Below are 72089 nucleotides of genomic sequence, written 5' to 3' on the forward strand. Positions count from 1 at the left end.
TCTTCCAGACATTTGTCTTACTACACTCATAGTTCATATAAACGCATAACGTTTCTGTTTGCATACTCCTAGAGAGATTAAAGCTCTTAGATCATTACTCTGGCAGTGAACTCATTTTCCAGTTCCTCGGTAAAATTCATGTCCTTTAATCAAGTCCCTTATCTAACCAATGGGAAATGTTAATACAGGCAAGATTTTCTGTCTTTTAATCACAGATGTGCTCTAGTACATGCCTGAGCTCCAAGAGTATAATGGATGAATTAAAAAATTGAGGAAACTGAGGAAACTGACATTCACTTTTAGTACAAAATGATTTTTTAAAAGAGCAATTAGGAAACTGATTGATGTAACAATGACAGTGAAGTAGATATTACCATTAAAATGACTTTACAGTGAGAAATATTTAAAGAAACTTCATGGCACTTAGATTCTCTCCAAAGAAGATATACATATCACTGATAGGTGGCTTATGTGTTCCTTTCCATCTCTTTCATGTTCATTTCTATGGTAAAAATGATGGCAATCATGAGAGTCATAAACTATATGCAATTGACTAACTGTGTTTTTGATGCTTTCCTTATACTAAGCAATTAAAGCACAATGTTACTACTCCTATATATATATAAATCATTGCAGGGTAGCTTTTTAATCAACTGTCATAGCAGAAGTTAATTTTGCAATAATTATAGAGCATTAGCAGTAGCTCACTTTGATTATAAAGTAAGCGTTTTGTTTCCAGTTAAATAGAAATGCAGAAAATAAATGTTATCACAAGAAATCACAGCTGGTGGATATGCCTACAAGCAAGGCCCAAATTCAGCAAGATTCTGCAAGTTATTGCACCACACTTCACCTGTGAATTTGGCTTTGTGGTTTTCCAGTTTCACAGCAAGCCACGTCATGTAGCAAAGAAAGGAAAAAAGACAGTGATCCAGATTTTGCCAAATACACTAAAAACAATGTTGACCAGTAATATCAAAAGCCAAAGCATCACATTCAGAAGATGTGCTGCAGAAAACACCCTTCCTAGCTTTCTAGCACTTACGCCAAAATTGTCAGCCAGCTCTAATTCACAGTTTAGCTCTGCTAATGTTTGCTGACAGCATGGTGTCTGTGGTTACTGAGCAGCTTTTAAGAAGCATTGAATCACCTTATTTTAGACCAATTATCTTGTTCTGTACCCACCTGGCAACCCCGCTGGTGTGAACTTTCAGGATAACAAAAGAAAAGAAAGAAGTGAGGTAAATTTCCTGCTACTGAAACCTCAGCCCAAAGATGTGTTTTTACATCTTGTTTCAGCCTCATTAAAAAAAAAATCTGTATGCTGTTAAACCACTGTGGTCTTTTTCTCTCAGTCAGCTTACTATGACTGCGTAATACAATGCATTTCACAACACAAAGTCCAGTTAACAAGCAATTAAAGAATCTTTGATTAATCTCCACTACTGTGATACCTGATTAGCTAGTTTCTGAAGGCTGAAACAGCTCTTTCTATTGCCTTTTATTTTTTTCTAATAGTAGGTTTTGTTACCTGGCATGAAACACATGTAGAATTTATCATGGTTAATTTGCATTTAAATCCTTTGAAGAACTGTTCATAAAATTTTATATTTTTTCCTGTGTTAGGAATTGTTTCCAAACACAAAGCAGCATTTCTTTGCCCACTGAACAATAATTGTGTTCCTTTTCCTTCTACTATGCAATTAAAACAGGTTATTACCAAATCAATACCCATTTCACAAAATACATCCCTTGAACATCCCTTTTGTCTTCTTCATCTAACACGTCTGACCTATGTATTTATTCTGCTTGTTCTCTGCAGTAAAAAGGCAAAATTCTAAAACAAACCCAAGCTCAAGCAGAAGCTCTTAAGCACAGCTGCAGGTTTGAAAATGAATGAAGCATCTGCCAATCCATCTCAAGTACCACAGCATGCTAAGGACTTAACAGTCTTTAGGGGATGTTATAGAACATGAAATATCTATCTAGAAGACTTTATGATTTGAACAAATAGAAGTATGAGTAAGTAGTTGAACTCATAATCTAACCCAACATGAAGCACCCATTATGTTAGTTCCATAACTTTCTTATTAGTATTTACAGGAATTTATAGGTAAACAAATATCAAGTGACTATTGCAACTATTTGAGAAAAATGACATCACATGATGAGTGGTACTTATCCTCCTGTGCTCCTTTCTTTTTTTTCTCCCTGCTATCCTGTAAGAAGTGCTGGAATATGGATTTCTGAGAAGAATTCTTAAAGAGCCATGAGTTAGGTCTATGTGGAACTGTATGAAAGGATTAAGTACATGAAGATTTGAGGAACTTTGTTAAGGAGTACACATGGGATGGGAGGATGATTTGCAGTGGAGAATATATTACATAGCAAGGGCAAAAACTGGAAGTACAGACGAGGCAAATGTCAGCTTGAAAGGCAGAATGTGAACTTCCAGCTCATGTAGAGGGAAGGAAGGATAAGTCAGTCTGAGGAGATGTAGGGTTTGGTCAAGGATACTGGCACAACAAGTGACTTTGTGGCAACATCTATAAAAATTGAAAGCAAATGAGGGTAGAAAGGAAGATGTGTAAATGATATAACAAGAAACATATATAAGCTTTTTAGTAGTGGGAATGAAGAGCAGTGGATAATCTTTAAAAGACCCCTTGAAAAATTAAAATAATTCTGCGCATTCCATTGTCTCTTCTTTATCTAGTGATACTACTTCAGACTCCACAATATACGCGAGCAGGAAGTGGTTACAGTCCTGGCCAAGACAGCAAACACTTGATGACAAAATTTAAAGGGAGTAGGATTTTTTAAAAATATGATAATAAACTGAATCAAGAAAAAGACAGCAAAGCCTCTATCTTCATGACATCACATATACTCTTAATCAGCACCTGAGTTATGTTTGGAAATATCTAGTTTCAAAAATAGATTTTGAAAAAAGAAACTGACTCTTTCAGTTGTCTTGATCAGATTAGATAATAAGGGCTATAAGTTTTGGATGTGCAGGTATGCACTGACAAGGTATTCATCCTGCCATATAATATATTCCATTACATAAACATATACTGATATACCAATTAGGCATAGGCGTTGATCTAATTTCCTTACTAGAAGGAAACCATTTATTTACATACTTAATAAGAAGTGATAAGCTTAAAAAAAGTAAAAAATACTCTTTGATAGTTAAGTTGTGCCCTAAAAAGAGGTCCTAAATATACAGACTCATAGGTCTTTAATATGATGAAAGATATTTATATTTGTGTGATGAAAGTGGTACCTTTTTGCATAGATGGCAAGAACTACAGGTAAACAGAGGATTCCTTGTCCCTAGAGATTTTATTATCAGCTGTAACCTAGGCCTTCTTCCTTTGATGCATCCTTTGATGCATTTCTGATATTTATGCTCAGCATCTTAATTTACTCTGAAAGGTTTTCCATGTTTACCCAGAGGAGGAAATAAACAACTTTCCTGCAAATTTAAAAATCTCTTTGTTGTTTGATTGAAAGATTGTCTTCCTGTCTCCTGATACACACCTTTGGCAAATCTGCTAGGCATAAACATACTCAGACGATTTCACAGGTATGCAGCTAAAAATTGTTATTATGGGTATTTTTTTTACTTCATGGTATTATAACTATTCTGTTGCTTTGTTTTTTAAATCAGAAAACATCAGAACATTCAAACAAAAGGTTTTATTGAGAGAACATGCTGATTTCATTAAAATTTAACTGAAAAAGTTTTTTTTCAGATAAAGGGCAGAAAGCCATGAACAAAATAGCAAGGATCCTTCATTGCTAGAAATCTACATTCCAGTCTACAGCCAGCAGTATTTTCAGAGTAACTATGAGCTACACTAGGGAAGGATTTCCCTTATGATGTGCTTTGGACCACATTTCTAAAAGTTTTGACTTCAGAATTTCTTCTGCAACTCTGAAAATTTCTTTCAGGATAAGAAAGTTGTTTCCAGCCCAGCTGTATTGGGAACTTCAGATATTCTGCTGATACTATTTTATCTCAGTTTCTGCATTTGATGATCACTAATAAAATCTGCTTGCATAAAGCAGCAAATAGCTTTGTGTCAGAGTTCAAGTGAATAGAAACTGGGACTTTGCTTTGGTATTCTCATTTCTCAACAACTTTTTCCAGTGGGAAAATAGATATCTTCTGTCATGTGGAGGTGTGTAGCAATAGATCATTACAAATCCACAGCACTACTGTGATGTTGCAGAAGTCCAGAGGAAATTCTTGCTGCTTTTAGACATCTTTGTCAAAGATTGCAGAATACAAAGGGAGAAAATAAAGTGAAAAATATCCTTTCCATTCATTGGTTAAAGAAAGTATCAAAAATGTTGGAAAATGCCTTAGTTGGTCAATAAAGAATAAATAACTTTTACTGACATTTATTAGTTCTAAGTTCAAACTCCTGAAAAATATAGTGTTTGTGGTCTTAACCCCATTAGAACATGTGGAATCAGAAATCTGTTTAAATTCATATGCAGAATTAAATAGCATGGTTCACTATTTTTCATTAAATTTACCAAAACGTGGGATTTGGACAACTTAAATTAAAAACCTCATTAGCATTCTGCTGAGAGTCTTTGCTTTCTGCTTATCATCACCCTGAGGGCACTAATGGCCTGACTGTCCCTGCCCCATCTTCCCATCTCCCCAGGCTCCCTGCACCTGCCCAGGGCCTGGGAGTCCATGTTAACCCCCAGAGGCCAATGGTCCTTGCCACAGAGATGCTGCAGCAAAGCCAGTCTCCAGCTCCCCACAGCAGATCCTGCTTGGCTACAGGCAACACTGATCCAGGCAGGCCCAGCCTTGTCCTAGCCTTGTCCCTGCCTTGTCCCCAAGGACGTGCCTGGGGCCACAGCTGCACCCAGCTGCCTTACTGCTGTGTGAGACATGGGACAGGTTCTGGATGCCATGCACCACCACGACAGAGTCCCAGGGGAAGGGAGGTCCTCCTGGAACCAGGAAACTGTTCCTAAAGTTAGGTTTCCTATGTAGCATCTGAAAACCAATTCTATACATCAAAGTTCCAGCATGCTGACTTAAGATTGATTTAAATCAGAGCAAAGTGTCATAGCAGCACCAATCTGCCATTTGGACCTTGACTTTGCCCCTTCACTCTTGTGGTGGCACCAGGCTGCATGTCCCATTCTATTCTAGTGGAGGAACATTATACTTGAATAGCATGTACATAAACATCCTGTTTAGTTTTAATCCTAACCCTTTTGGAACAAATTTGCAATCAATATTTGTGTAGGAGTGATTTTAAGTGATTTTAAGATGATAAAAACTGATGAGTGCACAGCTGCATTCAACAAACTCAAAGTAGTGGCTGGGTTGTATGAGCGGTGCCCAGTGATGAATTTTGAGTTATTTGTATGGACAGACCTCTCTATTTTCTTAATTAATTTTAAAAATGTGTTTTCTCCTTTGTAAAAAAAAAAAAATCTCTCCTTAGTTTCAGTCTCCCTATTAACTGTTTTACTGTCACCACTGTATTTTTCTTTGTCTTGCGTCTAGGAATATGATTCAGTCATTTATATACGTGTCTAGTGACATCTGAAATGCCTGAGAGTATCACATTTGGTCTCTTGTTTCAGATTCAAGAGGAAATGCATTCATCAAAAGCCCTGTGTTATAACATTCCAGCCCAGTGTTGTTGGCTCAGATGGCCTAATATGCCCCAAATTAAAACTAATGCCCGTAGAAGGACAAATAAGTAAATTCAGACCATGTTTTTTGCTATATCTTTAACTGAACATTTTTATCTTTGCTTCTCTGGAGTCCCTTTCTGGAAAGTAGGCTTTGAGATTAAGACAGTTAACTATGTACTTTTGCACATGAACAAGATGTGTGAACTCCCATTATAGATATGGATCATTGAAAAAAATCTAGTTGATGAGCTGCTAGAAACTTCAAGCCCTTGCCATTTGATGTCATTTGCATGTTCTAGAATTGTCAGAATTCTATCTTTTGTTTCAGAATTGTTATTCCAAGAATCACAATTGCTTGTAATAACAAGTAATAGACAAAACGATTTCACTTTATTGACAGATATAAAAGCAGAATAACAAGGCATTATACTTTACCCAGATGATTATCTTCTTGCTCCTGACCTCACCAGCCAGGCCTGCACTATTCTAAGAAGGTGGATTCTTGCAGTTTGCAAAGCTGTTGTTTTTTTTTTTTTCCTACTTCATTTTCCATCTTGATTGTTCTTATTCTAATTTTGTATAGGATTTCTGCCTCTAGATAACAATATAAACAGCATTTGATAGGTATTATTGTCACAGAGGAATTCAAGAAAAAATATTTATATTTATGCTCCTGTTTCTTCCCTAAGAAATTTTGAGTCCACAACACTTCTTTTTGACACAATATTAATACCCTTACTTTCCATTTTCTCACTTTTAACTATTTGTATTGTAGCATACAATGCTTTTGAGAGATCATACTTTCCGTTCAAAACTATGTTACTTGGGGAAATGTAAGAAAGAAAGAAAATAAAAGTGGTACCTGGATGATCTATCACAGCAAAGCATAACTCATATACACAAAATGACTTTTGTCAAAGGGTAAAAGAAATAATTGTTTCCATTACAAGTCTCCATCTTACATAAGCCCTGTGTCATGGTTATTAGGCACCTGCCTAGAATGGCATTAGGTCCCTGTCTTTGCAATTGAATCTTACCTCAGGCATGTTTTTTTGTAGAGAACTGAACAACCATATGATTTAAGTCTTGATATGAATCCCACTGCTGGTGTTTATTCCTTAGAACTATATTTATCTGTCTCCTTGCAAACAACCTAAAATTTTAATTGTTGGTGTACTAGTCTAACTATTATTAATAGCTGGAGATTCTATCCATGCCGTAAAACATTTGTTATCATACAAAATAAGTGAAAAAAAATGAAGCAACTCTTATTACCCTCCAATATCACCTGCAAAGTCCTGACTGAATTGGCAGGATTTCACTTATTGTCCCTGAGTTGAGAATTGTACAGACAATATCTAAGGTCAGTCAGCAGCTAAGCCTTCTAAATGTGGCAAAGTGTTTAGAAGTGAAACAGAGTTCAATTAGTTAGTAGCAGAACACAATTAGTCAAGTATTCACAATTTTCTTGCTTTTTATTTGAGACAAAATACTATTTTTGACAGTAAGAAAGACAAAACAGAAAAAAAAGTTACTTAAAACTATGCAGAAAAACAGGCATTTAGTAGCACAAAAAGTCTCCAGTGAACTAGCTGAAGTTTTTATAGTACCTGTCACCATGGTAGCCAAGTGACTGAAACAGAAAGCCACATGCATTAGGTGTATTAGATAATGGATTTTCACAAACTATAGCTATAAAGAAAAAAAGGACTGTTTTGCCTTTTATCTATTACCTTAGTAAAATAAATAGGTACTTCTCAAATTTTTAAAAGTAGAATGGATGCCCTAAGGAAAGTTTGCCAGGTGAATTCTTTCAACAGTTCCTTCAACAGCCTGAAGCTCGCTCTCCTGAAGTTCAGTGTCCTGACTCCACTCTTTGCCAGGCCCACATTCCTCAAGAACTCAACAAGGACATGGTCACTGCAGTCAAGGCTGCCTCTTAACCTCTTTAACCAAATCCAACAGCGCTACACCTCTGGTCAATCTGTCCAATACCTGAACCAGAAATTTATCATAAATGGACTTCAGGAGTCTCCTGGACTGCTTGCCGTATTGTTTACCCAGAAGATATCCGGGTGGTTGAAATCCTCCGCTAGAATGAGAGCCTGAGAGCATGATGCCTCTTTGAGCTGAAGCAAGAGGGCCTCATCAACAGGTTCCCCTTGATCAGACAGCCTGTAGTTAGATTCCAACTACCAGCTGTCTTTTCTTGCTCCCACACCTAACTTTAACCCACAGGTTGGCAACCTGTTTATGACTGTTTCTCACAGGCAGCTCTTTGCAGTCCATCCACTTCACAACATAGAGAACAACTCCTCTACCTCTCCTTGCTTCGCCTGTGACTTTCAAAAAGCTCATATACCTTAATCATGGTGTTCCAGTCGTGAGTCTTCCTAACACATTTCTGTGACAGCAGTGAGATTGTAGCTGTCCTATTGCACCAGTTTCCAATTCCTCCTGCTTATTTCTCATGCTGAATGCATCGGTATTGAGGCACTTTAGCTGGGCTTTCAGCCAAATTGCCTTCCAAAAACCTCTGGGAAAAATCTGAGGTTTTCCTCCATTCCTTCCTAAAATGACAGTGTTCCCTGACTCTTCTCTGTTCTTCACCAGTACATCCCCTTCCTCCATGAAATACGTTGCATGGCAACGAAATGTAAAGGAATATTGGTGGGAAGGTTCAACTTCTACTGCCATACCACCAACATCTGCCTCTGATGTCGTGGAAAGCATAATAAGACAGAAGGCTTTAATTTTGAAGCACCGTCATATATGATCACATGCATTTTAGAGCAGAGCTGATTTGCATTGTCCCAGATTAAAGTATAGGCACAGGGACTTCCTGTCTGCACATAATACCTAGTACAGACATACCTATTTTTACTTTGGAAGCTATTTTCTCAGAGCCTTTCTGATTCAGGAAGTATGCACTCAGATTTTATCTGGATAATAATCAAAGGATAATGAACCCAAGTCACACCAGTAAAGTGAGGAGGGTAAGTAAAAAAGAGCTTTAGAAAGGATTTTTTGCTGTTTTTCAAATGAAACTTACATATCTATTTTTCTACCAGGAATCTGGTAGTTTTGTGTGGTCTGAGACATGTCTGTAATAGTGTTTTATCTGTGTCAAACACAGATCAGGGAGAACCTGATTTACATAAGCAAAAATATTTATTTAGTGCATTGTTATATATCTTATCCTGCATCTTTTTTTTATAGCTTCTTCCCCTTTCCTTCTGGTCTGATGAATTCATTTCTCCCTCCTTTTTCCCATTATTAACCTCTCCCATGAACGCCTGTTTATTATGAGTTAACATAAAGACAAGAAAGTGGATGGTTTGGAGTTTGTGTGTTAAAAGGCAAGAATGCTTGTGAATTTCTGACAGAGGACTTGAAAGCCTCCAGTAAAAAGGCATATACAGATCTCCAACAGCAGTGTCTCTGTACTCCCTGAACACAGCATCACTAAGAAATCTGAATTCTAAATTTTTCTAAGTAACAAATAAAATCAAGCTTTGATTCTTTCCTCAGAGGAGGTAGTTTCTTTTTAGCCAACCTTCTATAAAATGAAGTACACTTAGGCTTAATTTTAATTTCATACAGAAATCTGTTGTATGTTGTAGCACAGTCTCTAGTCATCCATCAAAAATTATGGGTGTTTCATTTAATCATATAATTAAGAATATTATTGCATTTCGCTCAGCTATGTGGTGTTCTCCATGCTAGTTAGTTCAAGAGGATTAGAACAAATACAATGCAAGGAAGCATTAAGTCAAGAAGCTTAGAAAAATTAAAAACAGAGTTCTAGTGGGTGTTCCTCTGAGCACCATCCTATGCAGCTGCTCTGCACGGTAACTCCTCTGGTGTTGTGGACTACAAAGAAAATGAGGGGGTAGCTAAACAAGAAGAGGAGAGAAAGAGCTCTGCCTTACCCACGTTTATCTTCTATTCAAACTATTATCTTCACTGAAAAGAAAGAAATTGGGATTAGTTTAGTACAAAACTATTTCTGCTGAAACTACAAAATGTGAAATGTGGGTGTGTGCCTGTACATGTTTGCCTGCTTTGTGTGAAGGTGGCTGTGTGCCTTTGTAACCGATGTAAATAAAAAGAATAAAATTCATTATTACAGTCTTCATGGAAGTACAAAACAGCCCAGCAGAAGTCCAAGGGCAAGGAATCTATCACAATTCCTGTGAAGCATATGAGCCGTGCTCTCCAGTATGTGCTTGCTGCTGCTGTGGTGTGGTTGCTAACTGTAGCCCCTCTGGGCTTCTTGAGATAATAGCCTTCAGGGATTCTCTGCTCTCGGTGATTTCTTCTGGTCTGCACAGCCTCACTAACAGAGTGCATGCCCATGATCTCACAGCAACCATCTGGCTCTTTAGAGGAAGAGTCCTTGGTGCTCATTTTGTTGCAGACTGCAGCTTGTGCCATCTATAAAACCAAAAATGAGAGAAGCGCATAGAGCCAAAGTGGGTCAAATGCCTAAATACAACAGCCAATATAATACTTACATGTCACTGAAAGACCTAACCACAACCAAATTTGGGAGAATAGTAATATTTTTTTAGACTTCTAACGCTGAACAGACTTCTATCTTCTTTCCTGGTGTAGGCAGAATTTGCTTACATGACAGCATCAAACAGTCCAGTGGTCTTTGGGATTCACAGATGGTAATCTCACAGCTCACTTGCTTGTAAGATATGATTACTCAACCTATACCTAGAAGGAGGGGAGGTGTCTCATATTTTTTTTAATACAGTGATCACTGTGGCATCAGGCCAGTCCTATTCTTCCTCTCACTGAGTTACCACACAATCAAAAATCCAGATTACTGGTTATCTATACTAGATAAAAGGTTCTCTGCAATGTAGTTTTTCAATCTGTTACTCTTATTTAATCAATAGATGTGACTCATGGCTGAGTCAAGCAGTACAAAGGATATTAACTCTTGTTCCAATATAAAAAGAAAGGGGCTGACATTCAATCTAGGAAAAGTTTACTCATATTCTTAAACAGTTAAAGTTCAAAATCTGTTGCCAGACAGAATATATACCTATTCCTAAAAAGAAAGAGAACTGTCATCACAGTTGATCTATTATCCACAATTGAAAGTTCATGGAAGAGAGATATTAAGAATATCTGGTACATCTTACTATACCAGCAGAGCACACTCACAAAATCAAGAGCCAGAAAATTTTGAAAAGGGCCATTGTCCGTTTTTTGTATATATTTTCTACTTTACATTTTGTATTTTGAGTACTAGTTTCCTCATGTATTTCTTCTAACATGATAATTTGTACTTTCATTTCATTTTTTAAAAATGTTCTTAAAATTACATCGAATCATAGATTCAAAGAATTATACAATGGCTTGGGTTGGAAGAGACTTCAAAGATCATTTAGTTCCAGGCCCCTGCCATGGGCAGGTTGACACCCTCTAGATCAGGCTGCCTGAGGCTTCACCTAACCTGCCTTGATTGGATCCAAGAATGGGGCATCCACAACATCTCCGGGCAGTCCCTGCCAGCGCCTCAGCACCATCTGAGTAAAAAATGTCTTCCTAACATCTAATCTAAATCTCCTCTGTTTTAGTTTAAAGTCATTCCCCTTGTCCTATTACTATTGAACTATGTGAAATGTTGGTCTCTGTCTTGCTTATAAACTCCCTCAAGTATTGAAATGTTGCAATTAAGCCTCCACAGCGCCTTCTTTAAGCTAAATAAGCCCAACCCCCTCAACGTTTCTTTGTAAAAGAGGTGCTCCAGACCTTTGCTCTACTTCACTCCCTTCTCTGGGGCCTCACAAAGGCAGAGGAGAGGGCTACAATCACCTCTTTTACCCTGCTGGCCACCCTTCTTTTGGTGCAGCCCAGGATACTGTTCACTTTCCAGCATGCAACAACACACTTCCAGCTCCTGCCCAGCTTTTCATCTACCAAGATGCCAACTCCTTCTCTGCAGGACTCCTCTCAAGGAGCATTTCTCCCAGCCTGTACACATAACTGATTGCCACAACCCAAATGCAACACTTTGTACTTGGTCTTGTTGAACCTCATTACATATTATATATATTATATATCCACTTTCCAAGTGTGATCCAGGTCCATCTGGTTGGTGTCACTCCCTTCTGTGTCAGCTGCACCACTCAGCTTGGTTTCATTAGGAAACTTGCTGAGGTCACACTCAATCACACTGCCTATGACATTGATGAGGATGTTGAATAGCACTAGTCTCAAGATGGACCCTGGGGGACATCACTTCTGACCAGCCTCCACTTGGACATAGAGCTAACTGACAACAACCTTCTGGCTATAACAATCCAACCAATTCCTTTTCTGTTTAGTAGTGCAGCCCTCAAATCCGTATCTCTTCAATTTAGAGACAAGGACATGGTGCTGGATCATGTTAAGGACCTTATCCAGGTCCAGGGAGACAACATCAGTTACCTTCCCTTGTCTACTAGTGCCATCAGAAGAATACTTTTGTAAGGACATGGATTTACTCATAGAAAATGCAACATGTATATTGTGTTGTGGGGTTACTTTAAAGCGCTTTGTTACAGTGAATATTGCTTTTATAGATTTTTAAATTGTCACTTATGTCATGACTAATAAGAGTTAGCTGAGCTCTAAGAGAAGCTTTGTGAAGCACCTTTCTCACTATTTTTGATTCCTCTGAGGATAGCAGCACTTAAAAAACTATTAAATACAGGACATTAGAGAAAACTAAAATGTTAAAAAAAAAAGAGAAATCCAATGCTGTAGTGACATCATAATAGCAAATTGCAGATTTCTAAGAGAGTGTCTCCAGGACACAGAGTCAGTCTGAAATAAGAAATGCTTCTTTTGCTCATTCCAACATTTGCATGGTTTGAAAATGCTGTGTTGACTCCAACAATTAGCACCTTGAAGAGGAACACAAAGGACAATCAAGCAAAACTTTAGCTATTAATGCAAGCACACAATTTTATCAAGTAAGATTGTCCATTGATAAAATAGAGATCCTCAGAGGAAGATTTTTATGCTAAGTTTTTTTTACAACACTCAAGGTAATTCTCGGCTATTCCTATTGGTTTGGCCAGCAGTGAGTTTCTGATAGCAAAATAGTCTTTTATTTTGTTTTCTCTTTCTGAATAGGAAACTTTTCATCTTATCTTTATTGATTTGATAAAGGGAAGATCTGAGCTCTATGCAGTTTTGGTGTATCTTAATCCAAGAATAAATCTTATAGCAGCAGTGTTGATAATGGGAAACTTAAGTATATCTGAAACCTGCTAATAGCAAAAAGTGATTGATTTATACCAGTCTGATTCAGAGATGCCAAGATTTTTACAGGATTATCTGTTTTTCTCTGACCTGTCAGCTATTATTCTGTCTTTCAAAAGCATCTTGAGCTTTTTTAAGCAACTTTTGGTCGTCTTCTGCCTTTTTTTTTTTTTCCTCTGTGAATGAAGCCTGAATAGTGCTGAGATTGCATGACGATTAGTTCATTGAACTGTGAACTTTAGTCATATGTGATTGAAGGCACTAGTAATAAAGCAACAATACATGACTTGAAATGACTCAAAATGCATCACAACAGAATAAAAGTTCTGGAGGGTTGGAATAATACAATCTATCTTAACAGTTCTCTGAAGTCAGTTGTTTACCATCCTGAATCTTTTAGCTGGAGCAGATGTTTTCTGACATTGACTTTGAAATTTCAGTTTGGTTATCTGTAAAAGACTTTAGCTTTTTTAGCTCAGTATATATAGATGGTAACCTTTTAGACATGCATATAATTTGCCCAACATATATATTGGTTTGAACATGCATACTGCATTTCTTCTGAACAAAGTAAGATAAAATGGATGATTTCCTATGACTGAGCTTTCTTGCTTCATGTTTGATAGAGAACTGTGTAACTGAAAATGATTTTTTTCTTTGTTCAATATCTGCTACAATACCAGCTATTGAAAAACTCCTCCACTGTTGCTCACTGCTTTCTTAAACAAAGAAATCAATGATGGCATGTCAAAAAATCCATTTCTGGAGCATTTTTTTCCACTTACCAGCTTCCTTTTCTCTCAAAGATTTGTTTCCTTTGCCAGCAAAACTTACTGTAACAAAGATGTTTAGTATTTATCATTTGTGACAGGAGGAACAAAACTTAACCAAACTCCTAAACTAATTCTGGATGCAAAGTTCTTGTGTATTTGGACAGCGAATTGTCAGGAGGGATGGGATGTATGGTCTTGGCATTTGTTGAGCAACTGATAGCTGACTGAAATTTTAAGCAGCTGAGACTGCATAAACTTCCCGGCAAAGCAGCTATTCAGTGACAAGCTTACCAAGGATAATTCTGGATAGTTCATTTAGACTACAGTTACGTTTTCTTGAATGAGCAAGTGCTGTATCACTTTTTCAGATCAATATACTCTTTCCTAGCTTTAAGTTACTGGGCTTTGGCTCAAACACTTCAGGAAATTTTTTAGTGAAGACTACTATGTAACAGAGTATCTTAAAATCTGCTGTTCTTATCATAATTCTGGAGTATTTACACATGAGTTATTGAACCCCTATAGAATTATATTCAAAAAATGTTCCAACCATGAAGGCTGTTTCAGTAAAACCCTCTTGCTCATATGACAAGGTCTGGGAGGACTGCTGGTTATTTTCACTTAATATCTGCCAATTTTTAAAGAACAGATTACATTTCTGAGATATGGCTTAAATGAGCACAAAGAATAACAGCATGTCGTCATTCCATATAGTGGATTCTGTAAATATTTCTGAGCTAAATAGTAACCTAAATCTATTCAAGAATAAATGCTCTCAAACCAAATTATCTCTTCTGGGAATTCATTGAAATTAGTAATTCACTGAAAAAGTAGGCTGAGTATGACCAATAAATAAAATAATCTAAAGAAACTCTTTAGCTTCTCAACTGCAAATGCTGGAATCTTTGACCAATGTTTCTAATAGCAACCCTTAAAATGGAAGAGCTGCCATTAGAGGTTAGACATTATACAATTAGAAGGATATAGGATGCTCCATTCCCACCTCTGTCATGTAGTTCCTTGTTGATTTTGAAGGAATGTAGTCCCAGATTTTCAAAAGAATCCAATAGATTTTTAAGTCCTAAGTAACTAAATTTAAAAGTAAATCCTTTTTTTTTTTTTTTTCTGATCAATTTCCACTGATTTCCTTAAACGTTGTGCTATTCTCAAATCAGCGTTAAAAGATAGATCTGTACTTTTCTGAGGAACATCTCAAGATTACTCTCCGAATCAATCTCTGATCTAACAGATAATGCATTATGTAGCATGTCTCAAGGTTCAGCTAAAGACCAATTTCCGGAGTGCAGCCAGCAACTTCTTGGCATTTGTTGACTTGGAACATTGTCAGTGTACAATGCAAGATGCATACAGGTGTTTCTGGAGGTAGTATGAAGCCCATCTGTGAGGCAACTCTTTTCACAGGGCAAATGGATTTGGAAATGTGTTTCCCTTATCAAATGTCCTAAAACTATAGGCACAGAATATCATGCTGGAAATATAAAATGCATAGATTCAAAATCAGTATCTTCGGTGTTTCTGTCCCATATCAATTTTATATCTTACTTCTTGTCAATTAAGAAGAATTATTACAATTCTAAACTGAGGAGGTTACTAAGCGCTTAAATTCATTAAAGCACTTAAAAATCTTACTTCATATATTAATACACTTGGTTTCACTTGAGTACGTACTCAGTTCTTTCGGTATGAATTTTGCACCTGTCATGGTTCTATGTTTTTTGTTTTTGTTTTTTTGTTTTTGGGTTTCAGTATTCCACATCAAAACATCATGTAGTGTACGGGGCATTAAAGTGTCACTGCCCCAATCCCAGCTACCTATCCCTGTACATTACAGAAGTCACGGGATCTGGTCCTTCCGGGTGGGGGGGGCGCTCTCTTGCTGCCTGGCAGTGGGTGCTGGAGGGTGCTTTCCTGGCCGTTCCAAGCTTTTCAGGTTTGAATCGGTCCCGGGAACTCTCTCTCTCTCATCTTGTCTGATTTATTAATCTCAATTGCAATTAAATTGTATTTATTGTGTTATCTTGTATTCCGATATTATAGTAAAATAAGTTTTCCTCCATAGATTGTTGCCGCTGTTCTTTTCCTCCCTTCCTTCCTTCCCATTCTGTGGGACTGGGGTGGGGGGGGGAGGGCAGAGGCCTGTCGCCCCTGTCACGGACATAGATTGATCCGGTCAAATCCGTGACAGATTTTTGGCGCCCAACGTGGGGCGACTGCTTTTTAGCTTTTTGAACGAATCTCTTTTTCTCTCTGCTCTTAGAGAGCTTCGTTAGGGCGCATTATCAGTAGTTCAGGTTTCTGTGCTGGAAAACCTGACCTTGAAAGATTAGGCGTACTGCCAGTGTTCTGGGATATTTGTAAACTTCGAGCACTACTTAGTCTGGGTAGTGCCTTTTTTCTTTTTTTCTCTCCTCTTGTTAGCTTCAATTCATTAACCCTTTTTTAGCAAGCACCAGCGATGAACCCACTCGTTATCGTGGGGGTGCTGGGTAAAGGATTAAAAGCAATGGTGTTAGTCACAACCTACTGGCCAATAATCCAGCTCATAATTATGTGTTGTGGAATTGCAACCATATATAGGTACCTAATGACACTGATGGAGACACCTATGTTTTACCTATTTGCAATGTGGTATGATTTGAACTTTGACATCTACATCCCAGAAGGAATGGCTAATTTCACAAACAACTACATCCCAGAAGGAATGGCTAATTTCACAAACAACTACATCCCATATGGAGTAGCTAATTTCACAAACAGCTACATCCCAAATGGAATAGCTAATTTTACAAACAACACAATGTTCAGACCAGTCTCCAGGTTTTCTTCTCGGTTTATCAAACGTTTTTCGAATCTTGAATTAATACTCATGTTGGTGAGTGTGTCATCAATACTCATGTTGGTGTGCATGTCGTTAATTTTCCTGAATGTACTCCAACGCATTCGTAATAAGGAGTCTACTCCAAAACTAGAGAATGATGACTGGCAGGGAATATGGAGAGGTTTAGGAAAGGTTTTAGAAGCATGGGGACCCGCAGTGTCATGGGATTTTACTCTTGAACACCTGTGGGATCCTGAGAAACTAAGCCAGTATTTGAGTCAGGGACTATGCGGCTTACATAAATCTAAGGAGGTACAACTTATTTGGGGTTTGGCTTGTGCTTACCGTGCCCTATATAATACCATTCGGGAGAGAGAGAGTTTCCGAGCTGAGGTTCAAGCCAAAGGGGAAATCCCCAAGTCAAATCTAATCAATCACAAGAGACACCAGTAACAATACCAGTTGCTCCTGTGGAGGGCAAGAAATGGAAACGAGTGTCTTCGCGTCTTGAACGAAAAAGAGAAGAAGAGGAGGAGGAGGAGGAAGATCCAGGCGAGGGGCCCTCCTCAGAACCACCACCATCGCGAAAGGCAAAAGCGAAAACTAAGAGACATGCAGAAGAGAGTGATGAAGAGGAAGTCTCTATTACTACTCGCCGGCCTCTAAAGATGACTGAAATCCAAGGTTCAAGAAAGGAGTTCACACGGCGCCTGAATGAAAGTATTGTTTCCTGGTTGGTTCGCTGTTGGGACAGTGGGGCCCATAGCTTGTCTCTGGATGGTAATGAAGCTCGCCAACTAGGTGCCATTGCCAGAGATCCAGCTATTGACAGAGGAATTAGTCGATGTTCGGATGAGGCTGCCTCCCTCTGGGAACGAGTGTTAACAGCTGTGAAGGAAAAGTATCCCTTCAAAAATAGCTTGAAGATTGCAATGAAAAAATGGGATACAGTTGAAAAGGGTATCCAGTATTTGAGGGAAATAGGCGTGGTGGAAATGTTGTATGACCCTGACTTTGTTCCTAACCACCCACAACAAAACCGCGACCCTGAAAGAGTGAGGACAACGCCTGAGATATGGCAGAAAATCGTGACAACAGCGCCGGACAAATATGCCGCTACACTAACATCAGCGTGTGACAGATACCAGGAACAACAGAGAACGCCCTTAGTTTATGAATTAATTCTTACGCTCCAAAACTACGAACAATTGCTGTCTCCAATTCATTCTGCCGTTGCTGCAATATCAAGAATGACGGAGCAAGTGTCTCAACTGATTAACCATGACAGCACCATTTGCTTTGTAAGCCCAAATGGATGGTTTTGTCTAAGCTGAAAACTTTGCATGTAGATTTGATGTTCAGTGTAGGCCTAGGTGTAGATGCTTTAAAAGGTATGAGTAACAAGTAATAATCTGGCCCTATACTGCGCTTAGTGAAGATAAATAATGCTGGAGAAGGCAGACAGTGGTGAGTTAAAAGAAACAGATGTCTGAAGTTCAAAACGTATGCTTGTAGAAAGTTATATACACAACTTAGTATAGAAGATCGTTTTCAGACCAGCATAGCTTTAAAATTAACCAGGCTTCACACAGTAATCACATGACCTGAATATTGGTCAGAGCAAGACTATATGCCAGACAAATAAATCTATCGTTTATAGCCTATCAGCAAGTATACTTCAGTGAAAGTGTGTGCACCTTTTTATAAAGCAAGCTATGATTCAAGCATTTTGAATTCTAACTGCTGGGCAGTTAAACCTAACTTGTTATTGCTTAAGTATCAAAACACCCAGGTAAAGCTATCTGTCCAATAAATTCCTGTCTGCATAAAAAACCTGACAGACTGTGGCCACAGAAAGAAATGAAATACCAGTTGTACTGCAGGTCAGTGGATGAACCAAGGGTCAGCCAGTCAGCGTTTGGCATCCCTGGAATCTCTGAAAACCAGGAAAGTGTGCGGGACAGACAAAACGTGGTAGGAGCTAGCATACAAGTCTGAGAGAACTCTGCACTGTAGGAGATAAGGGGAACATGTGAAAAGCTTCATACATATACTTACTGTATGCATTAACTACATGTATTTCTCCCGAAACAGACAGACTGATTTATTTCTTTGAGGATAGCAAATTAAAATTAGTTTTCCTTCAAAAAGCAAAGAAATGGTAGGAGGTGAGAGGACTAATACACTGTCTTTTCTTTCACTAACTGCCCTGCTTGTGGTACAACTGGAGGATGCTCTATTTGCTTATGCGCCTAAAATCAGATCATAAGATTTAAAAATTTTCTGGCTCAAGGAAAACAGTCTGGTATGATCCCTTTTTATATCTATCAGCCACTATAAAAAGTAGACTTCGGAAAACTAAGGTTAGTAACAATGGTAGCCATGCCTGTGTTCTTCTATTTTGCTCATTAATTCTCAAATTTCTCATCACTAATCATTTCCTTTCTTCTGATGAAAGCACAGTTCCAGCAGACAATGATTGCATGTTTTTTTTTTTTTTTTTTTTTTTTTATCAAGCAATATGTGAAACTTAGTGCCTGGAGATAATAAAATCGTATTTACTCAAAGAGCATTTATGCATATGAGAAAGAAGAGATGGAAATAGATGGAGTGACAAAGATAAAAAATGGACATTTTATATACAGTGTACAAACAAAATAAAATGCTGAATATGTGGATGAAGCTTTTGAATTAATACTTTCATTAGCAAATTAATAACAAATTTAGGGGGCACAGAACAGGCTACTAGAAAAAAATCGCCTTTAGAACAATGCTTCAACTGATATTACGGGCACTTTGCACTTAAAAGTCTATATCACTGATCATGAAAGACTAGGGATGAGCACTCATGAAACTGAAGCATTTCTTATATTGGAGGCTTTGTTTCCACATAGCTCCATCAGTAATGAGATCAAAAAAGGACTGCAAGTAAAGGGAGCTTGCAGAGCACTGCCCTGATTCTTGATGGACTTTCAGCATTTGGATTCTCACTGTGACTAAATATTCATCCTTAGCTGACAGGTCTTAATAAGAATTGAAAGCACAGCTGGCACCAGTGTTTGTTCATGATGGCTCTGGATCTCAACAGGAGTTCAGGCAATCTCTGCCATAAATGAATCTCTTCTCACTACTCTCCTGAACAACCTGCTGCTTCAGCTTGGCATGTTCTTACAAACAGTAGGAAAGACCTCACGTGATATCTTTGTTTCTCTGTACACATTTGATCCATCAAGTCTAACTTCAAGGCAGTATTGTTGCTGAAAGAAAGACAGTAAACACAGAAGGACAAACACCAGAGATTTGGATTTTCCCTAAGCGCATCTGCATTCTAACACTGTATAACCTGTTTATCTAAGTTTGTCTATCTTATGCTTTCAAAGTTAATCTTAGAGTGAACTTGTTCTGGCTTTCTCATGGAATATGCACCCTCAGTAAGTTTGCGGATAACATCAAGTTGGCTGGAAGTGTCAATCTGCCGGTGGGAAGCAAGGCTCTACAGAGGGATCTCACAGGCTGGAGAGCTGGGCTGAAGCCAATGGGATGAGTTCCAATAAGGCCACTGGAATGGGCTGCCCAGGGAGGTGGTGGAGTCACCGACCCTGGAGGTGTTCAAGGAACGTTTGGATTTTGTGTTGAGTGGAACTGTTGGTGATACGTGGATGGTTTGACTGGATGATCTTGAAGGTCTTTTCCAACCTCGGTGATTCTGTAATATTTTGTGAATTATTTTGTTTGTTTTACATAGCTGTAATCTGTCATGTAGAACTTTCCTACAGTACTTCCAAAATCTTCTTCAAAGATGGAATCTCCTGTAAAATATACAAACTGCAAAAAGCAAACACATTTCTGATGATTCAGATTAGGAAATACAATTATGATGTTATTTTCAGGACAGAATACTTGTATATACAAACACATAGAGAGATACTCATATTGTTACACAATTCATGTGCAGGAAAAGTGCTAATAAATAAAAGAGGAATGAGAATCTGTATTTGAAGCAAGACAGACAAATATTTGTCAGATTTCTTTGGACCTTTTGGTGCAAGAATCCTTTAGAAATTTTAATTAAGCTTCAGAACGTTCTTCTGAGATATATTTTTTTAGTTTTTCGGATCTTACATGTGGAAAAACAAAAGTGTAATGCATTGAAATGACTGACTCAAATCCCAAGGCAATTCAGAGGAAGATACAATGACTAAACCTTAATAATACTTGTGGCCAATTAAAATGTTCAGTAACTTAAAATTATTTACCTGATTACTAATTAACAAGTGTCCTGAAACTGTTTTTTTCTCTCTCTTCCTAAAATCTTATCTGTGTCATTGTGAACTCTTGCAAATTAATCAGATTTGACTGTAATTGCCAGCGTGCATGACCTGGTGAAGCTATCTAATCACCTACATGCAGATAAAGCAAAAGAATGGTTTGTAAAACTGGCATCAAATTTTATTGGATCTTGAATGGTTGGATAGCATCTCCATGGTATAAAAAAGCATACTCAGCAATTTACCAAAAAAAGAACAGATGTCTGATTTTTAATCTTGTTAATATGCAACCTTACTGGTCTTGTAACAATCCAGAGGAGAACATGTTATCCTCTAACAATCTGCTATAAGGTGAAAATATTCAAAAATAGAGGTTAGCAGTAAATTGGAATGGAAATAATTTACCTCACGAAATATATATTCCATATAAGTGACAGTTACATAATGAAATTAAGGAGGGAGTTGGGGTGTTTAGGGCTAGAGGAGTGGGATGGGTCTGGGTTTCAAGTGTTATGCTTAGTGTAATTGGGTAGATCCTTTATTTGCCGCAGCAGATCAGTTGCTTTAGGCAGCTAAGCATTAACATTCTCTGATGGCAATTCAAGGTAATTCTTTCTTCAGTGTTCCTGAGGGACTGAGCAGCTGAAGCTACTGGGAGGAGAGAAGAAGGGTGAAGGACTCACAACAAGAATAGCTAAAAGAAGATTGTGAAAACTTTTAATAAAGCAGTGAACTAAGTCATCTGTATGAGGAGAGTGAGATAGTAATTATTCTGAAATGTCAGAATCACAAATGTAGATAAAGAAAGATTCTTAAATGCCAGAGGTGAAGAAAGGGATTGTTTACATTAAATGTACTGTCTCTACATAAATTCTTGTCTCTACTGCATACCAATTTTGCTAGATTTAAATTTTATGCAGGCAAAACAATACCTTCAACTTTATTGCTTATTTTATCTGTTAATTACATTTTCATAAGGAATTGAAAAAAGTAAAACCACTGTCAGCTGACGAAAAATGTTGAGTGTCATGGCAAAGATAATTCCTGTGATAGAGGAGGCAAAAAAGGGCCAAATGGTCAAATCTGAAAAATTATCATCCAATGCTCTTATTAGAAAGCTATTTTGCTCTTGTATCATGAATTCCATGTAAACTAACCATGTATTTTTATACTTATTTTATGGGAAATATATATACTATTGTGGAGATTATTTGGCTTCACTAACTAATTACCTGATGCCAGGGATACAAAGATGAGAAAGATGGATAATGAAGACTTTTGGGGGGTTTATTATTTATTTATTTATTTATTTATTTATTTATTTATTTATTTATTTGCTTTTTGAGGACTATTGGTCAGTATCTCTGAAACAGCAGCCCTCAAAAAAAAAAAAAAAAAAAAAAAAAGCCTTCATGGTTGTGAAATTGCACATGCTTGAAAGGAAAGCAGAAGCAAAACTCAGCTTCATTATAACAAACTGCACAGAAAGGGAGCTACATTTTGTAGAAACCTATGCACCCGGCACTTTTTGATCAGAGTTTTTACCAGAGGAGCAGCCATGAACAGCAAGACGTGCTGTGTCCTCTGCCTTTCAGGTTGCTTAAATGTTGCTTAAATGATACCAGTGGCCTCTCCAGAAAACTGTCCTGAGTTTTAGTCACTTTGCCACACAGTGTGCCTTTGTGTAATGGAGTTATTTTTGATTGTTTCACCACTGACAATGAAAAGTCTCCCTTTGCCAGTGCCTAGATACTTATCCGCTTATGGTTACCTTAAAGATGTTAAAAGTTGATTATATTCAGCATAAAGAAGATTTAAGGATATCCAGAATAAATATTAGAGTGAAATGAAAAGCAATATAAAGATTTGTGACTGAATGCTGGTTCATGAGAGATGGACACTTAAGATAAACTACCACCTTGTCTTGGGTATTGATTTTTGCTAAATCTGAATTGCTCTGCTTTGTTGGATTTATGCTGGCTATTTAAAATTATGTGAATATACTAGAATGGTTATATAGTTGGCTTTATACTTTTTTATTCTGTTTTTACAGATGGTTTAAGCTTGTAAAAGCCATTATGTTTTTACTGTATGGTTCTGTTGATAGCCTGCTTGTTGTCAAGGACCACAGATGGCAAATGCTACATATTTTTCTCTACTTTGGAATCCAGATTTTTCCATCTTTTTTTCTCTGTCATTTGCAAATCCTGAATTAAATTATAGTGGAGAGTTGCAATGATCACTCGATGTATAATTTAAAGATCATTCTTCTATCTCACTGCAAAGCATATGTGGGTCTCTGGTTGAAGGAAAAATACATGCAGAGAAAAGCAAGGGAGCATTACGCAGTATCAGACTATCTTCAAGAAAATCAGCTGCAGAAAGGCTCAGGAAAGATGTATGAGGGACAGCAGCTACTTAAACCAAAATGTTATAAACTTTAGTACTCTGAAAAACACTTTTTTGATACACTATGCAGCAATAATCTTCTAGAAAAAGTATAGTTCTGTCTCTTTAATGTTTTTTAGTTTAAGCTGCATCACTCCTCCTTACCCAGCTCCAAAAGATTAAGTTCTATTAAACGATTAGTTATGCATACGTTTTCCATTTATTGAATTATTTGCCTTCTGAGTTGTTGCTTTTCTTTTTCCTTCTGCTAATCATCAGAGCATTTTCACTACTATGACTTTAAGAAGAAGTAGCAAGCCCTAAACCAACATTGACATGCCCAGAGAAGTGTTTTCAAAACCGACTCCCAGGAAAACCAGGCCACTTTTAAGTGCTAACATATGGATTTTTTAGAGCTTTCAAGACAACCTTAAGCATTTTAACAAATGACCTGAATTTACGTATTGCTGAATTCTAAATTCTAAATACTATTCAGAAGTGTTGTTTACATCTTTGCAATTTGCAAGTGACTTGGGACAGTTTATGCCCTGTTTTTGCATGGAACATTTCACAGCACAAGCTTTTTTTGAAACCTTTTGGCTCAGTTCTGCTGTGCAGTTTGAAAGACCAAAGACATCCTTTACTAAAAAAATTATAATCCTAATAAAAAATGATTCTAAGTTAATACTATCCTGCACTGTGTAAAATTAGTAATTCCCATGATTTCTGCTGTCATTTTTCACAAATTATAGTAGTGGAATTACAAATGAATTAATGATTGAAATTATTATATAATAATCATTACTGTCTCTTTTTTATTTTCTTAATTACTCTCCCAGAAAGGGATACAGGAATTGCTAGTGACTGGAGATGATTATGCAACAGTAGGAGAATAGGTAGAGATTCCCTTGTCTTTAAGAAAAGAGTTTATGTGTGAATAATTCTACCAGTGTGAGTGTCCCATGTAGATCCGATTCCTATCAATTAAGAATAGAAGATGTAAAAGTTATCTCCAACATTCTAAATGACATTGCAAAATAATGCGTGGTTGAAAAATATAAAACAATCCAGTTCAATAGCTATATAAATTGCTAATATGAAATGTACAGAGAATAGTAAATGAACAGTGTTTTGGAGAGCTGCATAAGCAATAGTATCTGCAGATGGCAGAAGCTGACTGAAGACCACAGGAACTTTGTCAGTTTTGCCAACGGGGAATCTGGTCCAGTACATTAAAATTTATCATGGCTTGTAATTTATTCTCATTACCGAAGCTTCTAATTCTCATAGTGAAAAAATGTGATTTTTTAAACATGGTTGAGTATTTTCATAGTGAAATTTAGATATCACTTAGGTTTTCTACTTGGATGGATGGGAAGGAATATTTTGAATGCATAAAGTGTAACAAGCTGATGGCCTCGTGTTTTCTGAAGGCAATTAAAAATCTGTACTCCTAGCTATTTCTCTCAGGAACTAAATTAACTGCTGCAGATGATTAGTGGAGTAGTCATTTGAAATCACCTAAACCTAACAATTCATTGTATTTTTCAGCTAATATTAATCTATGTATTCAGATAAGGATAATTTGCTGCATATGTAAAGATTAAAATTAAAGATCAAGAAGGTTCTTTCTTTTACTTCTTACGAGTTTTTCAGGAGACATTTCAGGTCAGTGGTCAGTGACCTGTGAGTTATTCTGCTTCCCATTCTCAGGCCTGGGTAGTAGCAGAGGAACATACCGTAGGTGCTTAGGAAATATCTGTGCACATGCCACTCCTGGCGTTGAACACTACTGCTGTGCCACTGTATATATCACCAGTGAAAGTAAAATTCTATGAACTAGTGCATTATGATTATGTATGGTGTTGAGATAATGGGAACTTGTCTGTTTTGCCAGTTCAAGATCCCAGGTTTGAGTTCAGATGAAATAAAAATGTAAGGCATTTTACAGGCAAAAAGGTCATTACTGTCACTGCTCTGTCATTGTGTATATACTTCTACAGTAAAAGAGAACATGAGCCAAAATTACATGGCCCTTAAAGCCTTAAAATCATTGAATATATATATTAATTAGAGAGGGGATGGTGGATGAACAGTAAATGAAGTAGAGAGTTTAGGCACAAAAAGATATTAAGCCATATCTAATGCAAGTGTTAATGAGCCATTAATTTAGTAAAATTTAACCTCAAGTCTGGGGACATTAACCAGTGTTAAATACACAGCTTACTTTAAAATAGATCAATTTACTCCGCCAGATCTGCACAAGTGAGAATGACCAATAGTGTTATATTGTTCTGTTGACAGAATATTGAGAATTTGAGGTGTCATTTGGATAGTTCACTGCTGAGTACAAATGGAACAAAAAAATTCAATAAAAAAGTTCATCTTGACTTGCAAGTAGTTTTTAAAGACTTCATTACACAGCTATTAAAAACCAATTTTTGTCCATATCATGACAGGATTTCTGAAGGGTTGCACTACTCAGCAGCAAACCAAGCATTTATTATCTGATTGTGAAGGCATAATTCCAAGAGCAATCATATCCACAACATGTTTCTGTCACCAGTTAATCTATAATACTTTTGGCTGATACCTAACAGTCCGAAAATGACAAGACTGGTGAAATGGCTGGAAGGCATGTCCAATGAGGAGAGGCTGAAGACACTTGGGTTGTTTATTTAGAGAAAAGGAGGCTGAGAGACTTTATTGCTCTCTGTACATTCATGAGGAAGAGAAATGAAGAGGGAGATGCAAGTTTCTTCTCCTTAGTAACAACTGATAGAATGTGTGGGAATCTCACAAAGCTGTACCAAGAGAGATTCTGACTGGATATTTTTGAAAAAATGTCTTTGCCATGAGGATGGTCAAACACTGGAACAGGCTTTTTAGCTACGTAATTGATGTCCTATGCCTGTAAGTGTTCAGGAAGCACTTGGATAATACTCTCAATAACATGCTTGAAATTTTGGTTAGGCTTGAAGTAGTCAGGCAATATTTCCCTTCCAACTCAACTATTCTGTTCACAACATTGAAAAAAAATCTTTCTCATCATCTAATACAAAATTTCCCCCTCAAGAAAACATCTCTATTAATTTAAACACCATAACATAGTGGGATTCTTTAAAATAGAAGATATTTGCAGTTCAACTATCTTAAGTAATTTCATGCTTTTCTAATGGACCTGCTTCTGATGATTTAGAGTTTATTACTGCAAATCTCTTTGTAGCAAGGGTCCTGGGGATCAAATGTCTATCATTTATCATCTGCGCTGAGTTTGAAATGTTATCAAATAAAGAATTCTAGCATTGAATGCTCACTTTACTCTGGTGTAAGAGCAGAGACATAAAAGCTTGGCTTTTGATTACTTTACAAGATTGTTGAATGAATTAAGAATACAACTTCTATAAAGCAAACAGAAGAGCTCCATCGTTTACTAGAGAAGGAGAAAGGGATCATAGCCTTTCCTGTTAGTCAGTCATTATTTTCATTTAGCCATAGGAAACATTTGGCAGTTATCTAGCCTTGTATTTTCATAAATTCTGTTATGGTTATCAAGATTGATTTTACTTCTTCAAATATATAATCCCAGTAATTCATTCAGTTATTGATTTCTGAATACAAGTTTGAAAATGTCACCTTATTTTATTTCATTATTTATTTTTATAGAATAAAAACTGGATTGCTTTCCTCCAGTTCTTTGCAAATCCAGGTACTATAATACAACAGTTTATACTCAGTTACTTCTTAGAACATAACAGTATTATATAACAAGCAGTGTCATTCCATATAAATGTTGTAAGTCATACAAATAACCTTTACCGGTTTCCTTTCAAGCCATTGGAATGTAGGTCTTTCTGTAATCTAAAAGGAAATCATGTATGGGCAACATAATAGATTAATCATTAGGACTCTATATCATGCTATAAAAAGTTATCTCTGTCTCTGTGCTATGCATTTCAGTATGTGAGCATGGTAGGATAACTGTTTGTAATGCGACGCTATAATAATTTCAAAATTCCTTTGGAAAATCTGATTTTTTTTCAATTTCTAACAAGAAGTGGAGTTCTATTGTTATTATATCAAACTAATATTAATACAACAAGCAAAAGCACAAATCAACACCCACACAAAATCACACTTTGTCAGGCTGCACTACCTAATGATATATGGCTCTATCTGAGCTAATGTGTCATTTCACTAGTTTAGTCCCTTGCCAAGTCAACAAGACCTCCATGTTGAGTTTTGTTTCTCTCAGATCCTTAACCACAAAGATGGGATTCATCTAATCTAATTTTACTGTACATCTGGTACATCCTATTGTGCACAGAAAGAGAAAAACTTCTTCAACATTGCCAGCTCCTGATATTTTAGAACTTTCCTTAAGATAAAATTGCATAGTCATTCTCCATTGCCATGGAGAATGTGCATAAACTCCCATCAAACTGATAATCCTATCTAATTTTAGAAGTCTGCAGGTCTGTTCATCAGCTCTCCTTGAAATTAATGTCAAGACGTAAATACATAAAAGGCAAATTTAGGTTGCAGTGACATAGATAGCTCAAACAGTTCACGTGAATATTAACATTGTTTCTTTTCACTAATTGAGAAGCTTTAGATGCAAACACTAGGGATAGAGCACTGATGCCTAACCAAAGGCATTTAGCATCATTTTGAGATGCTCTGAGGTATCAGAAGCATCCATTAGGAAATGTCAGACATGATGCAGGGAGAATCATATCCTCTTGGGAACATTTGGAGACCAGGTGGAATGCCAAGAACATGTCAAATAAGTTTAAATGAAAGAATCAATCCCTTAGTGAGTGGAACTCAGAAAAAGTAGTCTCTGACTACCCCCTAGAGGTCTGCTTTCAGGTGAGGTGCAGCTCTCAGACTGCATCAGACAGGTAAGAGGATTTATCTGCCTATAAATAGCCAGCCACTGTCAGGTCATGCACAGAATAATATACCCTGATGGACTTTAAACTGCCTCTTCTTGAAAATAAAGCTGTCCTACAAATCCTGTGCCATAGCTGCTAGTTCTTTGCAGGTGTCAAGACTTTGAATTGGATCCCAGCAAAAGGTGATTTCCATTGCTAAACTAAAAAAAGAGAGGGAGAGAGACTGACCTATATGCCACATTGTTTATTTCTTTTAGTTCATTCTCTAACTTTGCTTTGGAGAACTCCAGCTAGCCTTGAAGAAGGCAATGCAGGAGCGTTCTTTCGTGTCAGTCCCTTGATAGCTTGCATTACAGGCATTAGAGAAGAGAAAGTAATAGTTTCAGGTCTCTGTCCTGTGCAATCAGAGAAGAGGCCAACCGCCACCTCGCTATAACCTCCTTTCGTGTTGTTGTAGAGAGTGATAAGATCTCCCTGAGCCTCCTCTTCTCCAGACTAAACAATCCCAGTTCCCTCAGCTGCTCTACATAAGACTTGGGCTCCAGACCCTTCATCACTTTTTTTGCCCTTCTCTGGACACGCTCCAGGGCCTCAATGTGTTCCCTGTAGTGAGGGGTCCAAAACTGAACACAGTACTCAAGGTGCGGCCTCACCAGAGCTGAGTACAGGGGCAAGATTTCCTCCCTACTCCTGTTGGCAACACTATTTCTGACACAAGCCAGGATGCTTGTGAATGACTGTCACATATATACTTTCAGACACACGTGAAACACATCCAGAAATAAGAAATTAAGGATATTTCTATAGATCAAGGGATCATATCTTGCAACCTACTGACTCTGGTGAAGATTGTGATCTCAACTTGCAATTTTATGCTGAGGTAGAAAGGAGAATACAGTCTTTTAAATGACAGGAGAAATTTAAAAGGTAAGATGTATAAAGATGATTTTATCTAACTGCAGTATTTTTCTGATACTTCTAGTCTATCGAGTTCTAGTATTCTCTATTTTAAAATAATTGCATAAAATGGAGAAGATTCAAAAAATTTCATAAAAGAGATTAAAAAGTTGGATTTTCTTGAAACTTTAAAACTTTGAATTTTGTAATCTGACAAAAAGAAGATAGAAAGATGGAATTATTGTTCTTTTACAGTTCTGATAAAGGTATCTTCGTAGATGGAAAATATCAGCTACTGAATTTATAAAGTCACAATAAGTACTACTGATTGGAAGCTGAAGATAGGCATTTCTGAATTTGAAAACTGAATTACTTGATTTAACAGAAAAGGCATTTAATCTCTGGAACAAACTGTCAGATAAGTGGAGATATATTCATCACTTGTTTTTAAAGTATGAGACCAATGGTCATCCAGATAGATGTGCATTACTCAAATGCAAGTTATACTTCAGTTCTCATGCAAATAATTAGACTTGATGTAAAGATAACTGGATGAAATGCAGCACCAGCAGAAAATAAATGATCAGAGTAGGTTGTAAGTTGTCTCACTTGGCCTTAATTTCCAACTATTGTAATGAGTCAGATCCACAGTGATTATAGTTTTTTTTACTTCACGTCTCCATGACTGTGAGAATCCTTCTTAGTTTTTTTTTTTGGCTCAAAGCTTGCTTCCTGAGGTTTTTCTTGTGATAAGACTCTGAGTGACTTGTCAAGGAGGCAGCTGATGGGTGCTAACTGTGTGACAATCGATATCGCTTTGGGAACATTTGCAAGCCCCTTCCCCCAGAGCTGCTTGCTCTGTAGAAGAGTGGAAGAGAGTGCCGCTCCAGCTAAGTATGGAAGGCTGGGGGATGATACCATTGTATCTTGCGAAGGCAAGATGCAAGTTGGTGCCTCCCTGCTTCCTCTTATCTGCTGGCAAGGCCAGAAAGATAAGAACAAAGGAGGTTCCTGCTGAGATCCCAGAGCCAGAAGCTGTCACTCAAAGGAGAGCTGATTCGACCACTTTGGATTTGAGCTGTCACTCCAAAAAGAGCTGACTCAACCACTTTGAAGCATTGAAAAAGGGCCATCATCACCATGGTCGTCGTCGTCATTGGCAACAGGACAACTCTGCCTGACGACCCACCGCTACTGAGGATCAAAGACGGAACTACGAACCTCGCTGGATCCATGGTGGTGACTATGTCCCTCTTGCTGCCTATAATGACTCCTTGCTTCTTCTCTTCTATCTTTTCTATCGCCCTCCTTCCCTTCTCCATTACCCTAATCATAATAGTGTCCGCCCTTCCCTTCCCCATTTCCCTGATTAAGATTTGTAATAAACTGGTCGGACCAACATTTGAACCGTTGCTTCTTAATCTCACACCGGGTATATAGATAATAAAAGAACCTCCTCTCCCTCCTATAAATTGGAGCGAGACAATGACCCATGATATCTATGTGAATGACCTGATAGGAACTTCTAGAGAGAGTTCAGTAGAGATCCACAAACATGATTGAGGGCCTGAAGCATCTTTCTTCTGAGGAAAGGCTGAGAAACTCTGGACTGTTCCAGCTGGAGAAGAGGAGGCTGAGAGGGGATCATATCAATGCATATCTAACGTCAAATGAATGGGACCAGTCTCTATTTGCTGGTGTGCAGAAACAGAAAAAGAGGCAATGAGCACAGACCAAAACATAAGAAGTTCCATATGGAGATGAGGAAAAACTTCTTCACTTTGAGTGTGACAGCACTGGAACAGGCTGCCCAGGGAAGCTGTAGGGTCTCTGGAGATATTCAAAACTCATCTGAACACTTTGCTGCGTAACCTACTCCAGGGAACCTTCTTTAGCAGGGGATTGGACTAGGTGATCTCCAGAGGTTCCTTTCAGCCCTTATGATTCTGTGATTCTGTGGTCTGACCGCAATGTTGTAGGAAACAAGTATTAAGTTCTAGTGCTATGGATCTTTTACTGACATTTTCATGTTGTTTGACCTAAAATGAAATAGCTATGTATTCAATTTCTTAATGAAAGATATGTCTCAACTCTGAGATGTAGATTTAAAATTTTCAAGATTAAATACTTGTTCACAATTTGCAGAGTGGTGTACAAAGCCTGGCAATCTCTAATGGAAGCTACATTCAAAGAAGGGACAATGGAAACAGCATCCTCTTTATCCATCAAAAGAGAATGCACATCTGAAAGAGGTACCAGCCATAAAGATGACTGATTTCAATCTCTGTGTGGAAGAGAGACATGTTCTTATGATCCAGCATATGAACATTATACTGAGATCACATTCAGAGCTGTGCTTAAGTACAAAGTTACCAATTGTTTGTCTTTGGCATAAATTTGAGAAAAGACCATTTGGGTTTTCAGTGTCCTTTAACTCAGGATCAAATGTCTGTTTTTGTTAACTGGGGAAGCCAGGATGTGATGCTCGTTTTAGCAACCACCTGTATCTCCTGTCTCCAGTGTTTCCAGCAGTGACAGCAGCAGCCATCTGAAGGCTGTGAGAAGGTACCCTGCACTGCTGACCTGACAGCTGCATGCAGTGGCAACTTGTCTGAGTTTCCAGACTCCTTTAGGGAAACTAATAGGTACTTCTTCAAATCAAATCACTTAGTTCAACAGAATGGCTGAATCCACTGCTATAATAAGACTGACCAGTTGGACTACATAAAAGAAATTCTTGACCTTATTCCAGTTTCTGTTAGACATATGTCCAGAACTCTGTCACAATGGCATTTTTGTAGGCATTTACAAAGAACTTGAAGAGCAAAGAAATTGAATTACACAAAGAAAATATGAAAAGAAGCGTGAGAGACATGTTTTCAGACATCCGATTAGGGAAGCAAAACAAAGTTGACTAAAGCAAACAAGTATTGCATGAAAATCAGTCTGCTCCAGAGCAAGGAAAAATACCTACCTGGTCTGACAACATGGTGGAATTGAATGTTATTTGTCCAGAAAATACATAACTGCTTTCAGGAAGAAAGAAATACTGGAAATATTATCCTTCTGTCATTCACTTCAGTGAAAATTGGACTTTCACTGAAATAAAAACTTTGGATTAAAATTAGACACACACAAAAAAAATATTAAAAAATGAATTGGGGAAGAAGGATTTGACCACTGCTGAAATGGGCCCTAAACAAGTCAGCTAATTAAAAATTAGGTGTGTTTCTGTATATATATATATAACATTACCGATAGGCCAGCAGTAAAGATTTAAGGTCAGTTGAATAAGAAAATTACAAGAGAATACCAGCTCTGCATGGTGGGTGCTGTTAGCAGAGGAACTGGCTATTGCTGAAGGGTGCAGTATTCCCTAAATGTCATTGAAGTGACAACCCTCATGTGGGCTAAAGCAGCAGATGATAGAAATGCTCAAAGCCTAGCTTTCATGCAAGGAAAATTTCACCTTCTCGGTTCTCTGCTGTATTTATTTATTATGATAGATATCTAGTTAAAAACACATGCACTAAATTGTTTTAGGCTTTTAAAACCACAGCAAAATTATTTTCTGGAAAAGAGCATTAAATATTGTGTAAATTATAACTGTAATGTGGGTGTCAAAGCATAAATATCCGAATCCAAATAAAACAGAAGTCTCTCTTTTGACCTTACCAAAGTTCTTTCTTCCCCTCAAGTGTTCTTTTGCCATAAGATTTTATTGAAATTGACATTTTCTTGCAGAATATGTAGATTTTGACAGAACTGGACTTTCTGTTTGTAGATGAGAATGAATGAATATCTCAGGATATTTTGCTCAGTTCTAGGGAGGACTTTTATGCCTTGTATACTGTGCATGTCAAGACCTTGTGAGCACTTAACACCACACAATTATCAAAAGCCCTGGATGCTGCATGATCTTTTGTTGTTGTATGCCTATTATTTGGAGGCAGGAAGTGTGGCAGTTAAGCTATAGTTTCATGTTTTTAGGTCATTCTTCCCACCTTTCATTTGAATATGCTGTCACTATTGATGCAACTTAGATGCCAGATCTTTAACATTTACCTTTCTTTAGAAGGAAGGATATTATTAACATCTTGGGATTTCCATTCTCTAAAAGCATTTCACAATTGTAATTTTGAATGTTTTCTTTCCTAATCTGCACTGTAGAAAACATTTTCCTAAATTCAGCCACATTGAATCATCTCATTTGTGTGTACAGCTACAGTATTTCTTTTCATAGGAGAGTAGCTCATTCACCTCACTGTAATGAAATACTTTTTTGCTTTATTTACTGAATGATCTTAAGTTGATTAGAATTGTTGATCCATTTGACACTTCCCTAATCCACATTTCATGTCAAAATTAATTAAAATGAGTTAGTGTTTTCTTCCAAGTCACTGCTTAAACGTACAGCCCCAAACCAGTTCATGAGACATATCACTATGCATAAATACATGAAGTATTGATTCACAATTGCATTTTATCATCTGTAATAACAGCTAGCCCAATTTTAATGTACATTAATTTTATATTGATTTTCTTTTATATCATGTAGGTCCAAATCATCTTGAAGAAAATCTTAAACATACTAGCAAAATATTATTACCTTCATGATGACAGGAATAATATTGACCTAGAATGTTAACTGGAACTAATTAAAATTGTGCTTTTTACTCAGTACTTTCTTCCAGTTCAGTATAATCTTACATTTTGTCCTATATCATACCTAAATAAATACTCTTCAGTTGGTCTAAAATAATGCAATGTTAGTGAGGGGAGATCAGACCTGTTATGTAATGTATGGCTCATTGGCCATTTCTTCAGCAGCCCACAGGACCCAGACAGATTTTCTGGAATGACAGCAATATGCCAGGCATTCCTTTCTGGATCAGGAAGTTATTTAGCAGAAAGCATTACCAATTCTTACCCAGAGAGACTTCTTAAACTCCTTGATAGTACATTAGTCTGTCTTTCTTTAATACATAGTGGTAGTTTTGCACTAGTCTGGACAATTGTTTCAATGAATGGCATTTGAAAAACGTTACACTGATTAACGCTCTGATCACTTTTTTTTTCTATAGCATGTAGCTTCCTTCTTGTTGATTTAAATGTTGAATAATGTTACAGTGATCAGTTCTGGAAACGGAATTATATCTCAGATACTTGTGTTGACAGGTCATATGTGGAATTATTGCACATGGATGCACAAAACAGGACTTTTTGAAGCTATGTGACATCACTCCAACTTCAGGTTTGCCCTTTGCCTGCATGTACACAGTAGCTGCTTTACTGACTATAAGTTGCATAAATATACCGAGTTTCTTGAAAGCCAACTGCTGTATGTAATTCTGCTCTCACTTCAGACATAGAGTTTGACCCTGTATGCCATTGCCCTTGGCCTTCTTCTGGATATGGACCAATTTTTGTCTCGTTTATTCATTCTCTTATTTTCCTCCTACAAGTGTTTGTTTGTGAAACATTAAGATATTCTTTGTGACCTGTGCATTAGTGGACTGCACTCATTCCTCAAAGCAGAGTCTGAGTTTTAAATGAAACAGGGTAAAACAGCTGCAGCTTTCACAGGTGAATTTGAAATGATGGCTTCAAGTAAGGAATGAGCAGCAAATGAGCTTATTAGGGAAACCATTCTTAAATCTTTTATTTTGTCCATCTAGCTTAATCTGTAAATTAATTAATTACTTTCAGAACATGAAACAGTCTCCAAATAAAATGTCCATCAGCTTGCCTTTATGTGTTGCAAAGGTGAGCTGCTAATATGCATAGATCCAGGCTCTGATGGATTATCAGTAGTTGTTCATATGCTGTGTCATACAGGAACACCGATACAGTACTTCTTCACTCCCAAGCTTTCATGAACTACAGTACCTGAAAAAAGAATCTATGGAGTCATACATTTGCAGCTGAGATTTTAGCCAAGGCAGAAGTAGAGGGGTTAACTGACAAGAATAAGGATTTAGGGTTTTTATCTAACAATAATTAATTGAGTCTTTTCTTTTAGTTCAGCAAGAAGTGGATCAAGACCTGTCAAATGGAAGTGAATTATTTTGACTCTGGCAGTCAATGGCAGAATCATAATAAGTGGTGTTCACAATAAAGAAAAAAATTAGAGTATCATACAAGAGATAAGCATCACAGACCAAAAATACCTGGTTACCTATTATCTTCTTTGTGCAATTTTCTATAAGGAAAGTATTGAGCTTTACTGCAAAGAAATATGTGGTTTAAGTTCCTTTAAATCACTGTTTTACTGCCTTTATACTTTTCTTGAATGAAGACAAACAAAAAAGATAATAAAAAGAGAATAATAAAACATTTCAAGACTGATGAAACTAGGGAATTATACCTACTTAAGATTAGTATCTCATATTTTCCAAATACATGGAACTAAAGCCTATCTTATACCTGGGTTGTTCATAAATGTGCTTTGTGATAACATCCCTTAAGGACAGAGTCTGTATTTGAGAATTTTCACTGCCTTGATTGTAGTCAGATCTTCACCTGGCTTCCTATGTACAGCAAGGTTTTAGGAATTTAATATTTTTTACACAGTTTACTGGATCAAAGTCAATTGAGAATACAATTAGGTCATTGTATGTACATATCGTGGAAACAAATAAGATGCATTTGCATGGGAAACTAGATCAGAAAGCATAACAAAGTTTGTATTGTAGTTGAATTACTATTTGCAGTAGAAATGGAATAACAGGGTGATGTGAAAACCCATATTTAGCCACAATATCTATAGAGAATGGGAGTAAATTACTTGTACTCTGATTTGGAAGCACCAGTGTAGAAGTAAGATTTTATTATGGACCAGTATCTTTAAAGTACATATTGGCAAAACTATCAATTGTAAATATTGATAATGTTGAAGATCTCTGTGATAGTCTTTTTAAATTGTGTGTATGACAACATTGGCATAATTCAAATAGATTATCATGTATTTTTAGATTGAGATGTTTTTAGGTCACCAATGAATTAGACAAAATTGCTTGCACTGCCCTGTTCTGCAGAATGTGCTTTGTTCAAATGTATGCGACTAGATAATAATTTAATCAGTCTTAAGTTGGTGATATGTCACAGGTTTATGGGCCAGATAATAAAATAGGACAGAGCAGTAAACAGTCAAAAATTGCAAAGCTTTCTCTAAACTATTGATAATTTTTCCCATATGTTTTGAAAACAAAATAACTCATAATAATGATGCTAGAAAGCATCCCATTCGTTCTAATAAAAGGCCAGCTGAAAAGATAGGCAAAAGCTGGAATAGCATTCTTGGCAACAATACCCACTATTCTAAATGTATTCTGAATCAGATTTGAATTAAATAGAAGTAAATGCTATTTACCATTGCACCCCAATGACTGTAATTTTCTCTCAAGCTGTTACTTATAGACACAGTGTGCAGCACCTTTAAAACAGTCTGTTCCCTATTCTTCTGTCTGGAGGACAACATTTTGCTGCATGCATTTTTAAACACAAGAGAAAAAAAATTACAGATTACACTGGAAAGACTAATATAAGAAACAATAACTCAACTAGCAAAGAAAAAGAATCAACTTTTTCATACATAATAGAGGAATTTTTCAATTATGTCTTTCCAACTGGCCAGGCCAATGTCTGCAGCTAACAAAATGATACTACCCTGTCTCCTATCTCTCATCCTTAATTCTGTCAGGATATCTGTACTAAGTTTTTAACTCAACAAATAGTGATTGCCCTACTCATTCAATATTGTAGTTAAAACATCTCCACTATAACTGCAAGTAGCTAAAATCTTCAGTGCCAGATGGCATACAAATTCCTCTCATCACAGCAATGCAGCTGTCAGCTCACTATTTGTCAGTGTTATGAACCTCCCTCCTTGCTTTGTGACAGTTATCTTTATCAATCTCTAATTTACCAATGAATACATACACGAACGCACTATCGTATAAAAATTTAATAATTAGGGGAAAATTAGCATTTTCACATTGTCAGCAAATATATGCCCAACTTGAGAGACAGCATAGGGATCTACTGGAAGTAGATGCACATTAAAAATTAGATTAGCTTTTCAAGTGCAACTTTAGTGCCTGTTAACTGAATTACTCCAGAGCAGCTTTGAACAGTGCCTCACCAAAGACTGCAAACATTTGTTTGCTCTGTAGGAGCATTCAGCTCTTCATGCCAAATGAACAAGAATAAATGACAGCCTATCCGATTCCATGAAATCTCTCTCTACAAAAGCTGTATCACTTTGTCTTCATTCTTGTGTGTTACAATTTCAGTAAATTACTGGAGGGAATTTCAAGACTAATGCATGTTAGTTGCAACAAAGGCTTTATCTTCAGGAAACAGCTAAATATTGTTTTGTGTCATCTATTTGACCGGGAAAGCTTAACTGAGGAGACACAAAATGTTTTCTAGCTTTAAAACATTATTGAAAATTTTAAACCTGTATGAGGCTGCAAAAGGTTTTCACATAAGAAGATGAGAATATTCCTCCAGTGTTTCATTGGCATTTATCTACCTGTCTGTTATGAATGAAAGGGAGAAAAATATTTTATACAATTTGGATAAAATAGCTGACGTAAATAACAGGAAATGTTTTTCTATATACCTGCATGAATGAGAATATAGTACTTATTTGTACAGCTCTCTTTAATAACATGTGCTTTTTCCATGTAACTTGGATTATCTGCCTTCACTTTGACCTTCTCCCTTAGCATCACCTGGATAGAATTAAAGGTTGTACAGGAAGCTGCATTTGATTCATATCAAGATTTCTGCTTTCAGTCAAATGAATGTCTGACTGTTGCCCGTGCTTAGACATAGGTCTCTCTGAAATAATGCCTCCTGTTTATTTCCATGGAAACTACAACAAATTCAAAGAGCAATATAATGCCACCTGACACAGCAAATTCTCACTACAAAACACTATATTTTCAACATAGTCATCACCATTAGCTGTGCATTTTCACAAGCAATGAACAAGAGACTGCATGCCATACTCATAAAAATCTGCACCAATAGACACCTCCACTGGTGACCCACTGTCACGGTCACCACTGCTGTAATGCACTGCACACCACCTCGCTGTGCTCACATCCACTGTTTGGTCTCCATAAACATTCAGCAAGTGGTGATGAATGTCAGTGGGTGCCATTTTTCCTCATGGAGGAATTCAGTGACACACCTTTGCTTCATGTGCACTTCCGTGTCAGACACGTGTCAGAGTGCTCCTCTGCTGCCATCTGTCACACGGCAACAAAATGTATCAGAATACTGATGCGACGGTTCAGCCTCTACTGCCATACCACCAGCATCCACCTCCCACATCATGGGCCATCAGAATAAAATGGGAGGCATTACTTTCAGAGCAGGTGCTGTAGGTTTGTTAGTTGGAGAAAATAATAATTTCAGACAAAAACCTTTGTTATCAAAATCTTCGAGGCAGAGTTAAAGGTTTATCTGTTTGTAGCCACATCTTGTGATTCTGCTATTGAAAGGGGTTATTTTAGATCAGTGGCATTTCTTGCACTGAGATCATTCCAGATTTAAACTATGTTCATGAATAAAATGTTTCTTTGCTACAGTTTTTCTGGACCTAACTTACAGGGTATTTTGAGGTTTTGAATCTCTGATAAAATATATGATCTTATAGTATCCCAGGTGTGATTTAAGTGTAATGTCCATAAGCAGATGTCCAAGTACTAAAATCAGTATTGCAGTTTTATGACAACCTGCACTGCATATTTTGTAATAAAGATGAAAGATCTGAAGTGCAATATATCAGCCTTTAAAAACCTAACTTTAGATCTATGGCCAAAAGTTCTGCATGATATACTCAGCTAAGAAACAACTAATATAATAGTTGTGTGGCATGCTTGATCATAATTATACTGCTGTTTTGCACACAGGGTTGTGTAATGTCCTGAAGCCAATTAAATGAAAACAACGTGTTAATTATATTAACATAAAGTTACTGCTCTCTTGGTAGAACTACTTCTCTACTAAAGAGAAAACAGAGCTTTAATTCTAGCAATATAATTACAAAGAAAATTATTTTATTCCTAGACAACTGTTTAGATTCTTCTAAAATGTAAAGGTTTATAATTGAGACTGCAATCTTTGCTATCTGCCTAAGTGAAGGCAACTAAAGAATCATGATTTTTTGAATTCCTTTTCTCCTGTGAAAAATACTGCTCAAATGAATCTTATTTCCATCATTTCTGTGATCACATGAGGTTTGGACATATGATGTGGGAAAAAACTCCTTTTGCATCTCATTAGTATTTATTGTGTTAATTCAGTTTTTTGAACTTTTGAAGTTTGAACCTAATGGACTTGTGTTGTAAGTATGACTATTGCTTTTTCTCACCTCCGATAAGTAAATCATTGAGCTCTCACAAGCCTCTGTGAGATGAACTCCTGCTTTTTCTACCTCATTGCAAAAAATTCAAACAAATAGATATTTGTAGATATTGTATTGAATATTGAATTGTATTGTATTCAGTACTGAAGATATTCAGTCCAAGAATATTTAGAATCACAAGCCTGAAGGGTACATAGGATCTGTCCTGGTAGACAAGCTGGTAGAAACAGGCTGGAAGTGAGCCATCGCTGTGCACTTTGCAGCTCAGAAGGCCAACTATATCCTGGGCTGCATCAACAGAGGGCCAGCAGGGAGAGGGAGGTGATTGTCTCCCACTTCTCAGCTCTTGGAGGCCCCATCTGGAGTGAGGAAAGGCTGAGGGAGCCAGGATTGTTTAGCGTGGAGGCTTCAGGGAGACCTCATTGTGACCTTCCAGTACTTGAAGGGAGCATATAAACAGGAACAGCTGCTTATATGGATGGACAGCGATAGGATAAGGGGGAATGTCTTAAAACTGAGACAGAGGAGGTTTAGGTTAGATATTAGGAGGAGGTTTTACACACAGAGGTGGTGATGCATTGAACAGGTTGCCCAAAGAGGTTGTGGATGCCCCATCCCTGGAGGCATTCAAAGCCAGGCTGGATGTGGCTCTGGGCAGCCTGGTCGCATGGTTGACGACCCTGCACATATCAGGGAGTTTGAAACTAGATGATTATTATGGTCCTTTTCAACCCAGGCCATTCTATGATTCTATGATTTTAATTCTAAAGATCTTAGCTGTAAAAAGCTGAGAAAAAAGCTGAAGATGTGCAATGCTTTAGTACATACACATTACTTTCAGTTGTATTTCTTAAGCATTTTAACTATTGATCACTAAAAGGCTCTTTTATAAATTCTAACCTGAATCAATACTGACTACTTAATGGCTTTCTGATTACTTGATGTTGAATACAGCAGCTGCATATTAATTAAACTTTAGATTAATGCATTTTAAGCATAAAATGTGTGAGGGTGCTAGAAAAATTGCATAGCTGAGAAGTCCCCAAAGAATCACAGATTTTGTATGTATGCCCTGGTTTAAGAATTTGGCATATTTAGATAATATATAATCTTCATTTAGATGACTTTATTTACCACTTGCTTAAGTTCTTTTCATTATTCTGTATTAGCATCCAACAACTCATTATCAGATGCTGCTGAAATATCTACTATACTTCCAGTACTGTAATCTTTTAACATTGAACAATTTTCAAGCATTTTCTTTTCTCAAGTACAACTGTGATTAAGGAAATACTACTGTGTAGTATTAACAGGTTCATGTTAATACAGCTGACAGCTCTTTATTTTGTGTAGCAACTCTTAAACAGACAATGCATAAACATAAATCCTCCTTCTCCTCTTTCTGAATGTGCATTCTCACCAGTTCAGGCAGTTAGGACTATAATTTAGTACCTCTGTGGACCCAAACCTGTTTATTCAAGCCATTATTAAATGGGTGAACAAAAAGATTATCTCAGACTGGTCTAGTGACTATAGTATTCTGACCATAAAATGGTCTAGTGGTTATGAAAAGCTCAAAGTCCTTCAAACAAGGAGACCTTAGAAGTAATGTGCCTTCTCCTGAAAGAACTTTTGCTTCACTATTACAAAAATGTTATGAAGATGCCTCCACTGTGTGCTCCCACTAAGGGCCTTTATGTTATAAAAAATAAAATGTAGAAATATGTATTGTGAAGCCTACAGCATAGTAGTAGTTACTCATCCCTAAGAGCATTGAATCATCCTACAAAAGTTATTGATATGATCTGAAAGAAAAGAAGATATATTTAGTTTATCTGAATAAATACTCTTCAGAGTAGCTGCTAGTCTGTTGGCTGGATAGGGGCCAATCCTCAGTGTTGTAAGTCATCCTTCGAAGACTCATTACCTAAATATTATAGTGGTCAACTTAGATGCAATATCTTTCTTCTGTACACAGAACACTGCAAGTAATTTTCCTGTGTCTGGATTTCAGTGTATTTTTTTACCTTCAAAGACCAAAAAGCACACAAATGAAGACCTACATAGCAATATAATGCTGAGATAAAAAGTATGTTATAAATCTTACTTCCTTTTAGAGCTAAGGTGTTTTATTCAGAACTTGATGCATTAGCTTTGTGAGTACAGTATTCACAGGGGAAGGTTCCCCAGCAGGGGAACAAAATTACATTTGCCATCTCTTTGGAAAGTGATTTATTTTGTAGGAGAAAAAGCTCCAAAAAATGATTCGTTAAGACATACAAAAAATACGATACCAACAGGGAGGACAAAATCTGTATTCTAGTTTTCAGTAGAGAGAAAGGTTATATGTTTTACATCACTATTTACATAGCGACGTACACATATACGCAACTATTTACATAGTTGGCAGAGTGCAGATCCATTCCTGAAATTTCCTTACTTCCAGTTGAGGTCACTGATTGTTGAGAATAAAACGGGCTTTATTGAGTATTATTATTGTTTTCAGAGAAATTAATAAGGTTGCTCCAAAAGTAAATCCTACTTATTGCTGTGGAAACTATAGATACAAAAAGCACAATAACAATATTTGATAAAGCAAATTTTCAGCAACAAAACAGTATTTTTTAATGGGAACTATCCCATATTAAGAAGTCCATCTGTTCCTCAAGTACTTACAGTATAGCCTGTATTAATATTTTCTTCCAAGTAAAATTTCTGGGCTATACTTTATATATCAGCATTTGACATCTCTTTTACCCTCAATTTGATGTCAGTAAGAAACATCCTATCTTTGTTAGAAGACATGAATAGAAATCAGTGGAGGAGAGCATCTCAAATATGTGAACATATATAGCTATCTAGACCTGTTGAGAGCTTACAGTCTTCATAACTGAACCAAAATAAAATCACAGAATTGTAGAATCACCTACGCTGGGAAAGACCTTCAAGATCATCACATCCAACTATCATTCTGACCTACCAGGTCCCATTTCAAGCCCATTTCTCTCAGTGTCATGTCTATATGTCTCCTAAGTACTTCCAGAGATGGGGATGCCATCATTTCTTTGGGTAGCCAGCTCATACTTAACCACTTTCTCCTTGAGGAATGTCCAACCTAAATGTAGTCTAATGTCCAAGCTAAATCTTTCCTGGTGCAACTTAAGGCTGTTTCCTTGAATCCAATAACTTGTCATTTTAGAAATGAGATCAACACCATCCTCACTGCAGGAAGTTGTGAAGAGTGATGTGGATGATCAGTAACAGAAATTAATGTGGGAATGGGATTGATATGTGCTTGCCCTCCAGAACTTCATAAGGGCAAATATATTTCACAGTCTTTTTGTTTGTTTGCTTTAATCCTGCATAGTGGACTCAGAAGATCACATGATATCTAATTATAACTAAAGTTATCTTGCTTTTACAGCTGCCTTTAGGATGGCAGGATGCTAAAGAGAAACATGAACGTGTTATAGGTGGAGAGAAATCAAAGCACACCATTTGCTGAAATTGTAAAAACAGACTGCTGCTTTTAGAATAGATTAGTGAGATCGCAGCAGAACTAAAGTTTATTCAAGGAAATGTTATTCCATGGGTTTAGCTTCACTCTGAAATGTCATGTACAAAAGTACTACAATGTCTGAGGTTCAACATCTGCCACCAGATAAAGAATTCCAATTCTTGTAGACTTTGTAATTTAGTTTCAGGCCTAGAATAAATAACATAAATAAATAACAGACCCTAGCATTCATCAAACATCTGTTCTGCCATCTAAATCCCATCCTAATCTTACAAGCTTTATGAACTAGATCACCACAGATTATACTGAAATCTGAGACACCCACTCACAGGTAGACAACCAAATATGTAGATACCTATGAACCCGGGGCTGAATTCCAGCTAAGCTGGAGCCATGAAAATATTCTCTGTCAGTTATATTGAAAAGGTGGGATTTATCTTTATTTATCATTACTCAGTTATGAAGAGCAGAACAGATGGAATTTCTCTTGAAGACACAGGCATTTAATTTACATTCCTTGTGAAACTGAGCAGTAACTAGTAAGAGATAAAGGAATGAATGATGACAGTATAGCTTCAATCTCATATTTATTAAGAAGAATACAGATAGTAAGCACAAAACAGCTGAACTGGAGATGAGGGTCTGAAGTGTATGGTGATTGACAATATGTCAAATTTCTATTACTTTGTGAAACTATGCTGATCATTGTGTTGCTTGTTCATCTGATTGCGAAGTGATGATTAAATATACATCTTGACTGCAAGTCTTTCTAAGTTCTTTTAAATATCATCAAAACTACAGAAATACGAATGAATTAGATTGTGAATTTTGATGATACAGTTACAGACTTATGACTATTAAAGCCTTCAGATGCCAGGGAAACATTAATTAATGACTAAGCTTCCAATTTTTAGGTCTCAGGATCTTAGAATCACAGAATCATTTGAGTTCCAATGAACCTTTAAAGGCCATCTAGTCCAACTCCCCTGCAATGAACAGGGACATCCACAGATAAATCAGGGTTCTCAGAGCCGTGCTCAGCCTGACCTTGAGTGTCTCCAGGGTGGGGCATTGTCTGGGCAATCTGTTCCAGTGCTTCACTACCTTTACTGTGAAAACTTTTTTCCTAATATCCAGTATAAACCTCCCCCTTCTTAGTTTGAAAGAAATTCCCCTTATCCTATCACAACAGACCCTGCTAAAGAGTCTGTCCCCTTCTTTCTTATAGCCCCAATTTAGATACTGAAAGGCCACTTTCAGGTCACCTTGGAGCCTTCTCCAGGCTGAACAGTCCCAGCTCTCTCAGGCTGTCCTCTTAGGAGTGTTCCATCACTTGGATCATTTCTGTGGCTCTCCTCTGGACACACTCCAACAGGTCCATGTCTCTCCTGTGCTGAGAACTCCACATCTGGACGCAGTACTCCATGTAAGGCTTCACAGTGCAGAGTAGAGGGGCAGGATCACCTCCCTCTCCCTGCTGGCCACACTTCTCGTGATGCAGCCCAGGATCTAGTTGGCTGTCTGGGCTGCGAGGGAACATTGCTGGCTCATGTCCTACTTGACATCCACCAGTACAACAACCAGGACCTTTTTGGCAGGGCTGTGCTTCATCCTTACATACCTTAGCGTGTACTGATGGGGGTTGGACAACCCCGATGATCCTGTAAGATGATGCTGTAAGTTTGACTGAATGCATAACTCTTTCTTGTGTATCATGAAATATTTTCTTCTAAAATACTGATGAGTAAGTATCTTCACATTAAAAAGTAAAACAAAAGTGAAAATCTGCACCTGTTGAAAGACGGCTAACTTCTTAATGCTCACCATGTAAGTTTAATTCTTACAGGAATGAAAACAACATGGCTTCGATGATTCATTCATTTTAATCTTAAAAAATTTATATTGGTTTTGAATGTGGTGCACAAATACTGTAATAGGTACTTGAATCCAGCTGTATCTGAACTTCAGAAATTTGGGGATTTTGTTTTGAGAATGCTTATCTATTTTCTCATTTTCTGCTATATGATTTCCAGTATTGGTTGTTCTGGTTCATTTTAGCTTTTGAAAGGCAAAGTTTTTAAAGGTGTGATTGTGCCCACTTTTTAGTACTGCAATACTGTTTACAATTAGACAAGTATTTCATTTCTCAGCATGTATTTGTTCGGAAATGGAGAAAAAGATGTCACTGGAGACTTATATAACATTTTTATTTCTGTTTATTTCAAAATGATATCTCATCCAGCACTACACAATTTTATTGTTTTTTTTTAATTATTACAGCAAGGCAGTATGTCATTCTAGACTTCAGTTTGAAATTGTTTTTTAGGTACAACTGTAACAGAATTTTAGCCCATTTTTTTCACTTCTAATTAAATAGTTTTTAATATCTACACATATTTATTGTTATCCTAATCAACTTACATTGTCATTTCAGCTTGAATTAAATGTCATTTTGTGTGGACTTCTTATACAAGAAAAGAAATATCGTATTCTTAATTTGAAGATTATTGGCTGAAGGAATAAATCTTCATAGAAACAATATCTCACAAATTTATTTTGCTCTATCTTATCAGAATTAATAAACTTTCAGAAAACATTCCTTTTCCACCAAAACTGCTGCTCTTGATAGGAGAATGTATCTCTTGAAAAGACGTTTGAGCAGCCCTACTTAAGAAAACTTTAATAGATGATGGTGTTTATGTTAACCGCTGAGGACAAATTTTATTCAGTATAGAAATCATGCCTTGCTCACAATAATAATAATAATAATAATAATAATAATAATAATAATAATAAATAGAGTTGCATACAGGTGAATTAGGAAAGAGTAGAGACTAGAGAACTGCAAGTGAAGTGATTATCTTTCTTAAATCAGATCTATACGCAGAAAGTGTCCCTGGGAAGTAGATATGCTTCTTCCACGATAAAAATTATGTTTGATTTTTACCCATAGAGTTAACTGACCTATTTTTTTCTTGAGAAATTGGTTTTCAGCTTAAATGAAATATGACAGCTTTAACTTTTCATATACTTCTGATATATTTTACTTTATGAAAGACTAAATATAGGAAATTTAAACATCAGAAACCTGCCTCTTTCTCAGCCTTGGACATCCTGGAAACACTTATGTTGTCATATACTGAACTGAAGGATTCAAAAGAAATAGAAATTGAATGAATGGCTATTTTGAAAGGCAGAATTTAATAAAATGGCCAACACATGCTATTTCTATTAAGATATGTCAAAGTGCTGTAAGGAAATCCCTGTCAGAATGAAATCCATTTACTGATTTCCTGTAAAACAGTCAATATGTCTTTAAGGCTTTAAGTCTTCATGATGATACACGGCTAAACTGACTAATCTTTTATTTCTCCTCTTCCTGTTCCTTTGGTAACTTCCAAAATTGTATTGGAAAAAATATATCACCAATAAGGAACCTACTCAAATGGGGTAACTACTGAACTTAGGTACTTCTGTTTGTACAACCCTTTCTTCACAAAATGATGTGAGACAAACAGAAAATGGTAAATAACAGCAGCTCTTTTACATAAACAGACTTTAAACAATGCATCTTTTCACAACTTATTCCCTTATTAATGAAATAATGCTGAATGCTGAAATTGTTATTTTCGAATGTTTCTTAACCATAATGAAATGTTACCTATTTTGCTTTCACAACTAGAAATTTTTATGCTTATGCTTAGCAAAGAAGAGTGGTAAACCAGTTTCTCTTCATATGACTGATACTGTCAGAGGTAGGCTTTCTCTGAACAATTCTACTGGATCAGGCCCCTGGAGAGTCTGGAACAGGGCAATTCTTTAAAGAAGAGATCAATACTGAGCCAGGGAGATTTGACTATGTCTAGAAGCAAAACTGTAATTGTCTAAAGAGATTTACATACAAAGAAATACCAAACGAGATTATTGATCTCTGTATTTGGGAAGCAGTTAGCTGAGAAGTAAATGAATTACAATTAACTGGCATCTCAGTTCCACCAGTTCTTCTTTAAATGCTTAAGTTAGCCCTTTTCTGGATTTTGCCTTTAGTGATGAACTGACTCCAAAAAATCAGTTAAATTCATCATCTAAGGGCTGCAATGGCTTCTGCAATTGCAGAACAGCACTTTGACAAATGGTTATAGCTTGAGGGGAGGTTGCAGAAAGTCAACTTTCTTCTCCAAAGCAGTCTGGGATTACATGTTAATGCAGCCACTGTTTACTTCAATTCCAGCCCATGCCAGTTAGATAATCTCTTCTGGCAAGGCTACTCTGAACTCAGGAGACAGCCGGCAAGGATATATTCTACATTTCCTGCATCAGCCAAGCTAAAATGCTATTCTCATTTTTATTTTTATTCCAGATAATTTTGCATCTGGAAGGATACCTTTGTATCATTACTAAGTTTTGAATAACTAGAGAAAATAATTGTTTCTATGTCTTGCATTTGAATGGCAGAATTTAAAACACTAATGTGAAAAGAATATTTTTGCTCTGCACATCAAAGTTAAGAGAATCCACAGTAAAATGCAAAGTTCTCTGCTATGCTTTACTTACAAAACAGCTAAAGCACATAGTTCTTTATTTTGTCTAAAAAGCAATAGTAACCTCTTTCACTAAATGCCAAAAAAGACAAGATTTTTTATAACCAATACATACAAGAGCAGAAATATCTGGAGGGACATTTCTAGCTTACTGATAGAGGTGAAAAGAATACATCGACCATGTTGTGATAAAGTGGCTGTTTGGAATGCACCAGAAGAGACAGCTTTGGAGATAAATGTGTCTTCTGTGTAAGAAAGCTCCTGTTCTCCATCTGAGAAGTGATCTGTGAATGACACTTCTGTACCCTTCAAACCAAAATGTGTAGGAAATAAAAACTAAAAATCCAGAAATAACCAATAAGATTCTCTGATTCTTATAAGCTAACTGACCTATGAACTACTGTGAAAAATAGAGGTCAACTGTTATCAACTTTAATCAATCTCTCAGCCAGTATTTTATCAGTTTCCTGTAGACAAACCCTGCAACAAGCCACAGAACTATTTCTCACCAAATTCTCTTCTTTTTCTTGTCCATTTTGGGAATCACTCCAAAGAGTATCTGGCAATTGGTTATGACATACCACTCTGTTGCACTAGAAGATTATGTTCAAAGAAATGGAAATAATTTAATTTACATGCCTTGCAATTCTAGGTCTATGAATGAGATACTGATAGTTCATCATAGGTATCACCAATCATCCTTCAGAATCTTAATATACTTCATAACTAAGCACACACTGCTACATCATCTAGAGAGAATGTCCCAAGTATGACGGTATATTCAGTATTGCACAGTCTCCCAGGGAAATAGCAAAAGTTTGACCAAAAACACTGGAGGAATCACATATACTTAAAAAAAAAATCTGTCTTATCATTCTATATTTACAATGGAAGAGGTAGTCAAAGGCTGACTGCATTTTCTTTGCTAGCACTGACAATCTATACTAATATACATTATCTATGAATCAATATGCACAGGTGGAACTCAGATAAAACTCAGGATTTATGGGAAGCATTCCACAAGATTTAGGTTTGCATAAAAACAAACAAGCAATCAAAAGCATTGTAACGATACTGAGAATACTGAGAGCAGAGAGTTCTTATCCCATCACCATTCTTATGTGAAGTCTGGAGAAAAGAAGGTTGCGGGGTGACCTCATTGCAGCCTTTCAATACCTAAAAGGAGCCTACAAACAGGAGGGGAATCAACTCTTTGAAAGGGTTGATAACTGCAGAAGAAGGGAAAATGGTTTGAAGTTGAGGAAGGGGAGATTTAGATTGGATGTCAGGGGAAAGTTCTTTACAGAGAGTGGTGAGGTGCTGGAACAGGCTGCCCAGAGAGGCTGTGGATGCCCCGTCCCTGGAAGTGTTCAGGACAGGTTGGATGGGGCCCTGGGCGGCCTGGTCTAGTATTAAATGGGGAGGTTGGTGGCCCTGCATGTGGCAGGGGGGTTGGAGATTCATGATCCTTGAGGTACCTTCAACCGTGGCCATTCTGTGAACATATCAAAATCCAAAATCCAAAGTAACTCAAAATGGAATTATAACCATTTTGGATGATGACAAGGAAAAGCAGGGACAGAGATAAGCTAGGAAGAAATTCACCATTCTACAGAAAATGATAAAGAAAAGTGCCTGGAAGTTCTGGACGTTCAAGAGTGGACATCCCAATGAGGAAGAAGTCAAGCAAAGATACCACAAAACATATAAATGAACAAGTAGCTCCTAGCAAAACTTGAATATTAAAATAATAATAATAATAATAAAAATTTAAAATTGTGTACTGTGGTAGGAAGCTGGGACAGATAGCTTGTGGGGAATATAGAGACACCATCCAAGTGTGCAGAAATGTGTTAAGGAAAGTCAAAGCTGTACCCTTGATGGAAGACGAGGGAACATATATGCAAACTGGACATACATAGCTCCATGGGCCCTGGTGGCATGCTCTCATGTATGCTGAGGGAGCTAGTTAATGTTATTCTAATTCCAGTCTTGACAATCATGTAATGAACATGGTGACTGAGGTGTTTCTGAAGATGATAAGAAAGCAAGTATCATACTCATGTACAAAAAGGGTACAACTCAGGAACCGTAGGCATGTCAGTCTCACCTCAGTCCCTGGGAAGGTGATGAAGCAGTTAATCTTGTAAGCTGTTTCCAGAAACATGAAAGGGAAGAAATTCATTAGGAGTAGTCAGCATAGATTCACGAAGGGAAGTCACACCCAACTGACTTGATAAACTTCTACAGTGAAAGGACTGGTTTGGAGAGGAGAGTAGCGAATATTGTCTGCTTTGACTTTAGTAAGGCTTTTGACGCTGTCTCCCATAAGATCACCATAGACAAGTTGATGAAGCATGGACTAGATCTGGGACATTAAGATGATTGAGTGGCTGGAGCAGCTCGTCTATGAGGAAAGACTAAGAAAGCTGATACTGTTCATCTTGGAGAAGAGAAGGTTTGGGGAAGATCTTGTCAGTTCGTACAGATGCTTGAAAGGAGAATATAATGAAGATAAAGTTGGACTCTTTTCAGTAACATCCAGTGACATGACAAGAGGTAATGGAAACGAAATAAAGAGGTTCTGTCTGAATTTAATGAAACAGATTTTTCTGTGTGTGGGTAAGAACACTGAAACAGGTTGCTCAGAAAGGTTGTGTATTATCTGTTCTTTAAGATTCAATTGATATGCTCTGGTGACCTCCTGAGCCAGAATGTTGGGCAAAATAACCTCTGGAGGTCTGTCCAACTTCAACTATTCTCTAATTCTATCGGTACAGAGTCAAACAGAAACATTTACTATAGTTACATCTGTGGTGCCTGTTATATATATTTCTTTCTCTCTAAAGATAATCCTGATTTCCAGCACAGTGTTGCATAACAAGAAATGAATCATAACCCAAAACAGTAAATATCTGCAATTTAGAACTTTGTTGAGAAAAATCTGCGATGCACTTCACTGCTATCTTTTTATTCGGACAAACAAAGCAATCAATCCATGTGGACTGAATGAGGCATAACGAAGGTTATGATGACTAGATATAAGAAAGAAATTCTTTACCCTAAGGGTGGTGAGATGCTGGAACAGGTTGCCCAGAGAGGTTGTGGATGCCCCCTTCCTTGCTGTGAGCAACCTGGTCTAGAGAGAGGAGTCCCTGCCTATAGCAAGGGTTGAAACTAGATGATCTTAAAGGTCCCTTCTGACCCAAGCCATTCTATGATTCTATGATTCTGTGATATCTACTCATGTATATGATGATGATAAAAATATACCAAGAAAGCTGCGATTGTCATTTGTGGTCCAAGGTCATACATAATTTCCTTCATTGTTATTCTGTTTACCTCTCTCTTTTTTTCTTAGTTTATAAAGACATTTTTCCTGTTCTTGTGCAAATAGGAGAATGTTGGCCCTCAACACATCTTTTCAAATTATAGCACTGTTTCTCTTCAGTGACATTGTCATTTTTTTCTCAACAGAACTGTCCTTTTTTTATACTGCTATGCACTTGTCTATTGCAGTTTCATTCACAAGATTATATAAATTTTCTTTTTCTTCTGCAGAAGGGTACAATGTTATATAACCTTTGTTGTGGTAGAGATCTGGTTTATATCTGTATAGATTAACATCTACATTCTGCATTATATTCGCTATTTATATTTTAAATATAAAAGCTGAAGAAATGTAAGTCACTGAAGTATACTTTGTACTTCCTTTATCTTTTTTACTGCTGACCACAATATGGCTAACATCCTTTCAAACTGGCAGTGCTAAAGATTTCAGAAGTCTGATGGGAAATAATCAATACTGCTTAAGCATGTTTTCCCTTCTCACTGACTTCAGTGCACACAATAGCAAGTACACAAAAGATTTCTACAGGGAAACTAAGTGAACTAAGGCACATTTTAAGAAGGAGTGTTTTTTATTTATTTATTTATTTTTTGCTAAAAAAAAACCAAATAAGTAATAAATTGCTATTGTTTTTCAATTTATTAAATGAAAACTCAAAAAAAAAAAAAAAAAAGATAACACTTTCCTGAGATGAATTCTCCTGTCTGTGTCACATAACTTTTAAGAGGTAAGGCAAGGACATAAGAGGAATATAGCCATGAACTTACTCAAAAAGAAGGAACAAGAGAGGAGACAAAAGCTGAATGACTTATTTTTCGCACTTAGGAGTCTTTCCATTTTTTTTTCTGATTTTATACTTACTAATAAATGTTTACTCTTTAAGATTCTTTTAAGAGCCCACTGTACTATACTGTGATCTATTGATATTTAATTTTCAGCTGATGTAGAGTATTACAAAGAGCATCAAAAACAGACATAACCTATTTTCAAATGACAAGCACCATAAATATTTCTCTTCATATAAAGACAAAATAAAAACTTAATTTCCAATCTTTTTTAATACAACAGTTTACTTGGGGATGCAAGGGGATTCAGCACTGCCTACTACAGTATGGTTCTAACGGGACACTCATACTCTGTGAGAAATATATTTCCATCATTCCACCTTTATTAGCAATAATGATTGATTATCAAGTATAATGACCTTCTATATTCATGGAAACAAAAATGAAGATGAAATGAAGAATTAATCAAAACAAGGTGCTTATTCAATGGCACTGATGTGACAAGGATAGAGATGTACTCAAACGTGCAGTTTATGGAATTGTTTGACACTTCCTGGACTCTTCAAACACATTACACAAACTTTTTATGGAATAAATTTTCAAGACAAGTTTTGAAAATTTCTTGTGGAATTATGTCCTTGTTCTGAAACTCACAAGGCTTTAATTGCAGTCACAGAGGATTGTTTATAAAGTTTGGGATGACATTCTTAAATGGACTTTTTCTCTGCAAGCTATTCTGGCATTCACGGTACTAACACTTCAAATGACAGCATTGCTTAGCCTGCCTTTCCTGGATGACAATTTCCAAGTGCCAACAAAGCACAATTTATTAACTTCTCCTGTGAAAGAAACTATATCTTCCCTTCACAGAACAATTCCAACTTTCCTTTTGAAAGCATTTATGTTAACTGTGCTTCAAATAAAGGTATTTACAAAGTAATTTTGTGTTGTCTATAATTCAAGTATCTGCTGTTAAACTGATTGCTTCCCAAAGCACACCACAAATGTTTATATTGTAAGAATAAATGCATGGGGACCAAAGAAAAAGAAATCTGAATTTGGTTTACTGCTGCTACTGTTTAATTGTTTCATTGGCAATTTTCTTGTCATTTACCTTCTGATTACTAGTCTCTCACTGTGATGATAAACTAGAAAAAGAAGTGAAATAACTTACTCCTCAAAGGAATAGCAGAATAAAAAGTTTTCTGGAGAATGAAGACAATTCATGCAATTATCTGTCTTTAAAATTAGTTCACACATGATATAATGCAGTCTTCATTAATTCCACTTTCATAATAGAAAAATCTTGGCTGTCTGGTGAAGTCCCCAGTGACTGGAAAAAGGGAAACATTACTCCCATTTTTAAGAAAGGGAGAAAGGAAGACTCAGGGAACTACAGGCTGGTGAGCTTCACCTCTGTGCCTGGGAAGATCATGGGGCAGATCCTCCTAGAAGATATGTTAGGGCACATACAAAATAAAGAGGTGATTTGAGACAGCCAGCATGGCTTCACCAAGGGCAGATCGTGCTTGACCAATCTGGTGGCCTTCTGTGATGGAGTGATGGCTTCGGTGGATGGGGGAAGGGTGATAGATGTCATCTACCTGGACTTCTGCAAGGTCTTTGTCCCTCACAACGTCCTTCTCTCTAAATTGGAGAGGTGTGGATTTGAAGGATGGACTGTTCAGTGGATTAGGAATTAGTTGGCTGGATGCAGCCAAAGAGTTGTGATCAACGGTTCTGTCAGGGTGGATGCCAGTCACAAGCAGTGTCCCTCAGGGGTCAGTCTTGGGACTGGTGCTCTTCAACATCTTCAACATAGATGATGGCATCGAGTGAATCTCAGCAAGTCTGCAGATGACACCAAGCTGAGAGGTGCAGTCAGTACGTTGGAAGGAAGCCATCCAGAGGAACTTGGACAGGCTGGAGAAGCAGACCATGAAAACTTAATGAGGTTTAATAAGGCCAAGTGCAGGGTGCTGCATGAGGGTTGGGGCAGTCCCAGGTATTTATACAAACTGGAGGAAGATCACCTGGAGAACAGCCCTATGGAGAAAGACTTGGGGGCCCTACTGGACAAGAAGCTGGACATAAGCCAGCAGTGTGTGCTTGCAGCCCAGAAGGCCAACCATGTTCTGGGCTGCATTAAAAAAGGGGTGGCCAGCAGGGAGAGGGAGGTGATTGTCTACCTCTACTTAGCCCTTATGAGGCTCCATCTGGAGTACTGCATCCAGGCCTGGAGTCCCTAGTACAGAAAGGATGTGGAGCTCTTGGAGTGGGTCCAGAGGAGGGCCTCTAAGATAATCAGAAGACTGGAGCACCACTCCTGTGAGGAAAGATTGAGGGAACTGGGCTTCTTGTTTAGCTTGGAGAAGAGAAGACTACAGGGTGACCTCATTGTGGCCTTCCAGTGCTTGAAGGGAGCAGATAAACAGGAGGGGGAATGGCTGTTTACGAGGGTGGATAGTGATAGGATAAGGGGGAATGGTTTTAAACTGAGACGGGGAGGTTTAGGTTAGATATTAGGAGGAAGTTTTTCACACAGAGGGTGGTGATGCACTGGAACAGGTTGCCCAAGGAGGTTGTGGATGCCCCATCCCTGCAGGCATTCAAGACCAGGCTGGATGTGGCTCTGGGCAGCCTGGTCCGCTGGTTGTCGACCCTTCACATAGCAGGGGGTTGAAAGTAGATGATCATTGTGGTCCTTTACAACTCAGGCCATTCTATGATTCTATGAATAGTTTATAGGACTCCAACAAATGGCTAGTAGTATCCTAAACACTTCATCGATATGGCTATAATGAAAATTATACATTCTTATTAGAATATCAGAAAACCCCAATGTAGACAATTAGAATCATAAGTACAAGAATCCTGCTCTTAGTAATTCCTGTTCATGAGAAGAAAAATTGTAATGAGGGGCTCCTCGCTTTTAGATAATTTCTCTAATTAAAGGATTATAAATCTAATTCCAACACAGAAAATGAATAATTATTTATATAAAATGAAATAAGCAATTGAAGAATTATCTAAGAATAGCTAATGATTCACTAATAGCTTAAATAATCTCAGATGCAAGAAACAAAATTCAAATGCTCTGATGAGAACTGTGTAACAGGGACTAATACTTGCTTTATTTATATTACAAATGTCTCAAAAGCTAGACAAGAAGAAAATGTTTCTCTTCTAGTAATTCTATTTGTAATCTCAACCTGGTTTTAACAGGATGAACGAAATAGCAGGGAAAATTATATCTTCCATGAAAAAGATGTCACTGAACTAAGTATTTGATAGATGCAGGGAAATTAAAACATTCCTAAAGTGCATGAGTGTAAACTCCTTTGCTTCCCAGTTTAACTTAATCTCCCCAATATTTTAAAAATATTTTGGCAGCTCCTGTTATCACTCTGATCCAGCAGAGCAGTAGTTAGCATTCTGGTCTTAGTATCAAAGGTATTTACGTGTTTTTATTTCTAAACACACAAAAAAATTCATAATTATTATGAAAGTACTATCTTGTATTGCATGAAAACCAAGCACACTTAAATAATTTCTTGTGTTGTTCCTAGCACAACTACCACATATTTCTAATGAAGATTTCTCAGGTAGGTTCTATAAATCATGTTACGAATTGCATGCACTGTCAAAATCGTCTCTGCAATATAGGTGAGAGACTGCTAAAAGGTGAAATAGTCTTCAAAAAATGGATTTCTAGTTAAGACCTGGGAGCCTGGGTACACACAGTCACCATGTTCACACCTAATTTCATCTGGGAAGACAAGATGGGTGTCCACTATTCTCTTCTGATCCTCATTCCATCTGAGATCAATGGCAACACAAGTCAGGTCCTTCTGTGTGCACACTTCAGAAATGAGGAATGCATGGTTTATAACAGCACATCTACATGACAATTTAAGTTCAGCTAAAAGAAACTAAAACATATCAGAACATCTTTTCCCTTTTGATGCTTTTTTTCTGCTCTTAGCAGAAGTAATTTCTTAAGGCTCTTTTTTCCCTTCATTTTTGTAACTACTTATTTATTCACTACTTCCTATTTAGCCACAGTTAGTGGCACATAAAATCAGTCTTACATTCAAGAATGCGTCATACTCATCAGTATCTCTGTATGTAGATGACATATGGTTAACCAATGTACCATTATTGATAATCTGTACATTTTGAAGGAAAGAAATAATTTTCTTATCCTTTGATGTTTTCAACACTTTGGCATAACCCATAATGGGGTTTTGTCTTTCTCACAGCTCTTTGGTAGCAGAACCTTGCTAGCAGTTGCACACAAGGATTCTCTAAGAACACTACCATAAACTCGCTATACTTCACAAAAAATGCAAATTGTTAAAAAAAATCTTGGTAATATGCAAGGACACAAATTACTGCTGATATCATCATCAGTGTCCCTGCTGAGAACAAAAAGTGGAACTGTTATTCATTACGTAGATAAAAATTAAAGGAGAGAGGATCCATTCCAATATAGCTAAGCTTTCATCAGAGAAATTGCCCCCTTTATCATGTGATATTTCACAATGTGACCTCAGTTTAATCATTTAAATTGCAGTTAATGCTATGAATCAAGCCCAAGTCTTTTCACTGACTATTAGGATTGTCACCATAAAAATAAAATCAGACTTCCATTCTGAAAAGCACAAAAAATAAGTGCTTTTACACATTTGGTTTGGAATGTATATTTTAATGTCTCTGTAATGGACTATTTAAAACAAACAGAATATTTAGCTGGTACTGGTACTAGTGATTTGTGTGTCTTACAAGGAACCAGACTCACATTATGCCTTGCAAATCTAGCCAAGATTACTAAATAAATCAGTAAGAAAACAGGGAAAATTGATTTGCCTAAAAAGAATTTTTTAGGCTTCTTTCCACTGTCCTTCTTATTCACAAAGTTGTACAAAAGATTAAAATCCCATACACACAAAAACTGACCTGGAATGTTACATACTTTTATTCCCTGTGCAGCTCTCTTACTAACAGGGCAAATTTCACAAACAAATCATCAAACAAAACCAATTTCCAAGCTTGTCGATTTAACATTAAAGTTTTATTGCCCATTATACTACTGATGTATAATTTTAATTCAGCTGTCATATTGGTTATACATTACATTGTAATGACCAATCCATATATCAGTATGAGATAATATATACAAAAACAGGTTGCGTTTTTCCAGTGCAAAAGGTTCAGCAGCAGTATTGGTTTTATGTGGGCGGTCACTTGTTTCCCATCCTGAGCCCACTGCACAAAGCAGCTGTACATGCATAGCTGAGAGGATTGCTTCAATTGAAGCAGAGCCTGACAAACAAGTGTAGATGTTCTAAATTTAAAACCCAAGACACGTTCTGCAAACAGTGGTATCATGACAATAAAAGGAGCCGGATGGTGGGAAATGGGAAACCCCAAGCTGTCATCACCCTCACACTATGATGCACAGATACAATCTGTGCTCGAGGGCTTGAGGTTGAACGGAGTCTGTTGGGAGTAACACAGCAGGTCTCCCTTAGATCACTGATGTGACATTAACATAGAATTATGTGAAAGTTCTTCAGTTGAGAAACCTCTTCAAACTAAGTTTTCATGAAAACTCTCCTCACTGCAAGGAAGACAAGACAGAAGGTGGGAAAACAAAAAAAAAGCAACAAGACTCAGATTCTTCAAATTCTTACAAACTACTGTTTTCCTAAGAAAATCTTTTTTGTTAAAGTAAAAATATTTTCTGGCTGTAACCATAACATATTTGTATGCTGTTATACACTGAGATTGGTCTCAGATATCATTCGTTTTCATCAGATCCCTCTGCTGAAGTGAATCACTAAAAGTATTATATGTCTGATTCATGAGAGAACACACAAAAATATTTTATTTCTAAAATAAAATTTTAAGAAATGTAAGGAATATTTATCTTTTTCAGTAGACTACATTTGCTATGTCCTGATAGATGTCAGTATTTTCTAGTTGTTCAGCATTAACTACATCTGTGTCTCTTGCTCCTCCTTTCTCTTCCATATACTGTAAACACAAGAACACATACCCGTACATGATTTCAACTTTTTCCTTCTTTTCTACATCTCCTTCCTACATGTTTCTAATAGAACACAAACTTGAAAAATTACCATCATGATAACATCTCTTAAGTACCGCTGTAGTTATCTCTGCCATCTTCATATGAAAGGACATACCAATTTCTTTGCCTGTTCTCACCTACACTCACTCTTTTTTTTTAAATTAGAGAATATTAAATCACTCACTTTGTGCAGTTGCTGACCACATACCTTGCAAGGATGCTCGCTTTCAAATTCAGTTTGAAAAATTATTCCATTGCTAAGCCTAAAAATCAATTTGGCTCACAATATTAAACCATCTCTTCTCATTTTGTGATCATATCTGTGTGCTGCAAAATAGCATCTTTGAGGCATCTTATTAACCTGAAGGTCCTGTCCACATGCATCTGTTTACAGGACTGGGTCTTGTCCCCAGTGGGAGTAAAGGTGCTTTGTGATTACTGTTGTGTTATTTTACTGTTTGCACTGCAGATAATCGTCAGGCATGATTTACCAGAGAGAAGCTGTCAGTTTTAGTGCATGCACGTGGGTGTTAAAAATGAACAGTTTGTGGCCAGGCAAATAACAAAGTTTTTATCTGAACTATGATAAAATATCAGTAATAACTCTAGGAATGTTCATCATCCAAACAGATGTTTACATGCTCATGAATGCCCCAACAAGAACAGATATATTTGTGAATAATGTTGAATTATTGAAATTTGTAACAATCTGATGAAAAATGTATTGCATATATTTGCAGTGATTTAGTGTACTGTATGACACTAAAAAAAATGCTTTTTCTAAAAAAAAATTGTTTAACTGCTACAATAAAAGTTTATCACCCACTACAAAGCAAAGATATAATGGTCAACTGCCACAACCAAAACTTAGATAAACCAAAGTGAAGTGGCTTTGGAATATTCAGTGTTGTGAAGAAAATGTAACAAGACCTTGCAATAGGGAAGAGCACACATTGCATCTTCATCCTCCTACGATGAGAGCAAACAGTGCACACTAGTTAAGATTCCATTCAGATTCAGCCAGCTTTTCAAACAGTAAACATTATAAATGTGCCAGTGTGATAAACTTACACTTGTCACCATGATATCAAGGCTTCTCATACTCTACTGATGTAAATATTGTTCATTTTACTGTCTCCAAAGTTCTGCTTTTCAACATTTTTCTTTTTTTTTTTTTTTGTTACTAGGCAACCAAAGCAAACTGTTTCACTCTAAGAGAGCAGCTCATCAGAAATAAAAGCTTTTGCTCTGATATTATGACAAGCAATATATAAATGGACACTTTAAAAATGAAGAAAATATTAATTTTGCTAGTACTGTACACAATGAAATCGTTATATTGAAGTCTTTTAGCTAGTCTCAAAATTGAGGCCTCCAGTTTACATCTTCTGGGTCATTGCCAAAGTATCAGCTGATTTTAAGGGGAGCAATCTAAAGCTAGCTGTAAACTCTTATGGAAAAACTGAGGCATCTAAAACAGCAATGTCATTACAAATAGGTAAATACAAAAGCCACTTATCACTCTCAGGCATGAGCTAATTACATTCAAAACAAATGGTAATATCACTCATTAACAAATTAAGTGCTTGCTGGCTTTATGTTGTTGAGTTCTGACTGGTTCTGTTAGAAAAGTAACTAACTACTGTTTTCTATATGGCAAGTCATAAAAATTACAATGAAGAAGAAAAGCATAAGTATACAGAAAAGTTTTAGGAGAAAACATTAAAATATAAGATGAACGTGAGACAGAAACAGCAGTTTGAGTGTCACATCAAAATGAGGGACTATTTAGATACTGTACTTGAATGAATGTTGCAGATTGCCTAAAATTTAGTTGTAATACTGCAGCAGGCCTGTAATACAATGCATCAGGCTAGTTATTTTACACCTAGGAAATAAATCAATGTTGTTTACTCAGCCATTATCATCCTAAAAATGTGCTTAAGTGATACTTAAAGCAGCTTGAACTGAGAATCAACACGCACAAGTGCTCTATAAAGCACTGCCATAATGCTAGCTTCACTAATTTATTAGTCATCTAATTGTTTTGGGAGGGGTTCCTAGAGCCATTTTTCTACTCCAAAGAGATGCACTATGGTGAGCATTCTTCTGCTCATACAAAGGAAACTAGTTTGCACACTGGACTTAAAACAAAAAAGTCAAGCTTGATTAAATCTACCCAAACTGAAAATACAACATAAGAAAGTTCTACCAGGTCAATTTTCTATATCCAAAATAGAGTTTAAACATTTATTTTATAGGAGAGAGCATCAATAACATCATAAGTCTGACGTTTTCCATTTGGCATGGAAGCAAGTATCTTGCCCTCACCCCTGCACTAGAGAGAGACCAGGGCATGCCTTTACTTAGGCAGAATTGCTGTGGTCTTGTGCTCCCACCACACATCCACTTCTTTCCTTTGAAAGAGTTCCAGAGCTTCTTATCTTTTTATTTTTTCTGAAACTACCATTCTCTCATAGCTCATAATCCTTCCACATACATTTTATTTTGGCTAAATCTACTGTTGATTATCTATAAAACTGTAAAATATGTAAACATAAATATGTTGGTGAATATGAAAGCTCATATGCTGCTGCAAGGAATTCTGCCATCATTGTCTTCTGTCTCCCACAAACATCAGTGAAATTGACAAAATTCATAGTCGTTAATTTTTTATTCACACTCTAATAAAGTCATATTCAAGCATTTTTTTAAACACTGTAAACATCTTTGCTTTTTTTTTTTTTTTTTGTTAAAGAACACAAAGAAAACAAATAACCAGACAAAACATATTCCCAAGAAATTAAGGTAACTTTCCTATTTTTTACTTCTCAGAATGCCCCATGAGGGTGGCTTGTCTCACTGAATGTTTAACAGTCTCTCATAAATAAACAAATAAATCTTCAGAAATAATCCAGCAGTACCTAAACATCATACTGCTAAGAATTACAGAGAGTTTCATCTAAAAGTATTAACTGGGAAAATATGCAATTTTGCTGGAAGTATTTATGCGAATAAAAAAAATGCCTGATCTGTAACAAACACTGAGTTTGTTAAAACAGATAAGCTTCTATCAATCTGCCATTAAGATCTGATGAAGGAATTATTTAATTCCTCCCTGAGAAGTTAAATAACTGGAAATCTAGGAAACAACATACCTTGAAGATCTGTTATACTGTCTGTACAAGAAGAAGTTTAAGTTAGACAGAAATGTGACTGCAGCTGATGAATCCTGACAAGTTACTACCAGACAGCTGAGGGAAAACCAAAGAGATACGAGATAGTGTAGGTCTCAGAGGATGAAAAGATAGATCTTTCTGAGTTGTAAACCACCTGCAAAACTATTTTGGTAACTGTACAAAGCAAGTTGCTTTTTTCTGGCTTCTATTCTTGCCACACATGGTAAGATAGGACATCGTTCATATTCTTTTGTCATCCTAGAGGAATTCAAGCAAGAAATATCTGATTCCAGCTTTTCCTTGCCCTCCTAGCAAGTATAGATCCAAATAACGACCAAGCACACAAAAACAATCAACAATTATATGTACTTATTTTTAAGGACTTGCAGAGAATGCAAGAAAAACTTCACAAGAAACTGTGCCATTCACTTTGACTGGGCATCAATCATTGGGTTGTGAGCAATTATGTTATGCACCACTTGCTTTGCTTTGTTTATTCTTTTTGCAGTATTGTTTTTTTCCTTTGTCTCCCCTCATCTCTCTTTTTTTTTTTTCCTTCCTCATTAATCCATAGTTATCTCAACCCATGAGTTCTTGCACATTCTTTTCAATTCTTTTCCTCATCCCACGGGGGAGGGAGTGAACAAACAGCTGTGAGATGTTTAGCTGCCTGTCATGTTAAACTGCACAGTTAATGTGTTAGTTTGTGCTTGATGTTAGTTGCCTCTTTGTATAGAAGCAAAATCCTGACTCTTCCACACCAGACAGGGAAAATATTCTTATTTCACCTATGTTAACAGTAAAGAAACAGATTCAAATAATAGAGAGAGATGTAAACACAGAACTGAAATGTGATTAATTACTATTTGGATAGTGCTCCACATAAGTTAAAGCTTACCTGATTACATAATCATTGCTCTAATGACATTCTAAACTCATTGCTTACCAAGGTAACTATCCTTGGAAATAGGAAAGTATTTCATTTTTCATTTCAATTTCTTTTTTGGAAGCAAAGTCTGAAGAGGTCAGTACATTTCAAGATTATTGCTTACAGAATCCCACTTTTTCTAATACAGAAGTTAGCAGTTGCAAGAATAGCCATTCATTCATGCAAATGCCTCAAAACACTGTGCGTTCCTTGAACTCTCTTCTGAAGCCCAGCAGACTGTAGTCTAGACCAGAAAAAAAAACAAAACAAAACAGAACAGAATGAGACCTCCAGTAACACCAAGACACTCTGGGATGTGTTCTGTAATCCTTTATGTGTAGATCTACTGACTTTAATGGAATGGTAATTCTGGTTTGCACTTCTAAAAATCGATCGAGTCTGGACTCATTGGCTATAAGGGAGACTGACTCATTATAATAAATCTAGAGGAGAAAAGATGCTTCTAGCTACAGTATACACAGATAATTTTCCTACTGATACTAGCTAGCTTTTGTTACTGACATTTGCCTTTTTGATGGAAAATTGTTTCTTCCACTCAGAATGCACCAGTTACCTCTGACAGATTTTCACTAGTTAAAGTAAATTTCTATTCAGTGTGGAATTTTCAGGTACCCTGAAACAGCAGGGTTTTGAGATTATTTAAATTATTATTTAAAATTACTTAAATATTATTTAAAACTTTGAGATTACTTAAATGCAAATGGCCATTGAGCTTATTGCCTTACTTAAAAATTAGATAAAGACTGCAAGAAATTAGATCAATCTAATATAACCAAAAATTGTCTTACCTTAGCACTTTCTGGCAGTTCTGAGTTGTATAAGCAAACACTAGATCACAGAATTCAACTTTGACGTATGCCTGTTTGGGAACTGCACCCAGGAGATAATGGTGTGCAAACAAACTTTAAGCCACGGACCTCTGCTTAATACCATGAGAGCTAAAATGAAGGGAAGATAAATGCAGCAATTTATTTTTTTTTTAAACCAATTTAGAGTGCTGGCTCTACAACTTTAATATATACAGTAAGACTTATGTTGCCATGAAATTTTCCTAAAACTTAGGGTTGAAATTTCTATTGACCATTTCACAAATTCTCTACATATTAGGCTATAAAGGTTTTAGCTAATAATAGAGATACAGTGTGGGTAATTCAGAGGCCAAAGACCAAATCATTATAGCAAAATCATTAATAAATTCTGAGGAGTAGGGAATATTGAGGGTAAAATCTTCAGGTAAGTAATGGAAGCAATCTTTCTTATCCTAGTTAAATCTCTGGTAGCAGGATGGAGTTAGTTGTTAGGAAAGGTCAGCGGTAGTGGAACAATGAGCTGTTTTTTAAAAAAAAAAAAAAGTCAAAACTCCACACATGGAAAAAAAAAAAACAAGCAAAAAAAAATTTTTTTTATAAGCTTGGAAAAATAAGACAGCATTTTGTCAATGTGATTTTGCCATTTCCTTCTTTTCTGCTACATCCCTCTCTTCGTATCCTCTTGGCTTGATTTGTAACTCTAACACCTTGAAAAATGCAATAAGGATATTTTCAAGCAGAATATTTGGACAGTGATAAAATAAAATATTGGTAAATGTATATTCTGAGCTGTGTGTCTCAATCATAGCAGGTGAAGTGTGTTACAGAATAGCTTTAGAAAAGTTTTGTGTAAATCTCAGTTACGGTGAAACCTGCCTTTTCCCAGTTATTCAGCTGCATAGAGCTAATGATGAAGCTGACTAAATGACAGTGATGAAGCATAAAGGCTAAGGGAACTTAAAGAAATAGAAGATTTTTATCCATTTACACTGATTTTCCACTAAGCTCAGGCATCAAGTTCACCTCTGATTTGTAGCGTCTTATTTCCAATTTAATCAGTGTTAATACACCATGTTCAAAACCATGTGGTAGGGGGAGAGAGGCACTTGTCCCAGAAAAACTAAAGATGTTAAGTAGCTCTGTATTTTCCAAGGTGATATCGCATTCAAGCTCTCTACAGAAAATGAATTCTGTATTCAGTCAAATAGGAATTTCAAAGACTTGCTAACAAATGGTAAACCATCACTGTAGTATTAACTTACCTTATATTTCCAAAAGAGACAAAGCACATTGTCTGTTCATAAAATCATTATTGGTGATTAATTTACTGCTGATTATCTGAAAATGCTGGGCCAGAATTAACATAATTCTAGTTCATTTCCCCTGTGCAACATCAGCTTGTACAGACTAAGAAGCCAAACTGAAAATGTTAGACTCAGCACAATGTAGAAGACTGTCTCCTTCCTTGATTCCAAGATGATCCGGAACTTATTTATTACCAGGATATTACAGTGCTTCTTGACTAAGGATGAAAACATCTAATGAAATGAGAGATGTCAAATCTTTTAAATGCATTATTTATGAGTTGTCCTAATCTTTTTATGAAAATACCAGCTAACACTACTCTAATCTGCAGAACATAGTGAGAAGGGGAATACAATTAATGATTTCCCTTTGAACCTAATCCCTTTTGAAAACAACGATGGGCCAGAAAGTTCTGTGATGGTACACAGGTTGAATACACAAACTGAAGTCAGGACCTATTATGTATCTATATACCTTTGAAAGGTTTGGCCTTTAGCGAAGTCATCGAGATCATGCTTCTGTGGTATTTATACATTTTAAGGCAATTATCTTTTCAGTAGAGTAAAAAGTATGCTATAAAAACTGCTAAATTGAACTTTCTCTCAGATTCACATAGATTAATATCCTTGGCCTTTTATAAATGTATTCATTTTTTCTTGTTCTCCTGTATTAGTTCCAATTCCTACAGTGAAGGAAACATTAAACATTAAAAACAAACATTGAAACATTATAAAATAGTGAAGAACATTATTGAGATGAATATCAACTCTGTAGAACTGAGAACAAATAATATTAATTTTGAAGTGATTACATTCCTGGAGTTTACAAAGACTTTGGAATCTTCTTGAAATTCTGTATAGATTCATGTACTTCTGAATGACCAAACCTCTGATCTCTCTCCTTTTCCTTTTTTTTTTCCCCCTGCACATTCTTTCCTTGCTTCACTGATCTTAAACTTTTCCTTCAACTTCACCCAACAAAGATGTACACTGAAATGCTTTCTGGACAGTACACATGGAAAGTAACTGCTAGTATTATCCACTTTCTTTGCCATCTTCTATATTCATGTATGTGGATATTAGTACATTATTCTTTTTTTCTCTCTCTCCAGGCTTCACTATTTTTGGACAATTAATTTTTGACCCTGACCTTTTTCCAACATAATTTAGGTAGACTTCAGTCACCCAATGCTTTCTTCATAGAAGTAAATACTGAAATGCCTGTCATGTAAGGAGATTTTGAAAACACATCACAAGGAGGAGGAAACTGCTTGCCCAACTGCTTCATGAAACAGAGAGAATGAAAAGTTCAAAACAGAGATGGAAGACCATGGTTCAAAGAAAGCAAAAAACTGTAAAAATCAAAAGAAAGGCAGGACTGTAGAACCATAGAAGGAGTTTGTTGTAGTTAAGAAAAATTAGGAATCCATCAATACTTGATAATAACCCATGTTCTATGTTACCAAACTAGTTGCATATTGCGGCCTTGCTGGAGGTTTTAAATGAGGGTCCGTGAGGACAGTTTAGAGTTTGCAGATTTAATACTGTACTAAGGACTTCAAGTCTCCCGACTCAGGGCACTCAGGCAAGGACCAATTCCAAACTGAAGGAGGAAGCACTCTCATAATACTCAAAGTGTGACAGTTTTATTGTGCCATAAAGAAGAAAAACATCCTGATAAATAATCATATTTTAAAATGGTAAGGAATACATATGGAAAACAAAAAGAGAAGACAATCATAATGGGAACTGTTTCCTCCTTAGAAGAAATACCCAGCATTCCCAAGATCTTAGATACTTTGAAGGAGAAGAGAGAAATACATAGAAATTTAATTCCCTGCGACACTTAGGCACTTGGTTTCATAGGAAAGCTAAGAGGCTTTTAGGGCTAGTAATAAAATTTTTAAAAATCTATTCTGGATCCTCAAAGTCAGACTCTATCTTCTTTGAAAGAAAGCACAGATGCTTTGTGACTGCTCCATGCCTTATGTAAAATCACTGTCACTGTCCTCATACGTTACCCCTCTATTTGCGTTGAAAAGAAGATCCGAACAGTGAGTGTTGTTACTAAATGTGATGTATATGGACCAAGCATTAAGTAAATTGTGTGTCAGATTTTGTCTTACAGTGCTTTGAGTGATAAAAGTTCAATGGGATCTTGTCTAAAATCTAGATGTTAATTTTGGAGAAGCATTCAAATACTTTGTTGGTTGTAGCATGATTCTAAGCAATTACCCTTGAAACAGGTCCCTTTCTCTAGCCATTAGATAACTTGACTGTTTTTTGTTGTGATAACTACATAGCTTTCACAATAAACATATTCACATTAAAAGATTCTCCCACATTTATTATTTATTTATGGGTGCTGCTAATTTTGCCTCCTTGCATAAGCATAATTTGTTGTCTACAATTGGTAATACGTTTTTCTTCACATATACAAAACCTGGAGCAAGTAACAAGTTTCCAGTTTATGTTTTCATTGCCAGTGACCAGTAGCCATTTGTGTGTTTCTCTACTCAGTAGGCTACCATACTAATTGTCATATTAAGTTTAACAACATGCACAACCTTAAAATACTACAGCAAACATACAGGCAAGTGTTGGGGTGCCAGAAACCCCAAATTATTACTTTCTTCATGAAGAACCTACCTGATTACATTTTCATTTTATCTAGAGGGAGAGAAAAGATGCACTATCTTAGCATTCCTTCTTGATTCTAATACTGGTCCTACAAAAAAAATGGAAACAAATAATAGTAATAATACTAATAAAGTCTATAATGGCTTCTTTAAAAAGAAAGGAAGAATTGAACAATAAATGCATTACCCTAGGGCAGAATGCCTTAAGGCAGAATGCAAAATTGAAATGCGTCTTGCCTAATGTGTGCATTAATAGTACTAATAACTTCTTAATCTTAAATGTTCATTCTTTTGTTACAGAGAGTTCATGTCTACAGTCACAGAAACAGAGGAGTTGAGGAATTCTCAGTAGCAAAGAGCAATCTTGTGTCCCAGATATGCCAGTAAAAGTCTTCTACAGCTGTTGTCTTCTAACAGAGTTGTCACTAATGGTCCAGTCAACTCTGCTTACCAAACAAGCTGGTATAAATAAATTAGTGAGCAGTGCTTTCACTTGTAATTGCAAAAGGGCAAGTGAGTCACTGAGGGAGACCTGTGCAAGCAGCTCTGTGCCTCACTGCCTTGCAGTGCTGCAGTGTGACCTCTACCTGCCCCATGACCAGGGGCACAGAGAACAGCTGGTCAGTCTGGCAATTAGCAACTCCTTACACACAGGAGGGGAATCAAGCTGTCTACTGGGGCTCTGCTGTCACAGGAACCTTGCTGGAAGTTAGAGATATGGCCTTACTGAGGCATCTGACCTGTCACCCCTCTCCGCCATCTGCTCCATCAATCCAACAGCTTGGGAGCAAGGAAGCTTTAGTTTAGAGGTTCTGAAGGTATAATTGTGCACCATCATCAAGAGATCAGGCTTGTTACACCAAAACTACTGCTGCAGCTCAAAATCTTCATGGTTTAAAGAGAATATTTAATTTATTTTTTAATTTTATTATTGTTACATGGAATTATTTAACATTCCTTTACCAAAGCTCAAAACCTATCAAATAAGATACTGGCACTTTAAGAAAAAGTCCAGGCTAGACAAATCAATCTTTACTCTGAGAAGCTCTCAAAAGATAGCTTGGTCAGGTCAAGAACAATTCTTAGATTTTTCAATTTAAAAGAACTATAGGCTATTGGTTCTGCACATACCAATGTAAAAACAGACTCAAAAGGAAAGCAGTGGAGATTTAATGATGTCTCTCAGCTTTGCAGTAGGTATTTTAAGGTCTCCATGGCCCTGATGTCTCAGCACATAGCTAGCAGCTACTGGGTGCAGTGCTACTTATTTGACATTTGATGCATTGGAGTGCTGGTTAAAAATAACTGTCTGCTGAATTGGAAGCCTGTCTGGCTGTGATGGTGAGCCAGGAGATGACACATGCCAGTCAGCTGAAGAACTGGAGGTGGGATCCTAATTGAATTGTGCCTAACTGTGAGAATTGAATTGACAATCAAAATCCCAGAGATGTACACCCCCAACAGACTCTGACATGGTGTCTGATATGAATTAGTGAAGCCAAAATCAGTATCAAATGAGTGGAAAAGGAGTGTCTCCATCTCTCACTAAAGAAACACGTTGTAGATAATGGTATTTGGGGTTGGGATGCTGGCTGCTATCCAGATTTTCTGGGACAGATTGTTCAATAAAAATGGACAGAGAGGAGAGGATGGGACACTGTGACAGGGAGCACAGGAAGATAATAGTTCCCTAGGAAAATTAGCTAGTGATCAACAGTACTTACACTTGTGGAAAAATGGTAGAGTTTGGGATTGAGTGCAGCCGTGCCGAAAGAGACCTGCAGGTGCTGGTGGATGTCAAGTTGAACATGAGCCAGAAATGTGCCCTCATAGCCCAGAAAGCCAACTCGATCCTGGGCTGCATCATGAGAAGTGTGGCCAGCAGGGAGAGGGAGGTGATCCTGCCCCTCTACTCTGCACTGTGAGGCCTCACCTGGAGTATTGCGTTCAGATGTGGAATCCTTAGTACAGGATACATGGATCTGTTGGAGTGTGTCCAGAGGAGAGCCACAGAAGTGATCCAAGTGATTGAACACCTCTACTATGAAGACAGGCTAAGAGAGCTGGGCTGTTCAGCCTGGAGAAGGCTCCAAGGTGACCTGAGAGCAGCCTCTCTTAAGGGGGAGAGACTCTTTACCAGGGTCTGTGGTGACAGAACAAGGGAAAATGGCTTCAAGCTTAAAGAGGATAGATTTAGGTTAGATGTTAAAAAAAAAAAAAAAAAAAAAAAAGTATTTTACAGTGAGGGTGGTGGTGAGGCACTGGAACAGGTTGCCTAGAGATGTGGTTGATGCCCAGTCCCCAGTGACATTCAAGGTGAGGCTGGATCAAGCCCTGGGCAACCTGATTTGGCCATGCACGTCCTATTCATTGCAGGGGAGTTAGAGTAGATGGCCTTCAGAGGTTCCTTCCAGCTCTAAGGATTCTATGATTTTGTGATTCTAAATTCTTCTGAAGTATGTAGTGGCAATTCCTTCTCAGGAAACACATAGAAAATATTGATAGAGCTCTTGGCTCTTTGGTACAGAGACTCTTACTTCCCTACTGAAGGTGATAATGTTAAGATTACATTCTCCAGTAAAGCTCCACTTAAAGTTGGCATCAAGATGATGTTACTTTAAGAGCAGCACTGCAAGCAGAACTGAGCAGCCAGCCTAGGAGAAGGAATTATCCTTGTGAGAAGAGGCACCTGAGTGGTGAGGGATCTGGGAAAATTAGATACAGTTAACAGTGTAAAAATATGCTAGAACTGCATTAAAAAGCACATTGAACGTATATGAATCTCACAGCTAAGTCTATGCTTTGGCCTTCTTGAAATGTGCTGGGTGCCCATGCTCCTGTAGCCTCTGTAGGCCACAAACTACTACTGTTGCTGGGGGTGATTGCAAAACAAAGTGGGCGCTACATGATGTAAGATATTTCCTCCATATTATATTATGCAGGAATTAATTACATGAATTTCTCAGATTTACAGAAGTATTACATTGCCCATGTTATGAAAGAAAGACTACATCTCACAGGCAGTCCTTTGCAATTCAGAAATAACTACACTGTTCTAGAAACATAGCTTTTTCTACTCACTTCCCAAGCAAGAAGTTATGGCCAAGAATATGAAACTGAACTATAAGTTTTTGACTTTACACATTTCCTTTATTACTATTCAAATGGGAAAAAGGAAAAATGAAATTAGGCAGCAATTTTTAGAGAGGAGGAAAGTAAAATTATTTTAACAGAAAAAAACTTACAAAAATTAAAATTTGAACTCCAATCAAAAATAAATTGCAGTCATTTTATTTTGTTTAGTCTTAGTGATGAATAAATCCAAAAGAAATGTAGTTTTGAGTAGGATACTTTCATGTCCTTAAAGTTAACCCTTTAATGTACACACACAATGAATAGGAAAATGAACATTTTGAGAACACACTTTGGTTTCTTCCAAACCAAATTTTGTTCTGCAGATTTATCTGTACACTGGTTAGAACATGATTTTGTGAAATATTTAAGCAGACTCACTCACATCAGGAATGTGTTTGCATAACTTGTTTTGCTGGAGGAGTGATAGCTCAAACAGCAGGAAAAGGGTTTTCACTACAGGATCATAGGGCAGAATTTAAATTCTCCATTCAGAATACATCCATTTTTCAAACAAAAGATACCGCATTACAAAAGAAGTAAATGAGAAGAAGTCCCACAAATCAAAGTTGCTGCTCTTCATCTTGTATGTGGGAGGACTGCCAAGCAAAAGTAATTCAATAGGCCATTTGAATCAGCTTGGCTTATATATCCACTGAGGGAGGCAGGAGCTTGGCAAGCTGTGTCAGCAGGTTACCTTGCCATTGTGAGAAAGCAAAGCAATAGCATGCTAGGCATAATGAGACAAATGTTGTGCATTCAGCTCTCTTTCTGAAAGAGAAGAAAAGAATGGCCTATATCAAGGCTTCAGATATGCTTCTTGTTTACAGAGCCACATCAATTGTATTTTCCTCATTGGGGTGTTAAAGGTGCATTTGTGAATGCATTATGCTCAGCTTACGAACAGACAAGGACTTATCTCTTCTGTGTTTTATGCTATGGAAAAGAACATGTTTGAGGGTATGAGTGATCATTGCCTGGTTCACTGGACGGAAATCATTTATAACTTCATGTTTATTTCACGGCCTAAATACAGAGAATCTAGGAGACAGAAGTGACATGGAGGCAGAGATACATGACAGAGACATCTTGGTTCTACAGCAAAAGCAGTCCAGTATCAGAAGGAAACTAGATTTTCCACACTTGTAAGTCTCTGAGCATTCTGCAAAGCATAGAGCAATTCTTAACAGATAGCAAAACTGAGGCAAAGGAGTTGCCTGAAGAATGAAGAAGAGGACAAGGGAATGACATGAGGAGGTGCCTACGGTCTCAGCAGCCTGCTTCTGCTGCTGCCATGGTGTGCAGCAGCATCTGACAAGGCTAGGAATAAGGAAAAAAGACACTAGATAAAATACAGACATAGCAAGATGCTACAGGTCTGGGTCAGTGAAATGACCTGAACTCCCTGTCCTTGTAGATTCAGGCTCTACTTCAGCACTGACAATTGCTGGTACTTTTCTGAAGACAAAAGATGGTAAGTTTAATATTTTATTTAGCTGATACAATAGATTTATACATATATACAGTGATCAGATCATTAGCACTGGTTTCTCCAGCAGCTGCAAGTGGTCTTCCATCCTTTCATCCACTAGAGCTGATAGAGTAGCCTTAAGGCTCAACTAAATTGCCACTCTCCAGAGTTGTCATGGCAACTGGGACAGGCTGAGCAACCCAGTATTTTATCATTCCTCTGAATGTATTCTGACCAGTGCGTTCAGAACAGTGATTGCAGCTATGCTATCTCCATGGGCTTCCCTTCTCTTGTAGAGCATCATCAGGTGCCCAGCTAAATCAGCCTCCTGCCTGTTTTACAGCATGTGAGTGGCAGATCTCTGCCAAAACAGCTTCTAGTACCTGCTGCATGATTTTAATGGTGTAAGAACTGTCATTCTACACTTGGTATATTGACATGAACATTATATTTCAAAATCTCCCCTCTCATCAACTTGCTAAACAACTTACAGAATTTTTAAAAATACTCTCTTAAAAATTCAATTTGCATGTTGAATGATGTATAATTGTATACTCAATGAATATACAGACATTATACTTATGAAATAAACAAGAGAACTTAGCAAAGCAGATTATAATAACAAAAAGAGAATAGATAGAATGCTTACCCATATCCTGGGCTTGTTATGAAACTCCAGAGGAGGGATCTCCAAAACAGATCCTTCCCCACTGCTAGTCAGCTCTTAAATGGGTCTAGGAGAGATGCAGCCAGGCTCCACTCCTTCCGGCAGCACAGGTGAATTGCCTTCACCTGTGCTCCCAGGGCTGACTCATTGCTCGCCTCAGGTGATCCATCAGAGGTTCAGGCTGTGATTCAGCAGTTCCCATACACTTGACCTTTTTGTGTCTACTTTCCAGAAGTATTCAAATGAATCACTCATAAT

Source organism: Lagopus leucura, unplaced genomic scaffold (assembly GCF_019238085.1).
Source record: "Lagopus leucura isolate 7727_CA_CO unplaced genomic scaffold, USGS_WTPT01 Super-Scaffold_100008, whole genome shotgun sequence".
NCBI classification, from domain to species: Eukaryota; Metazoa; Chordata; class Aves; order Galliformes; family Phasianidae; genus Lagopus; species Lagopus leucura.